At 47.0% G+C, this 70,155-nt stretch overlaps 6 protein-coding genes and 1 non-coding gene across 8 annotated transcripts; 3 read left to right on the top strand and 4 right to left on the bottom strand.

Moving 5' to 3' along the window:
• The first annotated feature begins 15,776 nt into the window (after nt 1-15,776).
• Nucleotides 15,777-17,761, top strand: Cych (cyclin H). The gene is made up of 6 exons (XM_076910718.1): nt 15,777-15,985; nt 16,307-16,531; nt 16,599-16,772; nt 16,846-17,071; nt 17,184-17,295; nt 17,387-17,761. Exons 1-6 carry the CDS (start codon nt 15,869-15,871, stop codon nt 17,526-17,528), a joined length of 996 nt encoding a protein of 331 aa, XP_076766833.1. The 5' UTR covers nt 15,777-15,868; the 3' UTR covers nt 17,529-17,761.
• A 148-nt stretch (nt 17,762-17,909) lies between these two features.
• On the bottom strand, nt 17,910-24,349 carry LOC143425560 (uncharacterized). The gene is made up of 5 exons (XM_076898462.1): nt 24,157-24,349; nt 23,957-24,079; nt 20,036-20,262; nt 18,223-18,359; nt 17,910-18,150 (listed from the first exon to the last, which is right to left on the bottom strand). Exons 1-5 carry the CDS (start codon nt 24,329-24,331, stop codon nt 17,937-17,939), a joined length of 876 nt encoding a protein of 291 aa, XP_076754577.1. The 5' UTR covers nt 24,332-24,349; the 3' UTR covers nt 17,910-17,936.
• On the bottom strand, nt 18,456-18,528 carry Trnam-cau (transfer RNA methionine (anticodon CAU)). The gene has a single exon. It is a non-coding gene; the product is annotated as a tRNA-Met (tRNA).
• Nucleotides 24,350-26,232: 1,883 nt separating the features above from the next.
• Nucleotides 26,233-29,497, bottom strand: LOC143427720 (UBX domain-containing protein 4). Of its 2 annotated transcripts, none has more exons than XM_076902131.1 (7): nt 29,193-29,497; nt 28,871-29,005; nt 28,377-28,792; nt 28,027-28,314; nt 27,631-27,939; nt 27,140-27,372; nt 26,233-27,020 (listed from the first exon to the last, which is right to left on the bottom strand). In XM_076902131.1, the coding sequence occupies exons 1-7, from the start codon at nt 29,272-29,274 to the stop codon at nt 26,885-26,887; spliced, it is 1,599 nt and encodes a 532-aa protein (XP_076758246.1). In that variant the 5' UTR covers nt 29,275-29,497; the 3' UTR covers nt 26,233-26,884. The 2 variants fall into 2 exon arrangements, with proteins under 2 accessions (XP_076758246.1, XP_076758238.1); XM_076902123.1 differs by having other exon boundaries at nt 27,631-27,942; nt 29,193-29,490.
• A 193-nt stretch (nt 29,498-29,690) lies between these two features.
• LOC143427732 (large ribosomal subunit protein uL10m-like) lies at nt 29,691-34,737 on the top strand. Its single transcript, XM_076902143.1, has 3 exons — nt 29,691-29,848; nt 33,874-34,377; nt 34,450-34,737. The coding sequence occupies exons 1-3, from the start codon at nt 29,827-29,829 to the stop codon at nt 34,683-34,685; spliced, it is 762 nt and encodes a 253-aa protein (XP_076758258.1). The 5' UTR covers nt 29,691-29,826; the 3' UTR covers nt 34,686-34,737.
• On the top strand, nt 29,872-33,327 carry LOC143427717 (partitioning defective 3 homolog). The gene has a single exon (XM_076902108.1). It carries the CDS (start codon nt 30,426-30,428, stop codon nt 33,312-33,314), a length of 2,889 nt encoding a protein of 962 aa, XP_076758223.1. The 5' UTR covers nt 29,872-30,425; the 3' UTR covers nt 33,315-33,327.
• Nucleotides 34,738-34,826: 89 nt separating the features above from the next.
• Nucleotides 34,827-40,602, bottom strand: LOC143427714 (uncharacterized). Its single transcript, XM_076902092.1, has 9 exons — nt 37,247-40,602; nt 36,867-37,108; nt 36,595-36,772; nt 36,375-36,517; nt 36,128-36,306; nt 35,951-36,062; nt 35,704-35,886; nt 35,357-35,599; nt 34,827-35,244 (listed from the first exon to the last, which is right to left on the bottom strand). The coding sequence occupies exons 1-9, from the start codon at nt 40,377-40,379 to the stop codon at nt 35,164-35,166; spliced, it is 4,494 nt and encodes a 1,497-aa protein (XP_076758207.1). The 5' UTR covers nt 40,380-40,602; the 3' UTR covers nt 34,827-35,163.
• Nucleotides 40,603-70,155: the final 29,553 nt, after the last annotated feature.

Raw genomic sequence — 70,155 nt, 5'->3', positions numbered from 1 at the left:
TAGGTACATTCGTATACGTGTAATGCACACCAAGAAGAGCTTTCCACGGGATACACGCGCAGCGAGTGCGTACTACGAAGATGGATAGGCTCGTAAATCTATTGGCAGAACGCATTCTCTCATTTTCGTATCCCACTATTTTCCTTTTTTGGTACGTCCAAGCCCTTGGGCCTACTAGTTCCAAGATTTATCGCTCGATACCAATACACTACACAGGCTATCGATCTAAGGCGATTCGAAATTAGATTATTAGACATTCCACTTGCTTTCAAAGCTAGAGCGTCGCTTCCATTCTGCTCGAATCTCTTTCCGCAACGATCCACGTTTCAGCAAATGCTATCGTCAGACGATGGTACCATTACAATAATGGAGATCCCGACAGGGACGCTCGCTCCTGTTTCTTCTTCCTTTTTTTCAAGTGCAATAAAATAGCTGCACTTCTGTCATCCTAATGACACAGCTGTGTCTCGACGTGTACAACCTGCCACTCAAACACAAACTCGCATGTCGCGAGTGTTTTACGGAAAATATCATAAGCTATCCTTCCCCGGCAATAATTCTAACCTGCCAGCGGTGTTTTAAAACGATTACGGGATCGATGATAACCGGCATAAACTAACACGGTCGATATGATTTATACTCGGCATTCAAATTCTACGCACCTCTTGTTCTCTAGCCGGCTTGGGTATCTGATTTTATTTCGAACGCTGGAAAGATACTCGAAAATCCATACACCACGCGGGCCGAACTTTTCTTACGCAGGATCGGTAATAACCCAATAAATCAGAGTAGCCTGCCGGTGCAATTACGTCCCATGGCTGGAGCTCCGCGGAGGACCCAACCCTTCTCGTAAATATTGCCCCTCCGCAGCGGCGCAGTATCTTCTCTGCTCCGCTCTTTCTTCTCGTCGTGGCCTTTTTTTCGCGTTGCTCTCACGACCCCGCGCCGCAAACCAAAGGAAGTTCGCGTACCCCGCCGCGAACGCATCGGGGTTGTCGATGATGTCTGTCTCGCCCGTTCGTTTCTCCTTCGCCCCTCGTAACCTCTTCCAATCCCCGCGTAACTAACCCTCTTCTCTCCGCGGTCCTTTTTGCGGCCCGGCGAACGAGTCCAGGGCGCATAGTGCAACCATGGGAACCGAACCGCGGAGAGTTAGACTTTAGGGGGTTTAATTGCCACCGAGCGATCTGTTAATTCCTAACTGTCAGCTTGAGAAAGCAGGCTGAGAAAGAAACGCGGAGGCATGCGATGGAAAAAAAGAAAAGAGAAAGAAGAAAAGAAAACGGGCATGCCTCTCTGCCCTCCCCCTCGTTTTGGTCCGCGCGGCACAGAGGAGATCGGGGAACGCGTTTCGCGTAATTCCACTCCGCGGTGATGGATTACGAAAATGTCCGCCGACGAGTAAGATACATCGGGCAACGACTCGCGTATCTATAAGTGGAAAACGCAATAAATATCGCGCGTTATCTGCCTCGACCTGTTACCGCTTGGCTAAATGAAGATCGACAACGTGGCGCGCTCGCATGTCTATAACTGAAGGTATAACGCCGGTTAAGTGACCAAAATTACAGAGCCATTACACTGCATTGTGACATTTATTACCTTCGGATAATACCGTGTCATTTAACCTGCCAATAATACCGTGCATCTTCTTTAGCCACTCGCTAAGATAACTGACGATTTATCATATACCAATATTGGCTGGCTAATGAAAAGGTCGGCCGCCAAAATTACGCATTTCGGTCATTCATCGAATTACGCGACTTTCAGGTGTATCATTACGGTTACACGGCTAACTATATAAACGTTAAGTGTCGCGTTTCACTTTCGCGAATGCGTACAGTTACTTTCTGCTACTTCCGGATGACGATTTTCATAGATCCAAGCGTTCGTGGCGTCGTTTCGCTGCCACGAGGGGTCACGATCGAACGAAATCGGTAGAAAAAACGTATGTACACCGACTCGAATGCCGCAGTCCGCGTACGCCTTCGCTTTTGCAGGCGGCAAATAAAACGAGCGGCAGTCGACATCGAAATTATACGTATAGATGGCATTGATGTATGGCCGAACGGGTTTTGATAGACCGGACGGCCCTCGCGGCCGAGTATAATCGCGGCGTAGCACATCGTTTTCTCGCCGTGTCGGCGGACTCCTAGTCCTCCATTTTGAATCTCGACTCGGTAACCTCGGCGTCATGGTCGTAAAGGTAGCTGATTATCGGTGCTGCTATTTTTTATCAGACTTATAGATGAATTCCATTCCTTCGTGTAACATTACCGTAGTCTTCTATAATCCCTTATCTCTTCACTTTAATGATTAAAATAGAAGAAAACGGAATAATTGATTCTATTAAAAGAGCAAGACTCTTCGGACCACACGACGAAGCGTTGCGCGAACGTAAAGAGAATTTCAATTTTAATCACACGGTCTAGATAAATTATCGAATCGCTGAGCTAATTATATTCAGGAAATTGTTTGTCGCTTCCCTCGCCTCTGACAAGTAGTTTCAATTAGCTAATGGTCTAATGGTTCGGTAATTGATAGAGTAACGAGGACGAACAATACTCGAAAGTATTTTCTGTTAGCGTGCCTGACGCAGGTAACACCGCGACGGGTAAGCCCGTGGAGGAACCTCGGCCTCGGGATATAAATCTTCCGCCGACAGATGCGCCGCCCTCAACGTTCGCCATCGACCAACCAACCGACCAGAATTTCCGAGGGTAACGCCCTGAAAAACCAGACTCGCCTTGGATGTCCATTGCATTTGCATGTCATTTCGTAAGCGACTACACCCACCCCAAATCCATCGTGGCGCGTACGAGGGACGCGAGAATCGTACCGACCGCGTACGCGTACCTCGCCTCCCACACTTTTTTTTTTTTTTCTTCACCCTTTAACACCGTACCCGACGATTCTCACATCGCGGCCGCGCAAAGTCTTGTATTGTGTAAATTTCGCGGAATATCAGAGGAGGATCTAGATTTCGAGCGATTCAGAAGTCGCATCTTTCTCCGTTCTTCGGGGTCGCGTGTTAACCAGGCATCCAGGTATAGAAATTCACAAGGGAATAACGATTCAATGCACGCGTGGAGTGGCGTGCGTATTACGCGGTGGGTACATTTTCGCGTAACATGAACAGGCATTGCTTTCGATAACATTCTTTTCCCTTTTTTTTTTTTGCCACGGAATACACATGCATCCCGGAGCAGCTCAGTTGTCACGAATGCGAATGAAACGAAGGCTGAGCCCGACCGTAGGGAATTCACGAATCACGCGATCTAACTTCATTCCGGGGTTAACCTCCTCTCGCACTTGCGATTATTTCATTAGTCTTACCAGGAGAACGCGCGCGGTGCGAATGTTCTACGGGTTCGCGCGAAAGAATTGTTATTTCAAAGAATCGATTAAATGACAATTACCGCTACTTTTTTTTTTACTATACAATTGATAATTTCTCATCGCGCACGATGATTTTCAACCCCTCCGCGATACGCCGTTGCCACGACCGATGAATATTCAAGAGACCAAGGTGCTCGATCTGTCTCTCTCGAGAAGGCCTTAACTTATGTGCGCGCTGTCCAATTTTTCATTATACTGCCATGTCCAAGATAAAATGCGACCGTGCAGCTTCCTGGCGTCATAATTCTCTTCCCTCCCCGAGTACGGCAAGGTTGGCCGCATCACTTTTTTATCGATCCCTGATTTATGCGCGTTATTATAATCTCGTGCTCGTGCCTTTCTACTACTTCGATCTTTCGCTTTTCGTCGTAATCAATCTGCTCCGTCCATTTTCTCGAAACAACAAAACGATCCGATCGATTAACTCGATATACATATGTATATACGTATATATATATATACACAGAAATTGGAAACGTTAGAAGTTATATCGTTCATCGACTACTACTTTTCAAGCAGCGTAGAAGACTTTCTTTGGTCAGGCACCATTTTATTCCTGACGGTTTGTACGGAGCCGCGGAATTTTCGTGCGGCGGCCGATCGTTCCAGCGGGAGCTTAAGGTCCAGCGTCGGCTCGGAGGTCGTGCATCACCAGAGTCTGGCAGGATAATAGCTCCCTCCTTCGAGAAGTCTTATTGCCGGACCATGCGCCAAGTGATTGATAGGCACCGAACTATAGAGCGGGGCAACGTGATATTTCGAAACCCTGCACCACGCGGTCCGGAGGCAGAACGGGGTGGTATAACGTACTTAGAAACGCTCGCGCGACTCTTTCTGCATGCGGAAATTCGCGTGAGAAATCAGCCAGGCTCGGTTGCCTCGGTGCAGTTTTCCTGCGGGCAGAAGCACGGAGTTCCTCTTTAAAGCGTAATGGGGGAAACTCGAGTGTCGTTCACCCATTCAAAAACGTAACCGGTTTACCGACGACGTGGTTTTCCAACGTAGACCAAGTCCATCGTCGTCTAAAAGCTCTCTACATCGAATGTATATAAGAGGAGGAGGGGGACTAGCAATTTTCCAGGTGAAAAGAGTTCGTCGCTCCTCTTGTACGTCGGGGATCGATCCCGGTGTTTCTGAGCGAAGTGGAAAAAAGGGGTAAAGACACGGGGCCGTGGGGTATCAATGTCAAGTGCGGTTGGCATAAAAGAATGCAATCCAGGAGAGCGATCGTTTCGAAAACGAAGAGTACAGGTTCGAAGGCATATAATATTATAGGCGGATTGGTCAGCTGGTGTTCTTATTTCACTCGGTACGCCAGGTGGAGCCACGCGGCAGACGTTGTTGTACACCATAAACGTTTCGCATATCATTATGAAAATTGCATTCAGAAGGTGTAACTCGTGAATGCAATGACGAATTATTGTGTATACGCGAGAGTGCTACCTGACACGAGATTCGAAAGGCAACAAGAGTACGATACGGAATCGGATAAAAACTACCTCGCGTCCCTTCCCCTTCTCGTCAGAGACCCCTGAAAAGAATTCTTGAGAGCGCCAGGCAAAATGTAGGTATACAACGTCCGCGTTGTTTAAATTTCATATGCGCTCACGTAACCGAGATATCTCCAGCTTTTCGAGCTGACACGCGTATCGACCTGGGCGTAGGTGTAGGCCTCTGAAGGTAGAAGCTATCGCCGGAAACCATTCTTCCACCAGCCGCCCTCTCGGTACCCTTTCCGGTGCGGAGACTGTAAATCTTTTCCAGCACGCCAACCGCCACGAACTCCAGCCGAGTCCTCGAAACTGCCCCATTTTCACCGCTCTACCGTTCCTCGCCCTACCTACGAGCAACGCCGCTTTAAATCGCAACAACGATCAGTGAAAGGTTACCGCAGATATCGCGAAGAACTACGCCCTCCGAATAGAGGCGAGGTGTATTCCCGTCAGGCTTTGGTAAACTATACCGTGGTTAGACTGTTTCGCCCGGGTTGTTATGAATATATATTATTTGCTTTCGCTTTCGCTTCGATGGATCAGTTAATACCGGGTATCGTACACCACGGTGGGTATTTCTAATTACAGGCAGGATCGGGACAGCGTTTCTTATACGATAATCGTTAAAGTTCACCGAGCACTGGTTACTTTTCCGTTGAACGTAACGTCTACGCGATCGTAATTACGGGTATCCAATGTCCGAGACGGTCGCGAGAGCGAAATATCTGAATCGAAAAGCCTCCGGTGGAAGACGGAGAGAGGACGGAAAACTAGGAAAGGACGAGGGGGTGGGGAGGGAAAACGAGCTCCTAATCGTGAAAATTCGTCCGTAACGCTCATTACCAGCGCGACCTCCTTCGATCGTGATTGCATCGGCGGTATCCGATCTGCGGTCGCGGAAATAACCATGCATCAACCATTCACGGCGAATTGGTCGCATGCCTTGCGGTCGTGCGGTCCGCGAGAAAGCATACAATCCAGAAAACCGAAACGTGCCGGATCGATTTGCGTCTGACGCCAGACGCCATATAATAGATCGTTCGTACACGCTAAAGGTCTCCGGCTCTTCCCTTCCATCCAGCTCTAACCTTCCTCTCTTTGTGTCTCCCGTTTCTACGGGGGCTTTACGTGGATACGTTTTGGGTCGCGATGCCTCGCGGTGGCTCTCGCGCGGCTCACACCGCCCCGAGGGGCCCCGAAAACCTAACCTCAAAACGCACACGGATAATTGGGGATAATGTCGGGGTTGCCGGAGCCCCAGTAATTGCACGAGGCCAGGCCCTTTCGAGGCTTCCCTTCCTTTTACCCATCCCCCAGTGCCCCCCCTCAACAGTTCCTCGTTCTCCGGGCACGGTGCGGGCCCTTGCGCGCTAGGGCTGTCCGTCCGTCCATCCGTCCGTTCTGCTACGTCCGTCTGTCGACCGCTTTCGCAGAACCCGATAGTACCTAATTCGTCGGTTTGTTTCGTGCTGCCGTGTTATTACGCGGTCCTGGCCCGTGTAGCCCGGCTTATGCGATCCGATGCCCGTCCATGATCCACCGCGAAAAAAGACACCCGGCTCTCTGACCTCGAAACAGGACCTCTGAGACATTCTCGCGTTCGGAGACCCGCGTTGACCTGACCGCCTCGAGGATGGTTATTCGATCTAACGCGCTAACTTTACCGCCTCTCTGCTAGATACATCGATCGTGTGCCAGCTGGATCGAGAGATGATCTCTAATGCCGCGCGACGATCGTTCCCCATCGCGGGATCGTTCCGTCGTTGAAAACCAGGGAAGATCGAAGAGTCGAACGGTGAACCGATTACCTGCCGGGCACCGCTCTGCGTTCGATTAGGACGTTTCGCGATTAAGCACGCCGTGTAATAAAAAGTTCCCGCGAGCAATTCTCGAATCGATAACGTAATTATTATACTGAAGTGTTATCCGAGCCGATTGCCAGGCAGAAATCTATTGTTTTGTCGCGATTAGAGTATGGTGCCAAGATTGCGCTCAACAACCTCGAATTACGTTGTCCCCATCGGATCAAGTTTAATACAATTATCCAATCCACAGACAAGACGAGGGTAAACATTAAACCCTCTCCGCTCTCACGCAGAACTACTACGGACACGTCCATAATGCGGCCTATTAGCGAGGAAAAAATTTTAAATGATGCCACTTGATGAAATCTGATTAATCGTTTCAACTCCGGCAGCTCAGGCGCGAAAGTAGAAAAGGCGTCGCGCGTCAGACGTTCAGAGGAGGGGCCACACGACCTACTGAATTTCCAGAGTAGAAACTTTTCGATCTTAAAAGATTGTTCGTAAGTCGAACGAACGTAGAGAAAAAATAAGAGTGGCATTGGCGTTTATCAGGTTTATCTGAAGGGAAGAATCGTGGCAACGGAAGCCGTCGCAAGGGTACTCCCAGGCATTGCCTAGCCAGGCAACTTTACAAATTAGCAGACAATCAATTAAACCAAGACTTCCGGCTCGCTTAAGCAAACAAATGACAGAAATGGCAGCGCGGCTCGTAAAATTTTTGGTAATTAGAGACTGGAGGAGACGGAGGGCGGGTCGGGTCTAAGTCGAACGACGCGACGGATCTTCATTTCTCTGAACGCATTTCGTTGCATAGCTGTAACCCGTCTCTGTAGCAAGACGAAGGAATGAAATTTTATCTCGCTGGATTTCAGTGAATCTGTATTCGGATCAACATTTCTTTCGATCACTGCTGTACACGATATATCGCAATTCTGATTCTACGCATTTGACGAGCTACGCGACCGTTCGATAAGCAAACTTCTTAGTTCGAAATCAACTCCTTTTATTAGTTTATTTCGATTCGATCGTGCCAATTAATGGGTCGAGATTCTGATCGTCCGGGCTAAAATTTCTAGAAAGCCAAACGCGTCGAATGCGTCTTCCTTGAAGCGGGACACATCGGCACATTTAGGCTATCATTATCCGCATCTGCCGCGGCTGTCCCACAAGATAGGACAGAGTCTGTAATTACCATCGCCTTAAACGATGTATGTTCTTTCATTCTTACATCTCGGTCTTTGTTTCCACTGCGTGGTGCGGTCATTGTATGGTCGTTAGTATCTCTTGTGGCTTACCTAATTCAAAGGTGCTCATTTCTACGAGTGTTTCTCCGAAGAATTATTCAACGTTCTTTCCGATCTCCTGGAAGTGGAACGTCCCGACGTTCCATTCGACGCCGCTAATTAAGGAATCTGCTCCGTTTTCTCCCTATTTCCGTTTGTTTAACTTCGAGACGAGAGCTTCTGACCGTCGGACGGGCGCGCGAACCCCGTGTTCGATCGCGAGTATTTTCGTGATGGCGAACGACGCTTCGAAGGGACGCGAGAGCTACCGACGGATACGAGGCAGAGTTTTTAGGGAGAATCGTCCTTGTAGGATGATCAAGGCCAGATTTCTGAGACACTGCGAAATGAAAAGGTGGAAGGATCGATACGCCCGCGGGAATATCAAAACCCGTGGATGGGTCCTGGTACATCGATCGTGAACGGGAGTCCATTCGATAACTAGGAGGATCTTATCTTCGGGGCTCCCAGTTTCGACGGTCCTCGTACCTCGAACTCTTAAAAGGTGTACCCTCGAGGGGCGATCGTGCTTTGAGGGCGCCGCATCGCGCCAACCACGCCTTCTCCACCGTTATTTACCTCCGTCCTTTTCGCCCTTGCGGTTTTATTGCCTCCTCCTCCTCCTCCTCTCCCCTTTTTCAACGTGGTCCAGCAAGCCCGGGAGCGATAGATATCCTCGGCATCAATAAGGATCCGACGGCATCGCCAATTCCACGATCCGCACGAAGAAGAACCGCAAGAAGGTGAAATTCCTTCCGTTTATATATCGTGCAACATCGACGCGAGAAGTTAGTTACGAGTCTGATTGATCGTAACCGGGAGGAACGTCACTTCTGCATGAGATTGCAGATACGAATTTTGAACAATCTTTGCCGACGAAGGCTGTGGCAAAAATATATATATATTCGATGATACGGTTCGTTGAAAAAGAAAGCATCGAGGCGACTAGATAAATAAAGGAACAAGTGTTTTATGCACAAAGTGAGCAGCACTGTACGCCCATGCAAGCGTGTAGTTCTCAAGGGGTATAAATCTCCCGTGACAGTGATGTTTAGGCCTGCGGCCATGTTGGAGGAGTAGAAGAATTTATCTGGAGGATAAAGCAAAACGAAGAAGAGCATTTTTAGCGTAGCGGTTGGTAGTTAGAAAGTGAACTGGACACAGGCTAACTTTTTTACACCACCGTTCAAATTGCGTAACGTTGTTAATAGATTCGGTACTTTCGCTAACGATACTGTACTCAAATTTTATTTCACAATTCTAATTACCGTCGAACTTAAAGAGAGTTCAAGACTTGTCCGTCGCAACTGTCCAACATTCGCGTAATTCCCATATTCGGACACAGCTCTTATTGAAAGGAAGAAAGCGCTATATTTCTACGAAATTATTATTGTCACAGCGTCGCGGTACATTTTCAACACAATTCTGTTTTCACTTACGATATCACTACGGTCGAAAATCGTTAAGGGAAGGAGTCGTGTTCACCAAAATGGCGGCTATTCGCAGCACTCACGATACACATTTTAATACTCGCGTAACGTCACTCGCGTAAATGAAACAGTGTTAAAATGATAAATGCCATCTTCGATTGTCACTTTCGTTCCTAGCGACGACGAGCAAAAAGTAGACGATGGACTTCGCCGAGTGGTTAAGCCAAGGCCACCAAAATGGCGACGATATAAATGTATCTTGACAGATCGACGGTGGAACGGCGACGTGTTACCTTCGTAATCGGAACGAGGTGAAATCTTTCACGAGTGAAATAAGTTGACAAAGGGAACAGAACTGGTTGAGCCATAGTCGAGAGCAGAGCACACGAGGCAGGCAGGTGTAACGCGCAGCGGCAGTAGACACCAACTGATCTCACATAACAACGGCCGATAAAATTGTTGCGTTTCCACCAAAAATTATCCTCTTTTTTTCCCTCGCGGTATAAAAAGTACAAAATTGTGGTAATTTAGCCCCCACCGCCGCGGCGGCGATGCTCCGCTCTCGCTGCTCAGGGGGAGGAGAGAGGCAATAAGGGTACTGGAGGGAAAGAGAAGCAGAAGAGGCAACAGGGAATGCGAGGAGGATAGAAAATGTTAGAGACAGAACGGGAAGAAGAGGGGCGGGAAAAGAGGAAAGCGAAACGGGGGCCTTTTGCCCGTGAATAAGCCACACTAACAACACGGGACAATTACGGTTCAATATAGCTGACGTTAATAGCAATAGCTGAGGCGGCTCCGCACGCTCAGCCCATTTTTCTCTCCGTTCTCTCCGAAAAAAAAGTGCCTCGTCGAATCGTTTGAATAATATGCACTGTCCTCTCGTGAAAACCATCGTCTGTGACATATTACGGATGATGGAAAATAGGTACACGGGTATGCAGAGTTATAAAAATAATTGCAGTCTAACAACGCCGTGGACGTCGTTCTCGCGTGCACACCGAATAGTTTCAGCCGAGTAGCGATCGGTTCACTGGAGAAGGTGGACCAGACCCTTACCTGCATGAGATTTCCCCGTCAGCTGTCGTCGTTACACTGACATAGATTCTAAGGCACAATATCACTTTGACGCGCGTCGAGAGGGATCGCGCAAGTGGCGAGTTCAATTTTGCTAGCGCGGGGTTATAGTCTTGCTCTGTACTGCTGCTCGTGTGAATTCGCCCAGTGCTTAAGCCACCGAGAAGGGGCATACTATGAAATTAGTATAATCACGATCAAAATTACTCGCACCAGGCTCTGCTGGAACCACCAACCGCCGCTCAAATAACCCGCCCCGCCATCGCCAATCAGCGATCGCGAGTTGTCGGCCATCTTGCGCGATACAGCGTGCGCATCGGCAGCCACAAATTACCGCAAAAGTGGATAATCTTTGCTCACGGGGTGTATACCGTACTAGCGGGCAGGTACGCGGTACCGTTTCGTTCCCGTCGCGTTCAAAAACCGAGAAACGTACCTCGACTCGGTCTCGTTGATAAAACTACCCTCCAATACGGTACGCACTCGAGTACGCTTGGCATACATCGCGCGTGAAGTAAAGATAACCGCGTGCAGATTAACAGACGAGATACCGTTCTTAATTCCGGTTAAGAAACGGGCGCCGGTTGTTTCCATTTAAATGCTAATCCGTTCTATTAAATTTCTTTTGAATCATCGTACCGAGCAACGTACAGAGAACGGTAGCATTATTCTGTCGCGTTCGGAGAACGCTTCCCGTGCTCGATCCACGAAAAAGAGAAAAAACCTGCACGCAACCCGAGGGCCGCGAAACGTAATCGCGCCACGAAGTCTCTCACGCAGGCTGCCGGTACAAGGTTGTCGTCTTCCATTTGCAGCGGAACGGCGCACCGTGCAATTAAAAGAACAAAATATTTATACTCTGTACTAACTCGCCGTTGTAAAAACGATCCTTCATGCGCTCGGTGTACGCAACGATGACGCGTTCGCATGGATCTGTTCCGAATTTCTAATTAGACCTCGTTGCTTATCTTCGTCAGGCCTGGGAGCCTTTCTCCGATGAAATTAGTTAATAACTTTAATACACTTTAATGCGGCTGTAATTGGGTACGAGCCGTTACTCGGTCCGGTGAACGACAATCAGATAGTTTAAACATCGCCCGCGTATCTCCTCTGGTTGGCTCGTCATAAACTAATTAGAGAGATCCGATAAGCTCGCGCATTTTTCTTCGCGTCTGCCTACGTTGACATCCTCGCGAGCGCAATACGCATAGCCGCGCGTCCATCTTAATGCACACGCCTCGCCCGTAGGGGGTTCTCCAGGCGGCGTGTTACATTTCGTTACGTTGCGTCACGTGTACTGGCCCCCCCTGATTATGGTCGTTAATTATCGGTGGCCGCGGCCTACCGAAATTAGAGGATTCGTGCTCGCTACACCTCCCGAATTGAAAGTAGAAATAAAATTACCACGGATCTCTTAACGTTCGCGTCGGAAACGAACGCACCCGGGTTCGTTTCGCAAGACGCGGACCTCGCGCGAGAAGAAGCTACCGCTCCGACTGTTTCCACTCGCGACGAATGAGTAACGCTGGAAAATGTATCCTGTATTCGTTTCTAAAAAGAGTATCAACCAGAATCGCGTAGCGTACGGGTTACCGTTAACCATCGAGATTTGCATTGCTAAAACGAGATAAGAAGAAAGCCGCCGATACGGGCGGAAGGGCGTAGCATAGGAGATTCCTGCCAGTCCTTCCGCCGTTTTTCGAGACGTATACTATCTGCTACACCCGGGGCACGAATACGAATTAGGACCAAGTCGCAAGCCGGGATCGAGTCCCGCCGATTTCGAGTATGCTGCCGCCTTGGGCAACGATAAGTTGCTGTAGCGGGTCTAGCCACTGCTGCTCTGCCCTCTGTAATTATACCGTATACGACCGAGCGTTGCCTCGCTCTTTCTTTCTCCGTTACTTTCTCCTTCGTTTTCCACCGTTCACCTCACTTCTTCGGACGCTTCTTATTGTTGAACGCGTGTTTCGCCGGCCGTGGTCCCGGGGGCGAAGGTTGCGCTCGAACCAGCCGTCTTCGAGGCCCCGGCTCTTCCGTTCTCCACCCTCCTCGCGTTCGCGTTTCGCTCGTCGTGCTCCACTAGCCACGCTGCTCCTTTATTGTTTTAACAACGATCCATTTCGCGGACTTCGTTCCGTCGCTCATCGCATCGTAACTCGTCGCGCGAAACTGAAGACAGTACCTGAGAGAGGAACCCCGTCGCTGGCTCGCGCGACCACCAAATTATTTATTTACATTATCAAACGAGCGGCAATTAATACGAATCGTTAATTAACGAGCCTTGCCGGGTAAAGTGGTCGCGCTGAATCTTCGACAGCCGTGTTATTTGCATCTCCGTTGCCCGGAGCATACTGATGCTTCTGTGGATATTTGAAAGACGATAATTGGTTCGGGAGCACCGTTCCGTTCGCGCGATCACCTCGATGTGTATCTCGATACAGATCTCGAGCCGTGTTTCGCGGCGTGATCGTAATTTCCCATCGCGATTTAATATTCGTGAAAAAAAAAAAAGCGGGTCGCCCGCGGTTCCCCTCGCCCGTCGGACGATCCACGTCCGGCAACCAGTTTCCTTATCCCCGCTTTCTATCCGCTTGTTTATCTTGTAAATTACAATCATGCTGCGCTGTGCGCTTTCTTACAGTTTCGTTGGTCGACGGGGGCCAGAATCAGGACGCGCGCTGTTTCACGGTAACGAGAGGACGCCGCGCGAGAGGGAGAGAGCGTGCAGCTTGCGCCAGATCGATCGTTTGCCGGCTCGTCCAAATAAAATTGTTAGCCTTTTCGAGACTTTGTAATGGTCCGTGGCCGACGGCAGCCTTGATAAATTGCAGTAATCCGAGATAAACACCATGTGACTCGCGTGGCAGGACATCATCGATGAGCGCGGACGTCGTTGCGCGATTGTGTTACGCGGCCCGTACCCGTGTGTGGAATCGCGCCGCGATTTTCCAGCTCGCGTACGCTCGGTGACCGCGAGATTTATGATTTGTTACGTAACGACATCACTGGTAAATTTCGTTTCGTATGCACGGTGTGTATAATCATTTCACAGACTAGTGAACGCACGTTACTCGAGACATCCGATAGTAGATAATGCGAGTCGTGTACAGAAGACAGTGATATACTGCCTGTTAACACGAATCTGAGGGTCCATTAAATAATTAAAGAACCCGAAATATATTGTTCTCGTACGTTTCGCGCCTGCTCGGGTCTGATTTCGGGGTAGAGGGAATTTATAACGCCTCCCTTAAATATTCCCTAATTATTGTTTAACGACATATTAAACTGCCCTTTTATTTTCTCCCTTTCTTGGGTGACTTACGAGAGAGAATGATCGCGATTACCGCTGTCGCTTGCACAGCTCGATCTCGAGAACATTGTCAGGTTAATGGCGAGCATTTTTTGGCGAGAAGAGGAAGAGCTCCGATCGGCAAGTTCATATAATACGCGAACAGTATGTCCATCGCGAAGAACAACACACACGAGACCGTTTCGATCGCCGAAGGCTCGCGTGCGACCCGAGGTACCCAGCCGATCAGACGTGGAGTGTTAGAAGCAGGCGTGATACCGCTTTTTGCGGGTTAACCGACGACGATACCACAGCATGCTAACGGTCATGCGATACACTAGGTCACGCATACAAAAAGGAGGGCATGTACACGTGCGATACCTTCGCATTCACTGGAAGGAAACTTGGGAAGTTCGTAGTGCCACGCGCGACAGAGAGTTCTTCTCGATCGCGCGAATCACCGGGGATGTGAAAAGGGTTCGAAGGTAATCCACTTAACCAGTCACACCTCGCGCGATATACCAGACGGACATTGATTTCGCATTAACGTCGCTGCTAAACCGATCCGATTGCCTCCACTTCCCTGCGTGTTCGTGTACGAACGAAAGATATATCGTGGCGCTTGTCCATAACGGTGACGCGTTGGTGTTTGTATTTGCACGAAGGGGGCAAGCTTCGCCGCGAAAGGGTGCAGGCACGCAAAGCCGAGGGCGGCGGCGACCGCAATATTAGATTAATGGCGGATGTACTTCACTTTCGGTGCCGTATCGCTTCCCAACGTGAGATTCCGTCGGAAATTAAACTTCTCGAGTAGCGACGCATCGATCGTACAAATTGAAAATTGCCTCTAATTATCGGCTGTTCGTTATTTAAACGCGCGCACTACGCACGTACAGGCGGCGTACCGCGATCTTGTACTTCGTTCCACACGTAAGTATTAACACGGTGAGATGGAAACTTCGAGACAGTTCCTTTATCTTCGATCTGAGATCGCCGCGATATCAGATGCAGATGCCTGGCGAAAATTTTAAAGGATCCCCCGCTGCACCACACGACGACGTATCGTCGCTAAACATAAAGAAGCATAAATCAACGTGCAAAAAGTAGAAAGTTATAGCCACCGAGACGTGGAGGCAACGTCTTTGCTTGAACAAGCGGCAGCACCGGGATGGCCTCGAGGGCTCGAACGAGGTGGAAGAACAGAATGGGAGATCCCAAGCCCTGATCGTGATAAGATGCAGCGGCGTCGTCGGTTGACAAAGGGTCGTAGGAACGCCCCCTCAGATCCGACGTGCAACCGCTTGCGGGGGCGTACATATTAAAATTGGACCCCCACTTCTGACCCTCTATCAACCATTCGCCGATCTTGTTTATTACTGCCGCGTACAATCGCGTTACCACAAAATATGGTCCCTTTTACCGAAAACTCCGACCTCCGTTATGTTCACCAGCGTCGTGTATTTTTGCGCGGTCGCCTTCCTGAAAATTAACATACGAGAACGTTAGAAGGGAAATTCACGCTATTGTTAGAAAAATTCGCTGAAACCATTATTTATACTTCCTGCATTTGCGATGCAATTTCTTCGAGAAAATATATATATCCACATGGTCCACTTCGCTTGTTCAGCTATTCTCTATTTGGCAGATAACTTTGAATCCACGTAGATGTCCTTAATTCTCTTAAGCAAAACTTTTCCTGTGAAGAAACTGACGCGCTCATGGTGTAGGTCGCGTCCGTATCGATCTGAACTTTTAGCAAAATACATTTAATGCTGCCATCTTTGCCATGTTGGACGAAACGTCAACCAGTATGCTTTATTGGATACGAAGCACGAAATAGAGCCATGGATAAAATGAAGTGTAGATCTCTCCACCTTATGGGACATCGTTTCCAGCTCTGAAATACCGATCGAGTAAAGAACTACATATGCCCGCTAGGTGGCTCCTAGTAGGTGGTAGATCTATTCTATGTTTTGTCCGCGATTAAGTCTTCGCACCGGCATTTACCGCGTTATTTTATGGTGTAGGCGTCACGTTTGAATTTTGTTCTACATTCCAATTGTGGAATATACTTGTCGAAAACGGAACAGCGATGTTTCCGCAGAGCTCGCAGAGAAGGTATTGGATGTTTGGCGACGAAAATGATTTGACAGCGTTAAGAGAGAAAACGAATGCAGAGTTTATCCAAAGACACGGTGCAAATATGACGGTAAGAGACCTATTACATTTAGTGGAAGGTCCACGCAATCATTCCGTGCGTTAATTTTCAATCGTGGTTATTATCGTACACCATATGATCGAAGATAAAATAATCATTTTTGGATAAACTACAAATATTTGTAGGTTATATACACACATATATATATACATATCGATAAATCGTAGATTTTAAACTAAAGCATCGATATATGAATACACTGTTTTACATGTTTTATTTCATTTGTCATTACTTGCTTATTTTTCGATAAGTAGTTATGCGTTAAGGTTGCCTTTTTTTTTAATTATAATGCGAAATCTATATTTCAAAAAGCCAGAGGAAAGAGAGGAACATTTTTTATCCGATACAGAGGAGCGTACGTTACTGCGTTTCTATGAATTACAATTAAGAGATTTTTGTCGACGTTTCACTCCATCGATGCCAAGAGCCACAGTGTCAACTGCGTTGCACTATTTCAAAAGATTCTACCTCAGAAACAGCGTTATGGATTATCATCCCAAAGAGATTTTAGTCACGTGTGTTTACTTAGCTTGTAAAGTAATTATCGATTCGTTATGTAATTAGTCCAGGAGTATCCACAGTTGGTCATGGTAGTTGGTTTTAGGTAGAGGAATTCAATGTTTCCATATATCAATTTGTTGCTAACATTAAAGGAGATAGGGAGAAGGCATCAGATATTATACTTAATAATGAACTACTCCTTATGCAACAACTGAATTATAATTTAACAGTGCACAATCCGTTCAGACCCATAGAGGGATTGATAATAGATATCAAGGTATATATTCTATACCTTTACCAATCCAAATATCAATTTGATATTTGGAGAAATTCATTTCCTGTACTTTTAGACAAGGTATTCCTCCTTGGAAAATCCGGAAAGGTTGAGACCATTTATCGATGAATTTTTAGAGAGGGTATTTTTAACTGATAGCGTTTTGCTATATGCCCCAAGCCAAGTGGCATTAGCTGCAACACTGCACGCTGCATCTAAAGCCAATGCTAGTCTGGACAATTACGTGACCGATATCTTATTTTCCAAGGAACACTTAGGGTGTATTATAGAAGCAGTAAGAAGTAAATAATCCCCATTAAATACTTTATCCCTCTGTGTATAAGAGTAAATAAAGTCCTGTACTCAGGAAATGTTATGATACATTTTAACTGGTATATAAAATATGTATTATAGAGATAAGGTCTATGGCTAAGTGTGTAGAACCTCCCTCAAGGGAAGTGGTAAGGGCTTTAGAGAAGAAATTAGAAAAATGTAGAAACCAGGAAAATAATCCTGATAGCGACATGTAAGTAGAGTTTTAATCTAGTTTTATAGGATCTGTGTGTATGAGATAAGTCTTGATAATTTAGTATTTTATGCATTGGATGTTACCACAGTTATAAACAGAGAATGCAAGAGATGTTGGATGAAGAAGATTTACAGGATAATGAAAAGTATGCCAAAATTATCCAAGATCAAGCAGCTCATGATGAAAAAGTTTTGGGTGTCAGTAAAGTTCTGTCCCCTTCAGCTGTCTAAGAAATATAGCTTAGAGATTGTATCAATATGCATATTTTTACATCTTGGTCCACTGTACAGTTAATAAATAATTTATACGTTTATATATTTCGTAATATCACACAGGATCGAATTACACTAAGTATGTATTTCGTTTAATGGTAAAAATGTATTTGTTAGTTTTTTAATTAAAAACAAAAGATTGTTGTTATAAAAATGGTTCCTTGTATATATTGTATCTCCCTACAATAAATGCAAATAAAAAATGTCTTCTTAATTTCTGCTCTCTTTATACATCCTATCGTTATTTAATTATAAATAATCGATGTCTTATGATTTCATAGATATCGTATTTGGCGCATTTTTTTGGTTTCGTTATCTCGGGACATAACAAAAATCTAAGTAACATGAATACTATGTTCCTTAAATCTAAGAATCTTGATGCCTGAAGTCCAACCTTTGACTTAAATGATACGTCGGGTTGCTTGTAGGTATATTTTGAAAAATCGATGTCTGCTGACCCATCGTCAAGTTACTTGGCAATGGTTGTACAATAGGTAATGCAGGTGGCAAAGGGACGGTGGCTAAATGCTGTGGAAAAATCGGTGCTCCTGGCTGCAGTTGCGCCGGATAATTGAAAAACCTGTACAGAAATTTATAGTCAACGGTTAGTGAAACTCTTGCGTAGATCAAAATATGGGGATTAAAATGTTACCAAAGACGATCCTCCACAAAAATTGGTCGGGGTGTAGGTATTCCCAGACTGGAGTAATATTGTTGAGCCAGTAGTTCAACGTCATTTGTGTACTTTCTTTTCCACTTTGTGCGTCTATTTTGGAACCAAATTTTAATCTGCAAAAGTATTGATCCAAAAGTGTTAACACGGATGAATTAGTGGTATAGTATGTGTAAAATATTTCGATCGCAACGTTCGAAACCAAAAATAATTGCCCCGGGTGAGGATCGAACTCACGACCTTAAGATTATGAGACTTACGCGCTGCCTACTGCGCTACCGAGGCCTTATGGAAAGCTTTACTAACATTTGCAAATTAAGGAAGTTTTGCAAGCTTTCGTTTTCCTGTTATACGGTCTAAAAAGATTAAATAATGTCAAGAACCGAACGAAGACTTCACAACATAATCCAAATTCTCGCTTTTCCAAGAAAAAAAAGGGAAACGAGAATTCGAACGTTTCTCACAGAGGAACGAACGAAGCACAACCCTGAGAAAGTGAGCAAACATGTGAAGCGACGCGGGAAAAAATGATGTCAGCATCTTGGGCATGATTTCTACAGAATTTTCTGACGGGGAACGCCTAAACCGGATTCAGAACGTTTAAAGCAGTAATATATCCTAATTAAAAAATCGACGCCTCTTCGGTCCGTCGCCTCGAAGCATCCGTTGTCCCGGGATGCTTCGTTCTTGCGTGGCATGCTGGAAACGTACGCACGAATCGGTGGAACCGAGCAGGGCAAGAAGAAGGGGACACCCGTAGCTGGCTCGTTAACTGCGAGAAATATTGTGACAGTTATGTCTGCACCACGACACGTCTCCTTCTTCCCTCTGATCCGTCGTCTGATCGTCCTTCCCTTTTGCTGTGATCGCCCAGATAATTATCTGCCTCGTTCGCGGGTAGCCCGCGATATTTCTACCGTTCTGGCAATTACTACAGCTCGCAACATTGCCATCCCGCCAGGTTCCGATCCAACCGAACGTGGAAATATTTGGGGCATTATCATAAATTAATTAGTTTAATGCGGTGCAACTGTGCACCACTGTACACCGCACTATAAAGTAAATGGCAAAGTTATGTAACTGTCGCAATCCATTTTATAGCTTGATACGTTTAACGAGACGATTACCTAAATCTTCGTTGAGAACTAAGCGCTTCGGTTACGCGAGGATAATATTAGAAAATCAGATACCAATTTGCCTGAGAAAAATGAACGAACGAAGAGTGGCATGGCGCCTGTGAGGTGCAAAAAATCTGGAATTTCCAAGTAAAATGCAACTTGTACGAGATACGATGATTAATTAAAGTCTACCGCGAAAGGAAGCAGAGAACGTTTCGCGTTCTCGTGTATTCCCCTTCGCCTGCTCGCGAGAAGAAAGGGCGTATAAGTGCTAATTGGTCCTAAAGGGCGATCTTTCCCCATGGCGCCACGATGTGGCGTCTACACATATGGTGACCTTCGAAGACATAATTCAGTGCTCGGTTGATTTTGAGGAACCCAGTGTTGTACAAGGAGCCTAAACTATTTCAGGTGCCCTGGGCTACGGAAGTCCCAGACGGTTATCACAATTTATCGCGCGCAGTGCATCTTGTTCGAAATGACTTCCGCGAAACGTGTTTCCTTTTAATCAAGCGAGGAAGCCTTGCTCGGACCTAGTTCAGCCCACTAATTATCGCGGGACGTAACGGAGATCATATTTTCCAACGCTACGTGAAACGGTACCTTCTGACGAATCGCGTTTCCGTTACGTCATTGTTCGGAGTGAACGATGACGTAAATTGTGCGACACGTACCTGAGTCTCAGTCAGTTTCAAGCTCTTGCTGAGCTGTAACCTCTTCGCCACGCTCAGGTATTTGTTCCTCTCGAACTCCGCTTCGAGCGACTTAATTTGCGCCGCGGTGAACGCTGTTCGCGGCCTCTTCTTTCTCTCGTCATCGCTAATGGCACTGTCACTTTTTTCCAGAACCTCTCTATCCGCACCTGTGGTGGAGTTGGCGCCGCTGCTGCTGGTACACGCCTCTGATAACACCGTGATAAAGAGAAAAAAAGAAGATCACGCTTTGTCCGTATATGTAATTAAACAACGTTTCCCTTATCTTGTAATTATCGAATAATTGCGCGACGCCGGTTATGTTACTTCAACGCGATTAAATAGGATGAAAACGCGTACGTAATTAAATGAACTCTAATAACACGTGTGTCTCGTGAGATTAAACAGCGCAAACTACCGTGAATTGTAATGTCTAACATTGTGTTTAATGTTCGACGAGGAAAAGGCACGATTTAAACAATCGACACGATGATAGAGGCCTATCATTAATGGTAAAGCGGTGTTTTATGCGCCGTGACGGGCTCAGCTCTGATTTTAATTGCTTTTAAATGAGATCGAGACTGTGAGCAATGCAAACACCGTCTCTTTTTAACCCGACCGGGGCCCCAATTATCCCCGTGAGATTTCTTTCCTCATCAATCTCGTAACTCTTTTTTGCCGCTCGAACTTGTTTATATTTATATTTATCCCCGGCTTACAAGCCGCCGGTACAAGACGTCGCGCCTCCGCTCATGAGGAATGTCTTTGGGGTCTCTTTTAGTCGACTGGTAACAGGACCGCGCTCTAAGCAGCGGGGATCATCTTCTAATTATCTGCCCATTCGTCATCCGACGAAAAACCGTGGCAGCACGACGCTCCAACGTTGAATATACCACCACGTATGTCTGCTACTTTAAAGGGAAAAAAAAGTACACTCGCGACACAGTGATATCGTCCCTGTCATGGCGCGCGTATTAAACGCGCTGCAGGATGAAGATTTAACGCATTCGAGATATCGAACGATTGGAAGAGGCGTCTCGAATAAATATAAAGAGGAAATTCATTTGTCACGTAATCAAACGCGAAAAGGATCGGTTATTTTAGCGTTGATAAATCGATGACAAAAGCTTCCTCGTTCGCGTGGAGAACGAATCGGCGAGAGCGACCCTCGCAGTCAGAGGTGCAATAAATATCCGGAAAAAAGTATTTGCGGCGTGGCTACCGGTACCGCGGAGTGTCGTTTTACTGGCTACTAATTGTCAGATGGCGACGTAATTGTCGCGTTTCTCGCGCGTTTTTCGAGACTTCTCTTCAGCCCCGTACTACAGAATCGTCGGCTAAAACCGTACCGCCTCTAATTCACTCGACGTGGACCACGTCGTGCGACGTGCACGCTTGTGCACGTGTAAATTCAGGAAGGATTCCAACTCGTGTGCCGAGGAACAGTATGCCGCAGATAATAATATCAAACTGTACAAGTTGCGCGTGTTTACATTTTAGTTTCGGACGGTTGCATGTGTTGCATTAGCACAATGTCTTCAAACATTGTAAACGAAGAAGGATTCGATTCTACTTTTTTTTTTCTGTAGAAAAATATCTCGAACATTTGTAACGAGAACAATAACACTGGAAACATGAAGATACGTTGCATTCGCGTACGACTCGGTGCATCATTAGAAGATGAAATGGCCAAGATTCAACGTCGCTTAACCCTACTAGAGCTAATTAACAGGACGAGTACGAGCAGTAGTTTCTGGATGGACTCCTCGCGGAGAATTTTTTCCAACGAGAAACATTTTTTACCGGAAACATCCGATAGGAACGGAAGAGGGAAATATTTTCGGAGGGTGCCGGTTTCTCTCGCGCGGCTCATTTGTCGTCGAGTTTCTGACTCGGTTGCATTGACGAACGAGCTCCGCGAAGAAGAAGAGGGAAGAAAGGGTTGGCGTTTCGAAGGCAACGGTGCAAAAAGGAGCTTAAAACTTGAAGAAGCGTGCGGTGGAACCCGAACAGGAGCACCGCGAGCGTCGCCGAAATAGAACACCACGCCCTCTAGTTTACCTAATTGCCGCGAGCCACGGTGAACTTGTCTCCTAATTATTCGGTGATGAATGGCGCGAGCACGGGTAGAAATGCGCGATAAAGCGTGGCTAATTTTCATTCGTTCGGCGTTGCACGATTTCACACTCGTGGACAACTACCACGATAATTAATCCGGACGTGTGAGCTGTACCGATTGGATGCTTCAGGATAGACGGATGGTTAGGATGGATCTTTTGTTACGGATTATCTAGGATAACGGCCTACGAAATTAGTCGTCAAGAGTATTTGCAGAGTACGGAGATCCCAACGAAAGAGTATTAAAAGAATTCCATCCAGAGATCGATCGCTTGCGATTAAAAGGCGAAACATGGATCCATGCAAGCGGAGGACATCTTTTGGATGACTTTACTCGTTCGCGAGGCTGCTCTCGCAAAGATTTACGCGTCGCGTTGACAGCTTTGTAGTTGGACGCGACGTCCCACGTATCTCGGTCCAAACGCACGTCACCTACGTGAATTGTCCTTTCCTTAGATCTCGAATTTATCGGCAGCGGCCATTGCGTTGTGTAAATCAACCGAGACGAGGATCGTTGGTAGAAATTAGTCGCGGAGAATCTAATACGCTTGGTAAAATGAAGTTATCAGAGTAAAATAGACACTAGACATCGCGAATAGTTAAAGGACGAAACGTCAGAGAAGCTAAAATTTAATCAAGGATCTCGCGCCAACGCAAGTTCAGAATGGAAATCGAGACGAATCGGCTCGCGAGACAGCATCGAATGCGTAGCTGTCCGCGTTGTCGTTTTTTTTTCTCATTCTGCGCTAGATACAGACGCGGAGGCACATTTTGCTGCATTTCCATGGCAGAATTAGCAGGAGACAGATAAATAGTGGACGAGGAGCAGGAACATTGAGTGGGCGTGGACCCTTGCAGGAAGTAATGGATCAAACTCACGGGCAACGGTCCTCCGCGCGAACTTACGAATTCGTTACCACGTTAAAGGAAGCGGGTGGATTCTGTAACAATTACTCCCTTTCACACTGGTAACAATATCCGAATTAAGTGGAGACAATTACCCGTTGTTGCACCGGTGTGTAATAACCGCGAGATTGAGAGGCACAAAGTAATCTTGATCTCCCGCGTTCGCCGTCAAAATGTTTCGCGTTCGTTGTGCGCGCTGTTACAGATTTTGCGAAATGTTTTATTGATTGTTTACTCGGAATTTGATGAGAAACTTGCAGATAATGGTGGTTAATTAACATAGAAATTCCAGCACGTCCAACACGCTAAAGGAACGATTGTATATTTGCTACTGATTCGCACGGTATTATTTTTAGTAACGATCTCATAATATTTGCTTCTTTCTTGCATATCTGCCCGGGATATCTTCGTTAATTACGCAATTTAAGGAAATGTAAATACCGCACGGTATCTTAAATACATAATTATCTTTCAACTGAATTAATCTCATTGTTAAAGAATTACAACATCTTTCGATTTGCTCCTATGTTTGCTTTCGCGTTTTCGTCCGATGTACCTTTATTAACTAAGTAATTTGATAAGGCAAACACAAGTGTTCAACACCTGTAGGTACAATTTATTAAGTCACGCCGTATAACCTTGTGAAAGAGCGTTCATCATTTAAACAAACACTATAAACTCTATTTTATCTGCATTTTCTTAATACTCAAAGACTCGTTTACGTGGAAATAGCTGCATTACATGCAATTCCTTCGTTATAAATGTTAATCGTTCGTTTTTTGTCCGATAAGGTTGTTAGTCATCGTTAGTAACGCCTTCGCTGCAATTTTCCTGGAATTTAGTTTCAAAAGTTAACTCGTACAATTCAATTCAACTTACCATAGCACATTTCTGGCTCAGGGGATGTCGAGCAAACGATATCGGCATCATCGAATTCGATCTCTTCTGCCACGGACATGGATGAGTCTGGCGCTACCAGTTTCCGTCCATCCGAATCGTTTGCTGTTTCAAATGAATATTATTTAGAAACCTTTCCCCCAGCCTCGACGAATGAAAAACTATTTTTCTGTTTCACTTACATTCGTGGCCATGCAAATAAGCCTTAGTTTGAGCGGGTACACGAATTTCCTCCTCGACGATTTTCTTGGTCGGCGCTAAAAGACTTTCGATGCTGAACGAGCATACCCTCGGACCTTCGATCAATTCGGTTGATTCTCTTTTCGTTTCTGACGTTTTCACGCGTTCCTCCGACATCGTCAATTGTCCACCATTCGATACTCAGATCGTACGATAACCAGATCGATCGAATATCTTCTTTATTGCTCAGGACTCTCGAGGAAGTAAATCTTATCGAACATTCACTATTCACGTTTCTGCACTATTATACTCAACACAATATCGCGACACAAGCACTACCTCTTTGAACGATGGTTACAGAACTTAGTTTATCGGTAACCGAGAAAATATTCGGAATTTTATTCAATGAGAGGTGAAACGATCGAATGAAATCAATAGATCGATAAGATCGTAAAATGTAGTACGAAATCAATGAAGACCATTCATGGACACCCTGTGATCCGTTCGCGGGATTAGAGTCGAAACCAGCGACTGTTTGTCGGGGTTGCTCGCGATGTCCAACAATATTTTTTTTGGCAGCCAAGTCAAATTCTTCGTTCTTCAAGGCGGTGTCGAAAAGCCACGTGCTCATGACGTCATTCTGTGCTGAACCAATCCCGGGTAAGTTTGGGCGGTTCTTGGCAAGCACGTGCGTTTCTGGAAGGAGTCCCTAATGATCTCGTACAGCGCGACGGTAGCAGTCACTAAACGGTGGTAATGAGGTATCCATAAATTTCTGTCACCGCCATGAGTCGCTATTTAATAATTGTCTTGACACAAGGCGAGCCTGATTCGAAATCAATTTTCAATCTGTCGCGCGCGTATCGAGTGCGATTCCAAGAGCATCTCGAACTTACGAAACTTGAGCTCAATTTGAGAAACACGTCGAAATGATTTCCTCGCGATTTAAAGAAGATCTGAAGTAATTGTCTGAGGAATGCCAGATTAAATAATGAAAGTGATATACGAACGTGCTATACGCGGGAGATAAATGTAACAGACGATATACGTAATTAACAGATTGTTGCGAATATGCAAGTATCGAACGGGATGAAAAATTGGATGATTTGAATGTATTATTAGATCTTCGTCAGTAGTCAACAACGTTTAAATTCCTGCGTACCCATATAAAACTCCACGATGAGACAGATTTGTCATTTATACGATCAGGTCTGCATTCAGTTGGCCAATACGTTTAATGAGAGTATTAGACGTATAATCGCTTGCATTAACAAGATGATGATGATGATGGGAATGATAAAATGCTACAAGAACTGTTGACAGATATGAAACTTGGCTGCGATTACGCGCATCAGCATAGTACACTAAAGAAATTTGTTTCGAAATATTGCTGGCCAACTCATAATTCTTCAATGTATATCATGGAATGGGCTTTTATTAAAATTTATTTATATTCTTCAGACCATCGTGAAGAAATTTGTTTCAATTTTATTTCGAATAAAATTGCATCCTTCTGGAAGAAGAAAAGAAAGGGGTGAAGTAAAACGATGTTAAATTCTGTACAATCGAATGCACGATGAACGTATCAGGTTGAACGCAAGTACTTATTAGACGGCAAGTTGTTGAAAGGACTGGTAGGTGTGTCGTAAGATCGCGTTACCCAGATGACACTCCTCTCGCAGGTTCTGCAATATGTTATATTGTCAGAAAGCTGAAACCTTTGAAGGAACCAGTCAGCCAAAATGCTTGTCAATTTCACGCTTAATTGGTGCCACGATCGACGGCACCAACGTAGCGGAAGGGTGTAAATTATCGGTCCTTCCAAATGTGTCAACCGCAAAACAAGACGATCGAGAGGCTGGCGTTTGTTTTTCTCTCGCCTTGAACATATTTTTGGAATCACATTACGATCGGACGAAAAATCGCACGTCATGGTGCCATGTTCTCACCGTTGTCATAAACCGTCCGTGTATCACCTTACCAGCTACTTGGCGACATTGACTGCACGCCTCGCGGATCTCGCGAAACAATGTTCCCAAGATGTTTCCGGGCGGACGTAAAAGGACGGAAACATACAGTTTGTATGTGTGTAAATTTTTTATTTTTTTTTGTTGTTTGTTATATTAACAGAATAAAAGCCATCTAACCGATACATTTTATCATTCATTGTAGAATAAAACATAACGCGGTTGTTATTATTGATACAATTATTGTTATCCGAAAATATACAATAATATTGAGATTAATGTTATATAACAAAATAAATTTCTTCTAAGAAAATCTTAAAACATACATGCTAACTCAAAACCTTCAGTGAATTGATATTCTTACTACGAATATAGGAGTATATATTCGAAATCTTTTACGGGACGTAAGTTTGTCGCATCGCAGCTGATCAACTGCGTTTGGTCCTTGGTATAATGTTGGTTATTGATTTAACGTTTAATCTTGTGATTGCGAATAATTAAATATTTTCGATACAGCGAATATACATAATGAAAATAAATCGTTTTCCATAAAATAATTTATCCTCTGAAGCAAAATATGTCATCGTAGTTATGATCGTAAAAACGTGACATTCTCTATCGTAGTGCAATAGAACGGAAAAACATACAAAAGTTTAACAAAATATATTTTTAATCAAAGGTATTATATATCTGTTGCGTATCTAAAAGTTCTGATTAGTGAAACAGTAAAGCCCGCTGGAACTTCATTTTGATTTGTAACAAACTACATTTGTTGCGTTGAATTACCGTTCCATGTGTTATTTTCGTCATTATCATCTCCACCTGAATGCAATCTATGTATATTTCCTTCAGTTTTGATGGTCGTATTCCCCCGATTACCTAAATATCTTCTAACCAAACTGAATATCATAAATAATATTTTAACAATGTATCTATATGTATACACATACGTATATATATATGTGTGTGTGTGTTCATACTTTATCCATGCGGATTTTCTTATACGTACGAAACCTACCCTGATGAGCTAGCAACATTTTGAACATTGGATGCAACCGCTCCGCCTCCATTATTCTCCGTATCTTTATTCTCAGCAGAAGTGCTGGGTTGTTTCGGTTTAGCGCGTCCACCCCCAGTAAAATAGCCTATCAGGTAATAGTATACAGCTGAGAAAAGCGCAAAAGTGGACCACATGAACCGTGGTATAATACCAACGTCTTCTGAGGATTTTACAGTTGCTGTGACGTTTGGCTAAAGATAAATCGAAACGATGTAGATTACTACGAATACGATGCACGTACTAGGCAGAGCTGGAAAGTTGACTGGTCGAAGAAATGCGGGTCTGATTAATTACAGTAAATTTTGTGGAGCCATCTTTTCTAGGTCGATTATAAAGACCAGTTAAGCTACGTTCCGCAGCGCTTCAGTACCTCGAATGTTGGAGCCACGCAGTTCTTAAACCTATTTTCCAGTTCTGCACAATAAATACCAAGTATAAATTAAAATTACATTTTTCAAAGGCAGGATTAAGATGACTGCTGTAGGAACTAGTTCCAATTCTAGGAGAGTTTTATCGTCATCCTCGTGCATTAACTCTCGTCTAGGGAAAGATGTAGACATCGCGAATTGTCGGAAAGGTAGATCAATGTATTCAACGACGAAAGTACGTAAATCACGCAGGGTATTTGTTGGTTCGAATTGCGCAACGTAGGGATTGCCAGATGGCAATCGAAATTGTATTCTACTGATAGTTGTCGTCGATATCGGTGGTTCGGATGGTTCCGAATTAGTGGGTTCGGATTGTTGCTGCAGTTGTTGCTGCTATATTGAACGATGTTACGTTTTGTCGATACGTAAAAAGATAAATTGAACGAGTTCTTTTTTCGTAAAAAATAGCATACAAACCTGTTGCATAATTCCTTTTGCTGCTAATTCCTTTTGCTTTCTTTCTAACTTATCCTGAGCAATTTGTTGCAAGACTTTTTCTCGCGCCGCTGTATCGGCGGCTTTTTCTCTCATTCTTTCCTCGTAAGCTTGTTTCATCTCTAAGTCTTGCTGCTTTTGTCGTAATTTTTGCACATCCTGGCCGACTTTACGGCGTTCTATTTCCCTTTCCCTCTCTTTCCTTTCTTCTTCTTCTACGCGTTGCTTCTTTTGCACTTCTATTAATTGTCGTGCTTTCTCGACTTTTTCCTGAAAATATAAATTTTTAGTATTTTTTTCGCAACATAAGAAAACTTTTTATACAAACTTACTTCTACTGTGAGTTCTTTGGTAGCTGTCTCTATTGTTTCATTTACAGTTTTTGGAGCTTCATTCGTTTTCAGACTTGTGGATGGTTCTTCTTTTATACTGCTTTTAATTACATCATTATTCACATTATCTGATACAGTTTGTGTTACTGATACTTCTATACTTCCTGCTCCTGTTGTGTTCTCATTCTTCTGGTCTACGTCAACCTTTGCATTAGCATTAGTAGCAGCAGCAGCAGCAGTTGCTTTCTGTTCTGCATCTATTAAATTGACCGATGCATTTTTATTCTTTCCTACTTTTGTTAATACCAAGTCAATCTTAGTGGCCAAATCAGTCGCTGTTGTACTGCCAGCGATAATTTCTAAGGGGGTACCATTCTCACCGATAAAGAACAATGATGGAACAGGTACCAGTTGATCTAATCAAAAACATTTAGGAAAACATAAAATTTCATCAGAGTTTACAAATGTTATAGACTCATCTCATCAAAGGATACAAATCTGAGCAAAAAATCTGTAAGTATCAGATCCGCTTTCCAATCGTATTGCTACAAAATCATCTTGTTCCAAGCGACAAGACACATCTGTAGCATTGATTGCTTCAGCAAATTGCACAGATGTGTCATCTTTGCCTAAAAATAGTTTGGAAAATTATTCATCTTATTTTATTAATTAGCATTAATGAAGTTGTTGGGAAAGGATATGGAAACAACAGGGAAGCGATATGTATATTTTTTATTCGGCGTACATATTAATTTTAACGAAAAACATGCAATAATAGTGCAAGTAACACTTTAACCTAAGTTTGGAAGTACACACCTTCGATAAAAACGACGAAAATTGCTTTCCTAGATTTTGATGTTGCCACTGCTTCATTGATGCTACCCTCAAACCACTTCATTTTTTTTTTTTTATCAAATTAAAGAGATCTGTGTACTATTGTACTATCAATTGATAATGACGTAATGAAAAAAGTGGTTTAATCACTAGAAATTTTCTTTAGAACTTGACGTTTCAAAATCTGTATAAGGTTTGGGTAGGTATGCGTTGGATTACCGGACTGCGTTTAGTCCATTGTGTTGGGAATGATTGTCATTTAATTTTCATTTTTTTATCGAGCAGTAATAGTAATTAAGGTCGCTGCAGGCATTTATAATTATGATTTTATAGAAATTTATAAAAACATCTCTCACGAGAGACAAGTTAACAATACGTGTCAGTGTCATGTATTGGTTATTCGCTAGTTGAGGATAAGTTTCGTAGTTTAATCGATGAAATTGTCGCTGGTTGAAAGGCCACCTTCAAGTTTCAAGGTTAAACAAGAACCAGTGAAAATGGACCATTTTAGTGTGGTTAGTGGGTAAATAAGTATGCGAGGTAGCGAGTACCGAAGATATTAAATTGATGTATGAACCATTTGTTGTCTGTGTCTCAAGAACATTATTACTAAATCATGGCTAATTTAGTAAAGAAAGGTAAGTTTCGTTGAGATGGCATTCTTCTCTTGTTAGAGTTAAAAGATATTCCGTCAATGTCGAAGATGGAAGCGGTATGTTTGGTTATTTTGTTGGCCACACTGTTTGCATCGCCATGTTTCTTACTTTCCGCTGGATTGTCAGAGGGAATAGTGGAATAAAATGTGGTAATGGCGAATGCGTCTGTTCCGCATATTTGATGTTGTGATAAAGTTGGGCGTACGCGTCCGCCTTATCAGTCGTGACAAAGTTTTTTTTTATTTCGTCAATGTACGCTTAATTTTTCACGAATACACGTACTTTTCAAAGCAATATAGTCGACAATAAGAAGAATAAAGTGTTCAGTGTACGATGTCGGTGATTCATTATTGGAATATGGAAGTATACGACAGATAATAGAAAATAATCGTATCATAGAAAGGAAATTTCTAACTCGGTATAATCCGCGACATGTGCATCTATTTAAACGTATTCGCTTGGTAATACATGAACCAGATTCTCGAGCGTGCTATTACGTTAGAAGCAATCGATACGCACCCGTAAACGTATAATAAGATAATATGAAATCGGAGCGAGCATGAAGGTAACTGTGTGCTTCGATAACGTTAGAGTGGTGGTCCCTTGCGGGGATGGAACCTTACTGGTCAAAGATTTAATGCATGAGGCTATTTTGAGGTATAAAAAGGCGACGGGAAAAAACGATAGTGCATTAACTATAAATAGCTTGTCATCCTTAACTGGTGGTGGTCTCCTGGATCCAGATGATAGGTTATGTGATGTAGCTGATGACAGGGAGCAGATTGTTGCTCATTTTGTGAGCAACGATGTCACGCATGCTGGTGGTGACGGGGCAAGTTCAGTTGGTACGAACAGCCCAGACTTTTTTCATTCGGATGGCAAAGAGCCATCTTATACGATTGATACACATTCCTCCATACCAATTAGTGGTATAAAGAGAGAGAGCACTAAAAGATTGTCTATGCATGCGCTGTCAAGTAGAGAGCCTTGTTTAACTACGTACTCTGCTCAGTCCCTTCCCAGAGAGTCTCGGCGTAGAGAGCCACTGGGACAAGATGCCAAAGTGTCGTTTGAATATGCGAATGCTAATATTGAACCAGGGGATCAAGGAGAAATTCGAGAAATTGTGATAAAGAATGAAGCAGGACCACTGGGGCTTCATGTGGTGCCATGTTACGACTTGTTGGGAAATGATCAGGGGCTTAGAGTTGAAGGTATCGAGCCTAATGGCAGAATTGCTAGGGATGGCCAGATCGACCTGCACGATAAGATTATCAAAATCAATGGTCATAATTTGCTGCACATACCGTTCTCCAAAGTGCAAGAGATCTTTCGTACCTGTATGACAGAAGCATGTTTGCAAATTTCTGTGGTAAAGCATAAAAAACCACACGAGAAATCGTTACACAAAAATCATGGCAATACCAGTGGCGGATCGGAAAAGGAGATCGACGAGAATGTTAAAAGACTTCAATGCAGCAATTACAATTTGCTGCAGACTGCTAATACACGTAAAATTGGGCGTATGATAGAAATAGAATTAACTAAGGGTAGCAATGGGCTTGGATTTAGCGTGACTACGCGCGATAATCCCGCGGGAGGTCATTGCCCGATATACATTAAGAATATATTACCAAAAGGTGCTGCGGTTGAGGATGGCAGATTAAGGCCTGGCGACAGGCTACTAGAAGTAAATAATAAAGAAATGACTGGTAAAAGTCAGGCAGAAGTGGTTTCGCTTCTGAGAAGCATTCCACCTGGTGGTAAAGTAAGAATGGTGGTATCGCGTCAGGAAGAAATTTCCTCGAGTATACCAGATTCTCATTCTCATGTTACTTCCACGAGTCAGGCCTCGGAAGTTACGGACAATGCGAAATATTGGAACGCATTAAACACATCCCCGGTAAAAAAGAACACCGAAGTGCAGGATAAAATTACTACCCATAATTACGATAAGTGCACGTTTAAATCGGTGAAATCATCATCAGAGGACATTATTTTGTCGCCTCATAAAAATCGTATGATATTAACCTTAGATATACCGGTACACGATTCAGAGAAGGCTGGATTAGGTGTTAGCGTTAAGGGAAAGACTACCAACACAGACGAGAATACTAATATGGATCTGGGGATCTTCATTAAAAGTGTCCTTCACGGAGGTGCGGCCTCTAGGGACGGAAGATTAAGGACCAATGATCAATTGCTCAATGTTAACGGGGTATCACTGTTACGACTGTCGAATTCAGATGCAATGGAGACACTTAGGAGAGCAATGCTCAATACAAACAGCTCTGTGACTGGAGTTATCACTCTTACAATAGCTAGGAGGATATCTTCCTACGATGGGAGTGATAAAAATCTACCTGAAAACTTGTCACCTCATTGCAAACTGGAATCGGCCAACAGTATATACATATCCGACAACGCAAAAGCTAACGAGGGTAGAGTAAAGGAAAAGAACAATTTGAATTCGCAAACAGAAATTTTAGACAACGGCGGATTACTGTCTTGCGTGACAGCATCTCCATGGAACCCAGTTATCGATAGACTAACCGAACAGTATAACAAGAATAGTTTAAGAAATGAAAGTTACTGCATCGCTACCAATAAGACGTGGATAGAATCCGTGAATAACGTGAAGAAGATTACGATAGGGCAGCGCGAGGATCGCGCGGAACCAGTATTGTTAGAAGATTCGAATGACTCGCAATCGAACGAAGCTAAACGAAATACGGACGACAAAGATAGTCAATACTCCGGGGACCCGACGTACGATAGTCAGTTGTCCCTGGAAGAGTTCAACTCTTCCTCTAATAAGTTCTCACGCGACGCTCTGGGTAGGCAGAGCATGTCGGAGAAACGGCACGCCGCTTTAGACGCAAAGAATACCGATACCTATAAAAGGAATAAAAAATTACGGGAGGGACGGGAGAACAAGAATCAGGAACAAACAAATCAAAAGCCTTCGAATCAATCGACCGATTCGGAGGATCAAAGTAGTAGACGAGGCGGCAAATCGGAGAGTTACGAGAAGAATAAGAGTAAAGGTACTACCGAGGGTAGTATGGCTAGTGATAGTAGCATGAAACGATACGAGAAATCCGTGGATCCAGCTCAGACAGAGTACGTGTACACTATACCTGGATGTAATAATAAGTTCACTTCACCGAGGAAACACTGGTTGGTAGACGATGTGCACGGCGAGATAACGGGTAGCAATAATTATAAGGACGATCGCGAGGGTTTCCCAAATAGTCGGGGGGACGTGAAACAAGCATCCCTCAATTCGGCATTAGACGATCGATACAAGCGTTCGCGAAAAAAAGGGGGCATTCGCTCGATGCTTCGATTAGGAAAGAATAGGAAATCGCTCAATTTCGGTGATAGTATAGAAGCTCGTCACGAGTCCAGTAATTATTGCAGCGGAACGATTAATTATATCGCATAATATTAAAGAAAAAGGGAATTTATAAGCATAGATACCAAGTTTAAGATAAACATAAACGTACGTGTGCATAACTTCTAGAAACACATATACACGATTTATACACAACTGTTTTAACACCCATCGCACGTGCGCGCGTACACACGTATATAGTATACACTTAAATATGTACGATTTGTTCCAAAGTGCCTTATATCATTGCAAACAAAAAGTTTATCCTGTATATATATATAATTTTTGTATTTGTCTTCAACTCGTACCGATCATGTATCTATTTTTAAAATAAATCTATGCACGTAATATAAGCAATGTGTAAGTTGAATATCCGTTAATTCCGAAAGAGTTGTTTCGTTCTTACCGATCGTGAAACTTTGAAAATATATTCGTCTACGTTAAACGACCGTTATAAATTGTAATTTATACCAAAAACGAAACAACATTCGATACGCAAACAGTCCGCTACCAAGCTCGAAAAAGTTACGGTACGTACTTTAATTAAGCAACGTTTAAACGTAGAAAAATCTGACAGCGTTACTACTACGATACATATTTATTGTTCTAGCATTTCAGTTGACACCGAATCAACTGTTCTACCAGCAAAAGCGTTACAGGGGTAAAATAAACATCAGAAAGCCGAAAATATATTTTAAGAAGCGCGTGTTAAATGAACTATTAACGCCGTTCTTTATTAATCCCAATAAGGGTAAAACTTTGGAGGAACTTTGTCTGAATAAATTCGAAAAACAGGAAAATACCCTTGGTCCTTATGACCAGATCATAGCGAGGGAAGCTCGTAATTGGTTTGATAATTCGAAAATGGTCGCTTGTTTGCACGTGAACAGTATCAGTCAGTTGGATGTGTTCGCTGTACGAGTTCCGTTGTACAGGCAGAATATGCACTATAAGTATTATGGACCTCATATCGTACATCATCTGATCAAAGATTCACCTTACGAACGTCTTGCTCCGTTAGTTAGCAAGTATACTGCGTTCGTGTTCAGCCCTGAGATAAACGGACAATCGTTAGAAAAAATTATCAAAAAGTGCAGCAAGATGTACATTTTAGGTAAAGTAATGCGTAGAGATGATCAACTCGGGATCAATTTATTAATCGATTAATTCTTTGTTGAATTTGCAGGTGGGGTGTTGGAGGGACATGTTTTGAACCACGACGATTTTATGAAGTATTCGAAAATGGATATCGCAACGATGCAATACAGTTTCGTGCAATTGTTACAGACTGCAGGCGGCAATAATCTGAATCGTCAACTTACGCATCATCAATCGAAATTGGTGTCGCGACTTAAACAGATCGGTACAAGTGAGGCAACACCCGACGATAAAGATAAGAATGAGGAATCGGTGCCTGTATAATTGCAAAGCTACCTGTATCTATAATTTATTATACGTTCATCATGCACACGAAGCTTTAATTAAAGTACAATTTATTGTCCCCGTGCCCTTTGTCACCACCCGTGCCTTTTGTCTTTAAAAAATAAGAACGATCGTTCGAAATTGAGGTTTCCGCCTCTTTATTTTTTTCTCTCTCTCTCTCTTTTGTTCTATTACTTCCAGTTCCATGGAGGACGGTTCCGCGATAAGGTTAATCGTTGAGCAAGCAGCATGTGTAACGTATACGTGTGTGTAACTTATCAGTATCGGCTTTGTCATTTATCAAACTCGTTATTAAATACATCGAGCTGTTCGATGTTTCTGACTAGCGGTTCATCCCATCGCGCGGGATCGTTGGTAACGGTACAAAAATACTTTGGCTCGAGATGCACCGCATTCTCTTTTCTGTGCATTGTCGGTAGTAGTACGTCGCTGCAGTAATTGTATCTTCTAATGGTTCTCAGTGGCAGTAATTGCACCGAGGATGACACTTGACTCCATTTTCTCCGCATCTACAGCCTCCGGACGTGTCCCCTTTTCCCTGCGTGTCACAGAAATACGAGGTAAATAAAGAAACAAAAACCGAGTCAAAAACTGCACTCATTAATATTTCAATCGGACCACGACACTGTTACGTATCATCGATTACTCACTCCTGGACCCCAACGCGGGCCTCTAGTTACCCAACATATTTCCGTTTTGCACATTGAACAACGTAACCAATCGCAGCCCCATTTCTTCATTAAAACAACTGCGCACGTGGGACACGCGAGTGCTTCACCTCTGTCCACCATCTCTTCGAGCATCTCCGCCGTCCTACGCGATTCCTGATCCGTCTCCTTCGATAATCGCAGCTCTTGCTGATACTGCTTGCAATTTTTGCCAGCATGTATGACCTGCAGCGTGAACGATATTTGAGAATTTCTATCGACGCAAAGTAGGACCTCGCTTTCAGTTTCTTTCGTGATTAAGGTTTCATTATTAAGTATCGTTTTCTCACCTGACAGGTAAGGCAATTGTTTGCACCGCACACAGGGCAAAGGAAATTGTTCACGTCATCGTCGTAGATGCACCAACCGGGACAGTCCGGAGTTTTGCAGTGGAACGCATTGTTTCCGGCGTTATTTTCCGCTTGAGCGATTGATTTGGCTAGGTGTTGCTGGTAAAGCTCCGGCTCGACGAGCTAAACAGGGCGTATCGTGTATATCATGGATGTTTCCTTTAATAAATTCTCATAGTTAACTTACTGCTTTAATTTCACGTTCTTGAAGCGTCGACTCACAGGTATAATCGGAATCTCTGTAAGGACATTTCACTTCGGCTTCTTCGCAGTATCGAATCGTATTAGCAATACATGATCTAGTAGGAAACACAATTCGTAACTTCGTACAATATTTGAATGAGAATAATAAAGGTGCGCGTACCTGCAGAACATATGCAAGCAATCTCTTAAAATCACTCCTTCGCGAGGACCGTATGTAACGAAGCATACGGGACATTCGATCGGTTCGGAGTTTGGTATCACGTCGCAGTTCTCCAATGAGATTAATTCCTCGTACCTATCCATCTTCGCTTCCTCCGGCGTGCTCCTCTCCTCTGTCTCCTGTTTGCAATTTTTTATTATTCGCAAACAGCATTCGAACTTCTCTTCTTATGAAAACGATTCGTTACCCGAGGTTCCTCGGTTTCTTCGTGCTCTTCTTCGACGATCCGCAATACCTCCGAGGATGTACTTGCATCGTCGTTTGTCGCATTCGGTACTTCCTCCGCGCTGCTAGTCTTCTCTGCTCGCATCACATTCTCGGACCTTAATTCTGGAATAAAACGAGCGCGTCAAACATGTTACAGGTCGCGACACGATAAATTCGATACGATTCTTCTCTTTACTTACCTGGCGCCACGAGGTATAAAAACACCGGGGACCCGTTTGCGGCCTGTAATTCGTTTAGAGTCGCTTCGTCGCGGTCCGCCAAATTTTTCCCAATAATCCATCGTTGCACGTTCACCGGTATCTCGAATTCCGTGTGTATCTTCGCTTTCAACTCGGCCACCGTCATCTTGCTCGGTAGCTGTTATGATATTCTGGCTTAGTATGGCGTCTAATATTGTCGTATGGACTGACAAACCTCGGATACCCCGATTCGGGTAGCTAGCGTTATTTACCTGAAGTGGTATCGGTCCCTGGTGAGCAAGCTTGTCCTCAATGTACATATTGACTTTAATCAACTGATCTTTGAGACGGGCTGATCGTTGTCGAATCACGGAACAATGGATCTTAAGACGGGCCAGCTCCTTCGCCAAGCCAGCCGCTTGTTGATGGTGACCAGATGCGATTGCCGCTTCTAACTTTCTGAGTAATCGGTTTATGGCGAGGGTGTTCATGTTCCTCTCCGTTGAATTGTCATCTGTATCAAACAGAGAGCACGAATAAGCGTTAGCAAGAGGGAAAAACCCGCGACATTAGACAATAAATTTAGACTAGTGAGTCACTCAGAGAATCCCCCCACGACCGTCTCCAACGCAATTACCTTGATTAAAGTTACCTTCTTCGCTACCCTCGTACGTATCCTCGTTGGTATTCAGTTTCTGTTCAATTACCGGGGATGTTTTCGGCACCTCGTTGGTATTATCAATTTTTGTCACGTCGCCTCTCGCGGAACCGGCGCGTTGTTTCGGCGAGGGTGGCGGGACATGTGTATTCGCGTAGATCGATTGATCGATTACGTTGGCGTAAGTGTTTTCGTTCGACGCGGTCCTGGTCGTTTTTGTTGCCTCGATTTCCGCGAAATCCCTCGGGCGTATCAGCTGAAACGTATTCTTTACCAGGCCGGAATTGCCCAAGTTTTTCCCAGACGTTTTATAGAGAACGTTCTCCTGCCTCCATCCGGAGGTAGAGGGTTGCTGCATGGACGCGGTGGGCTGATTCAATCTTCGTATATTTCCACTGGTTTGCACCGAACACGACACTTTCTGTTTATCCAGCTCGTAATCATTCTGCAACGCGATGTTCTCGACTTTCGTTACCGCGGAAACGAAATACGTAGTCTTGTCAGGGCCAGCCTCTGTTTCCTTCCCCGTTGCCGGTCTCTCCGTCACGTCGGTGTTACGTGTCACTATTTTCCCGGGCTTCGGACGCTTTGGTAACGAGTGTTTCATTTCTTTCAACATCTCCTTTAAATCCGTTGTAATTGGATCCTCGACGGTGTTCAATAACGGCGACCTGGTCTTGCTCGATTTCGTTTTCACGTTCTGATCGCCCGAACGAGAGGAATCCTCGACGGGTATCGATTTTCCCGGCTGCACGGCACTCTTTGTCTTAGCGTCTTTCTCTGCCTCCACCAGGATATCGAGCACTTTAGTTACCTTACTTGATATTCCAGCTTCCTCCTCGTGAACTTTACTTCTCTGATTAGTAGCTGTCGGGTTCGCGCGACCCGCTCTGCGATCGATAAATTTCAGCTCCTTTATACGTAACTGCTTGTCGATCTCCTCGAATATATCCGAGAATTCTTTCTGTACACCTTCGAAACGTTGCTTATCCAGTTTCCTCGGTTCCTCGAAGATACTCGACGTTGCGCGTTCCTTTTCGTCCGCAGCACCGCGGGGGAACAAGTACCCTCGTGGATCATCGTTGCTCGCTCTTGTCTGCTCTCTTCCCTTTCGTTCGCCGAACGCTTCCTGTTTCGCTCGAATTTTTTCCTCCGTCAAACCGATAGCGACATCCTTCTGCCCGATGATCTGATCGTTCATTCGATTCGCAGCCAGCTGGCTCTGCAGGAACGATATCCTGTTCGAGGTCTCGTTGACCAGTTGATCCTTGATTTGTTCCTTGGCCGAGCCGAGTTTCGTCCCCGAAATTTTACCAACCACTTCCGCGCCGTCCGATATGGTTTTAGGCGCCTTCTGCTGCGGTGGAAAGTACCTGGATATGTCTTTCTCGATACGACTGGCTTGTCCGCTGGTCGGTCGAACGGAAAATCGCGGACGATCTTTCCAATCGCTGGCATGCTCGAAAGCTCTCGCGTTCCTCACCACGTCCCGCTCGAATTTCGACGGCTGCTGGTCCCTGGCGTTCTTCGCGAAGAAATTGGCGTTCACCGTGACCTTGGTGATGTTGCTGATGGCGTTGAACTTGGAGATGAGCGCTCGCGTGCCGCGTCTGGGCGACGAACTTTCCATAGCGGACGTGACGATGTCCTGGACGAGTTCCTCGTTCATCTCGTTCCTTTTCTCGAACGCGTCCATAAATCTGGAGGACTTGGAGAGCATCGAGGCCCTAGCGCGCGCCTGTTCCTCCTGAACGATCGCCGCCGCCTCTTTGTCGAGCTCGCTGATGTTCGTTAGAATCGACAGGCCGGATTTCCGTTTCGCATCCCTCTTCCTGTCCTCGACTTGTCCGCCGCGATGGAAGAAGCTCAGCCTTGACAAAGACGCGTCCATGGAGTAGCTCGCGGCGGAAGAGGAGCCGGTGTTCGTTGCGGCGCATTCTTCTTTTATTTCGATCGCCGAGCTTGTTGGCCCGCGGAGGACATCGCCTCTTCTCGACGCTCCGGAATCCCGGGAATGCTCGAAGACGCTCCGTTTGTACCAAGGTCGTGGCATGGCTGCGCTCAAAGTTCCAACGTTCGGGGCCACGGTCTGGTTCTCGTGAAGAATGGCAGCGTCCGTGGATCCGACGCTCGCCTCCCTCGTCGCGTTCCTCTCCTTCGTCTCCTGTTTAATCTCCCGTTTCGAGAGTAGAACACCGCCCTGAAGCATCAGCGTGTCGTTGCTGAGAGTTTGCACGTCCTCCGCGGTGTCTGTCCGCGCGTCTACGTCCATCCCGCCATCGGTAACCCGAGCCTCGCACTTTCTCGCCGACGAGTCGTCACCCTCTGCGACGAGCTTCTCCGGCGGTTTAGGCGCGCGTCGCTTTCGCCTGTTGCTGTGCCTCGGCGTCTCGCGTGCATCCACCGCCTCCGTTGCCTTGATCGAAGTCACGGGAGGATTTGGCGCACGTCGTTTACCCTTCACGTGCACCCTTCTGCGGGTCGAGTTCACGTTGTAATGAGCTTTCCGATCGTCTAACCTCCTCAACGATTCTAACAGTCTTCTATCGGGTAGTGGTAGATTGCTACACGAATTGAAGGTGGCAGACGGTTGCAGGGAGTATCTAGCGGTTATATCTCTTCTGTGGGAGTGAACGCTCGCGGGCAACGTGCTCGCTACGTTCGCTGGCTCGTTCTCTTTGTTGCCAACTGCAACCTTCGTCGCTCCGGCCGCGAAAGGGCCAACTTCTGCCGCTTGCTCGAGTATATCTAACGATAATCCATTGCATCTGCCCAGCGTGCCGGTGTGAAAGGCGAAACTGCGAACGGTGGTGGTGCTGTAAAACGTGTCTACGCTCTCGACGCTCGACGAGACGCTCGGCTGTCGTCCATTGTCACCGTCCCCGTGCTTGTCGGTGGTTTTTCGTCGTTTGTCCACCGTCGTCGACTCGCGATTTCCGGACCGTTTGAACCACTTGAACAGGGAGAACCGCGCGGTGCTGCCGCGTCCCTCGTGAACGTTCCGCTGTGCCTGTTCTACGGACGCTTCCGTCGCGGCGACCTCCGGCGTTCTTCCTTCCCGGTCGCTGATCCGTACGCCATTGGGGAATGTGTTTGCCTCGATGCTGCATGCGGCCCGCTGTACCATTCTTACTCACCGCATATTCCCTCTCGCAGCCAGCTCCGCCCCTCTGCTCATCCGCTGCTCTACATAGTTCTTTATTTAGATTCACTCGAACGTGGTTTTAACTTCCTTCCAGTTCGACTCCTACTGGTAAAGCCAAACTCCGTCGAACCCACCGAACAATCTTACGGATATTCCACACGCATCTCTTCGTGTCGCGCACTCGCACCAAACCCGCACGGATCCTCCGTGCGCCTCCTCCTCCTCCTCCGCCGCCGCCGCCGCGACGCCTCCTTTTCTTTGCCTCTTAATCCGATCTCTGTTCGCGTTGGCTTTCTTCATCCATCCGATGTCCCTGGTTTCGACGATATTCTAGGCGCATGCATCAGCGCCGGTAACACCAGAAATTGAACAGACAACGAGGATCGGGCCGGGTACGGGCGCAAACTTGCGCGGAACACAGACGGTTCCGATCGAGTTACGCGTTTCCCCGGTCTGTACGTGCGAAGAATGTATCGCGGAACGGTAAATCGACTGACGAATTTCACTGCGAAACCGTCGGGGACGCTGCCGAACGAACCACGACAAAGATACTCTCCGGTTCACTATTAATAGACAGGCCTTCTCCTGCCGTGGGTTATTTTCAAGTCCACTCTTGCTGCTGTCTGCGCGCTCGCTGTCCGAAATCAAAACAGAGAAATACGGGAACGCGTACGCGCGCGCCTTTCAACTGCCGCCATCCGTAACTCGTTTCACCGATATTAATATAATCGTTCGTTATCCACTCGTTAATCCACAATCAATTCGACCGAGAATAGAACGCGTACAGGATACGCGCATGTATCGTTAGAACGTACATCAACGTACACCAAGATCCTATATTTTATTTTTGTTTCGATTTCTTTATCGGTTATCAGTCGCATTAGTCACTTATTCGTTGGTTACACACGAGACTGGTCGGAGGGTTAAAAGTGGAAAAGTGAAAAAGTTACTTAAAATTCGGACGGGTTTTAATAATTTCGGCCCGATTGCGAAACGCGACTGATCCTGAAATATGGCCCCGATATAAATCACGTGTGACGTGAATACTAAATAGATCAAGCGCAGAATTTATACGCAAACAGCTTAAAGCGTCCGATTCGCATAGTCGCCGAGATTTGTACCACGGTATACGCGAGCGTTCGTTCTCGCCCACGGTATTATTTTGGGATTTGACTAATCCCGTGAGAGGGCATGGACCAGTGAGGTGATGACCAGCGTCTCGTTTTTGAGCCGGCTGATACCGGCTCGCGAACGAATAAGAGTCGTTCCCGCCTTTTTGAAAGATGTCCAAAATCACGTACACGACATCCGACACCGAACGCTGTGTGTTTCACGAAACACGTTATCGTATTATATTTAAAGTATCAAAAGTAGGAGAGTTATCAAGTTCCATTCGAATTCGTCAGGCTGCTACTGCTGGCCTTTGTGGTCCAACGGTGGTGGAATAACGCAACATCCGGTTTTTCGCAATATTTTCTATTAGTCCGCGTCAAAAATAAACGACACTTCGAACGCGTTGAACGATACCACTCCAAATAAGCCTCTTGGTCATTGCCACGTTCGAACAATCGAATTTTTGCTGCCAGCGGCTGTCGAGAACACCGCAACGATCTTCCTCTGTTCCAACAATTAATCCTCGGTAGAGGAATTCCTCCGTGAACGGCATCCGTCTCTCGGCTGCTGTGTACCCGCCATTAACGAAATTTTTCGGTGATAACGCGGCTTCCCAGCCACGCCGGGATCCCGTTTGGAAATTAACTAAGCGAGCATTTTTAATTACATTTACCCGCGGGACGAAGAAAGGCATCAACGTGAGCCAACAGCCGTTTAGCCTTTAGCCCCGCGAAACCCACCTCCTAAGTACGTTTGCTCAAGAGTTTCCTGCTCGGCAGGTATCCCGAAAGCCAAAGCGGTTTCCCCGCGAGCACAACACGCGAGCGGCCGTCCCGTGTGTAGACGCACTCGCGTGCATCCGCGCTCGCTCGCTCACAACCCGCCGGCTAAGCACAATGCCTGTGTGTTGAAACCCTGGCTACGCTGAAAAAGATCTATCCGAGAAAAAGATACGCGATCGTGCCGCGCGTGGCATAAACGCCACGTGTTTCCATATGTTGGTTAATTGCTCGACAACATTCAACGTCATTCTCCCAGCTGACCCGTTAAGAGGTTCCATTTAAACAAACCACGGGACGCATCGTTTTCATTTTTTCCTTTTTTTTTTTTATTCCACCGCGCGGTTGAAAGAGAGCCACCGTCAAATGATCTCGCGTATACGTATACACGAGAGTCGGTATTACATGTATTTTAGCAGGGTCGCGCTCGAATCTCCACGGCGCGTTTAAATTGATCCACAGACGCTTTTCACTTATCCTCCATTCTGGTGTTCTCGCTCCCCCCCCCCCCCCCCCCCTCCCCTTTTCCTCTCAATCGTTATATCGTCGTTCATCGTAATCGAGAACGATAACGCGTTCGTTCGAACGTCGAGCGGTACAGTTACGCGTTTCCGATACTGCGCCGCTACTACTCTCAGCCACCCCTAAACCGTGACATCCTCCAGTGGAAATTATCATTCCTCCTCGATTCCGTTCGATTATTGCAATGAGACGGCGAAGAGCGAACGACGTCGCCGAATAAAGTCTCCTCGGAAGGCATCCTCGAGTGCCCCGCGCGGTCGAACTTAGACAGATCTACAAGCAATTCCGCGTGTACGTTCACGAACGAACGACGCCGCGACGCTCGCGTGTGCGTAGGTCTTAGCTCACTTTTATTGTCGGAAGCCGAACTGGAGCGCAAGAGTCTACTACTCCGCCACCCTCCTCAACGTCCCCCTTTCCTCTATCTCTTTCTCCGTCTTGTTCAGGAGTTTATTTCGCGAATCCACCCAACGCCGCCCCGGCTTGACTCGAACCCTGGCACCGCGCTACGTAGCAACGCCATATCGCGTCCTGAATACAAATCGCGATGTTTCCTTTCGCGAGTTTCCCGAAGACTTCCAGGACGCGATCATTACCATTAATGAAGAAGTCAACGGTGCATCGGCACGGCCCCCTCGCTTGACCCCCTTACCGCATCACGCTTAAAGCGTCTCGTCCTTAGAGAAGACACTCGAGGGTTTTACCTTTGTTTCTCTACCCTCTCCTCCGTCTCGTTCCACCGCGAGGATCGTTCCCTGTACAAGCTGGAGCTCTCTCATCTCGTCTCGTATAAATTCACCGTTGTAATTCACCCCCGAACCCCGAAAGCGGACGGGGAAAGAAGTTTTCGAAGCCGATCGTAATCCACGATTATTCCCTCCGGCATCGAGGCAACGGCTGTATCTACGATTTACAATTTTTATGCCAGATTCCCAGCAGAGCGCTACAAGTCGCGCACGCGGCCAGCCAGGCGTGTCGTTGAACTTTCGAAAGGTCGCTACTGCGGCGCCGTGCCATTGCTTAAAATTTAGTTACCCGCCCGGATCCGGCCGATGTTTTATTCAGCTACGTGCGCGGGGGCCGACCTCGTGCTTTCCCCGGGAACAGGGATACAAATTAATCGGGATCCGGGACAATTTTTGCTCGTCCTCGTCCATCCCGCCCCACCCCTTTTCTACCGCCCGTTACTCCTTTGCCGGACGCGGCTGTGACAAAAAGTTTGCCGGCATGTAAAAGGGGATGTCGATCGCGACGGCGGCGACGACGACGACGACGACAACGACGACGACGACGACGACGACGACGCTTCATTTAGGCGACACTCCTTCTTTTGAGTCTTAAATTAAAATTGAAGCGGATGTGCTCGACGACTCGCGGGTCAACGGTGCGCGACGAACGCGTGCGGAGGATATTAACTTCTGCGCGCGTCTGTTATCTCGAACAATTTTGTAACGTTTCGAGTGAATCGATCTTTTTTTTTGCGCGCGCGTTTCTATCTCCTTTGCGAAATTTTATTTTCAACCGCCACTTTGGAATGTGCAGCATTAGTTTAACGGGAAGCTCTTCCTTCGAGAGATATGCAAACGAACGCGGCCATCGATGATTCTGAATTCTGGAACTGTTTGATAAGAGATCGCGAGGTGTTCGATATGGAAATTTTATTACATCGCCGCCGAAGGCGCCTGTTCTTGAACATATTGCGCGAGAAATATACGTCCGAATCATTCGATCTTTTTCTATTCGCTCTTCAACGCGTGCTCTCGATTAGGTCAGCTCCGAGTTCTAAACGACTGATAATTGTCCTTTTTCTCAAACATCGATTCTCACGTCTGTTATCCGCGTCTGTCCACGGGCGTAACGTTTACGATCGATGTTTACGATTGGATTCACACTTTGCAACAAATGATTAGGTTTCCAAAATACACAGAAGGGCCCTTTAAGTTTCAATGGATCTTCCGTAACAGAGTTATTGCTGTGTTCTAACGATATTTCCCAAAGTACGTAGACGGACAGGAAGGGCGAAGGGGGATTGGCGGGCTTGTACTCCGCGCGATCTGTTCGTCTTAGCCCGGGAAACAGACGGACCCACGATACGTGAGGGAAAGTAGTTCTCTTGGACGGACTACGACTTGTGTGTCGGCCCTCGAACCCTTTGGCTATCCCCTTAGTTACGCCGTTGTTCCGTACGTGAGCAAGATAGTTAGATTGTCTTCCCCAAGTTATCCGCCGCGCGCGAGATTAGACCCTCGACGTCTCTCTCTCCTCTTCGTGTCCATACGGTACCGCAAGACTGCGAGGGTGCTCCTGCAATATCCGCAGTTGCACACCCCCGACGGACACGCAACGGCCCCGTTCCCGCGTTAAGTTTCGGCTAACTCGCCGCGGACCCGCCGAAATGATCGTTGACACGGGCCTGCCGAATTACATTACCCGCGCAAATTTGTTTCGCCAGGCGACGGAATGAATTATGAAACGGCCAACAGGGCCGGGGCCTCTTTTGTCCCGGCGCGAAATTCGATTTCTCCGCCGTTTTAACGCTGTCACATTCGACCGGCGGCCAATTACCGTTTCGATAATCATAAAATTAAAAGCGGACTTAATTAATTCTCGTCGGAGGACAGATTAATTTTCATCCAAGTGACCTTCGCCGGGCAAAGTGCGAATCGTTATTGCTGATTTGTCACCGCGATAGGGGATGTTAATTTACCGGGTATTAATATTTACGCGTCACCACCAGGGACGGTGAAAAAAGTCTTTCGATTATTTTCGCCTGCGAAACCAAATATTGCTCGCCGGACGCGATAAATCGTATTACCGGATCCGGTAATTTCCATGAAAATAGCATTGATTCCTTTTTCGGGATCTCTATGTATTTTTTAAACGATTTACGTACGCGTAACAACGCTGCTGTTGGAAACTACTATAAATCCTGCACGATTGCTCGTTTCGAGATACTCAATGGATATAATAAAAAATATTTGTGCTTTGTTTGAATTAAAAAATTACCGTGTACTACTACATCCTTGTTGTACTGTACCACCTCCTTGAACCGCAGCACGCGGCATAAAAACCAATTTCGTTCAGTTCACCACCGACAGAATATTTCCGGATGATTACGACAAGCGAATTACACTCTGGTTACACATGTGTCCATCTATATTCGCGGCTCCCTCTCATGCCCGTTGAATATCGATTATTATTAATTATCGGACGTAACTAAATAAATTAAATCTCGTCAATTAGCCCAATTTACGTGAATTGGAAGACCGCTGGAAATTCCTCGAAAATTCCCCGGCAGTAGTTCCGGTTCGTTTCGTAAAGTGTCTACCATCACAGATAACGCGTCGCTTTCCAATCAATCCTCGCGCGGTATTCCCGATACTTTCCCCGTCGCTGTACCGATAGCTTCGATCGGGAACGGAATTGATTCGCAGGAAAACCTGCGGCCCGATCGCCAGCGTGCGCTTTAATGCGCTTCGCGTAACGCGCGCGGTCGCTCGCAGATCGTTGCTGGTCCTTCGTACGTATTAACTGGAACGCGTGCGATCAGCAGAAGGCCGGATGGTCATTTATCAGAAACAGTAGTAGATAGATCCTGATAATCGGCGCGAGGGGGCACGCCGGTTTAGGGGGTTGAACAACGCGCGTCCCTCGCACGAGGCGGAGAACGTAATCGCGCTTATCGGCGTTGTTTGTTCTATTTACCGATGGAAACAGGTCGGCTCGCCTATTATTCCGGCGTTTATTACCAGGAACAACGATACTCGACACATCGTGGATAATAATCAGAGCGAAAAGCACGGGTTACGCCCCTGTTCCGTCGCTCGCGCGGGCTTTCCGATTCGTCGGCATTCGTCTGCCATCAAATTAATTGTAATCCGGTGTTGTATTTGTTGAAATGCGGTCCCTTGTGAATCGCGTACGGGGCGGGGATTTCTCGTTAAACGCGTTCGCTCCGACGAAACAATCATCGCGGAAGGTGAACGTTTATTAATGACACACGATTGTATTTATTATACATTAATTAGCGTGACGAGTAAGCGTCATATTAAACGAATTCGAGCGCGCTATTTCGTTGGAATAAAGCAGCTTCATGAACGCGAATATGTAATTGCAATAATTCTCGCGCATTTTATCGTGTGCAACGAAAGGGAAACGTTCTGAAATGTAATTACCGGGATGATTTTTAGATATCGCGGATATCGCATCCCCTGCGCGCGTACAGGGGTGCGCTCGTACGTGGCGCGAGCTGATTCGCGGGCATCTGCAATCGAAACCAATCGGCTCCGCATGTGAAATGCCGTAGCTGTTCGCGAATGATTATTAGAAACGGGTGGAGAACAGCCGTTCCGTGGCAGCGACCCTTCCAGCACTTCAGCATGAAATAATTGTATCCCGTTGCGGTGATCGAACTGAATTAATCAACGTGAATGGACGTGGTGGATTCAATTAAGCTTCTCCGTTTGTCCTTTCCCCGAGATCCGATCGAGGCTCTTTTTACCACGCGGATACAATCGTCCGCGTCCTCCCCGGCGCACTGTCAATCGTCCTATATTTATCTTTTTATCGGCCTTCCAGCCAGTAATTGCAACTTGTCCGATTATACAGTGAGCGTACATTTTTCATCGGTTTCTTCGTCCGAGTATCGATCGTTTTCTTTCCACCCTTCAGGAATCCCCGTCGCTTGGGCATCGTTCGCGCGTACGTAGTCTATGTTACTAAATTACTTACTAAATAACCGATCGTTATTTCAACAACAATTTAACAGCTACCAAACAATCGAGTCGGCCACGAGCACGTGTAGCTCGCAAGCTTTCGATGGCCGGACCACGGTTGCGTTAAGCCTCCCGATCCGATGAGGACGGAGGCCTGGTTAATCGCGAAAGCCTGGCAATTTTGATGCCCGTCAAATAATTCGGTATCCCGTGGTAATGATACCGACGGGATATCAATTCGCTCTGTTACAGACACCGAGCACTGTTACCTGCCACCTATCCACCGTGAATCGCGCCGCGATTAATAAACCAGCGAGCCCTTAAAGCCGCGCGCGTCGCGTTTGCGACTGGTAACAAAGAATAACCGGCTCGTTCGCGATGATTTATCGGGGCACGATCAAACCACCCCCGCCCCCGTTCGAATCCGTCGTATTTATCGAACAGCGCCTCGGTTACGTGCCCGCAGTTTATTTCCGCGGCCGCGCCGCGTCCCAGTCCCATTTATAATGGCGCATCGGAGAAAGTCCTCTTCCGTATTTCACCCGGAGATACTTTAACGCCATCCGTGGTATCCGTCAGGCTGCGTCGCGTCGTTCGAACGCCTCGCGCGGCGCCGCGACGCGTAACAACTCGAATTTTTCACCGCGCTATTCCACCGCGACCGATACACCGCCAGCATAAGCGATAACTTACTGTCTGCGCAAGGAGAACGGTGTTACACGCTCGATCTGCGAAGATGTACGAGAGGCATCAACATTTTTCGCTGATATTTCCCTGATATTAGGATGATAAGAGGATCGCATTGGATAAGGGGAGTACGTAGGAGGGGCTGTCAAAGCGATCCTTCTTCGGAAACTGATTAAACTTGAATCACGTTAAGGAACGGCTTCTATGAAAAGGCACTTTCGGCTTCCGCCCGTGCACCTTTTTGGCTTTCAAAGAGGACAGCGGAAAGGAGTCGAGCGCTCTCCACGCTCGGTAATCATTATGCGCGCGTTTAGATAATTAGAAATCGAATTGAACGTTACGGCGTTGCACGAAACGTGACCAAGTTTTGATGATACAAGGTGCAGGGGGTACACGGATTAAATCATTGGTTAGGGTTTCGGTTGGATCTTAGTTGGACTTGGGGTTAGGTATTGGTCGGATCCTGGTTAAGTCTTAGATAGCTTTGGGTTAGGCGTTGGTTACATCTGCGCTCTATAGACAGATATACACAAACAGACGTCCGAATTGGAGCTTACACGTGTATCAACAGTTGTTCCGATCTACTATTGGCCGGGATGTAAATGGATGCTGTCGTTCCATCTGTTTCCGTGTTCAAAAGTGATTGAAATACTTTTCATTGTCGCGATTAAACGGTCCTCGAGATCAATAAATTAGAAATATCCTTTCATCTGTTTTTTTTCTTCTTTTTTTTTTTTTATTTCAAATGCACGATGAAATGAAAAATGTATGATCGTTCGCACCCTTCGGAATTCGTACACCGTTCTAATTTAGAACTTCATATTGTAAGCAGTTCCCGAAACGACGTGAACGGCGACAGTCGGCGTTAAACGCGAACAACTCCGCCGGTTTAGGTCTTGAATAAGAGGGTGCACGGTTAAACGCGAGTAAACGGGCCCGCAAGCCACGCTAAATAACACGCGACGAAGAGGGTGGAGGAGAAAGGTCCTGGTGTGCGTTAGAGGGGAACGCGAGAATTTTTCCACGCCGGATTTTATGTCCCGCCGCGCGTTTGCTCGCTCGTGCCCGGCCACTCCAAGGCATTTTATGGTCCGCGTGGTCGCAATCCGGATATTATGCTAGTATAGTACCGTTCGCGCAGACGATCCTGAAACACAGGCCACCAAACCACCCGTCCGCGTTTCCTACACCCCCCCGGTGCAGTTCTTCGAGATACGAGGCAACCGGGCGTTCTTACGCGCCGCGATATATATTATCGGTTTACCACGAACGCACCTGCTCTTTGTCGCGGCTCATGGGTAATTAATTATGGAGCTGTCTTATACCGTTCTACCGGCGCGTGGGTACGTGTACGCGACAGCTGCTGTCGCGTCCCGGACTGTCTGGTTCAAACGAATTAAAAGATCCCCGGATGTTGAAAGATGGCGGACGAAGACTCCGTGCAAGCTCGAGCAGTTGGAATGGAATCGCGCGGTGAATTACCTAACTTTTTATGCATTACCCTACTTGTTTATTAATAAGGCGGGATATCTCCGGTTACGCGGAAATTTTATCGCCAGCTTTCACGTTCTACGGGAATAAAGTAATTCTCGCCTAATCCAGAATCGGACGGAACCGTAGCCGTTCACTTAATAGAAGGGACTTATTATTTGATGGGGTTAAAAAGGGATTCAGGAGTTCCAAAGTAGATAATACATTAAGCCGAGTAAAATGTACATAGGTCAAAAAATCAACTTGGTCGGAGGTAAAATTTTCTCAAAAATTAGCGCTACCACCGATTCGCGTAATCACTATTCGCATACGAAATGAAAGCGAAGGATTATTTTATCGTATTTTTTAAATTAGCATTTTTTACTTAGTTTGCTGGATATTATCCGTCGCATAAATAAGTACTAATCCTCCTTTTAAAAGCACCCGAGAGAATGTGAGGATTTCTACAATCTAGAAGAAAATGTTCCGCGTGTACTCTGGCCTAGCCGGAATCCCTTTTTAATTAGTACGTTGCAGATGATTACGCGCATTTATGTTACCATAAATACATCGAGAAACGTATTCTTTTTTATATCTACGATCTAAAGCGAACGTTGAATTCTCTTGCGTGCTTAAATTTCCTATAAATTCCCCATAGAGACGCGCGAACGTCTCCAGTCAACTGATTACCGATCGGCGTGAAATCTAAGTATGAAATAACCGAGGATCGATCGGCGTCTACCATTTCTCGTGTTCCCTCGGCGGATTCTTCGTGCATAATCCGATTCCCAAAGTGTTTCTATTTGTTTATTCCGTTCCCGGGTAGGAGAGAGGCTCGCGCGGCGATCAAACCAGATGGATGGGCTTACGAGTGTTTGGCTTCGAGATTGGGGTTGTTCGAAGGAAGCAGCTGGGAGGCAAACAAGAGAACGAAGACACCCGGGCCGAAGAAAGGGAAAGGGGTGCTGCGCCGATGGAAAGCGTCTTTCTGTCCGGCTCGCCGCGGCAGAGATTCAGATATCCGCGCGGGGCCGCACGCTCGCTTCCAATAATGCAATCGCCGCGGACGGGGATCGATTTTCAATCCAATCGTCAGAGAATGCAACGTGTAAACCGTGCGGCGGAAAGTGCAATATACTTTCATGAGTGGCCACCTATGATCAGCCAGAATGTTGGGATAGAGGGGGAGCAATGCGGATAGTACGTTGGTTATGCGGCTAGGCGGGTCGGAACGCTTGGAAATCGAATACTCGAACAAACCCTTGTACCGGCCACGGGGAACCATGGTATAAACTCATAATCTCACATTTTTCCTACCCACGACCCTTTCCAGCCGCCCCCTCTATTCTTTCTCTCTTATTCGTTCCTCCTTTCCACCGCTACCCATCACTCTCGCCGTTACCCTATATTCCGCGAACAAACGTTTTCCTTCGCTCGACTGTGATCCACGATGCACCCAACTGGATTTCCATGGATCCACCGAAAGAGAGAGAGAGAGAGAGAGAGAGAGAGCGAGGGAGAGAGTTCACCCGGTTTCATCGTCCGCCGCGCGGATGGATCCACCGATCAATAACTGTTCCGCTCGACGAGGCGAGGAAATTGAACGATGTTCACGCGACAGGCTTCGAGGGGTATCACTTCCCGCGGCTGTACGCGTTTCCCGGTAACGTTCATCGGGGAGACGAGCCGGGGGATAAAAATTCTTCGGAGAATCGGTCCTCCCGCGCGGTGCGTGCGAGGGATCGTATTTACGCGTCCCCGGTGCGTCGTCGCCCCGAAATCGCGGGGGCGGTTTACCCGCCCACCCGCAACACTCGTCACGCGATACACCCGGCCGCGATTTCCTCTTTTCTTCTCCGATTTCTTCTCTTCAGGATTGGGAATCACTTTCGCGAAATCCGAAAATCTAGAGGGGGTCGTCTCGGGTGGCGGGTAGATTTATTTTCACGAGAGGATCCTCCTCTCCCTCTGCCGACGGTGCAGCCTCAAAGGAGATCTCGTTTCGGTTCGACCGGTGGAAATCGTTCCCTGGTACACAAACACACACGCGGGCGCGCGGGCACGCCGTCTCCCCGGCATCCCTCGCTCCCTTTCCGTCTGTCTCTCTTGGCCGGATCCGAAATTACGACGCGGCGGCGGTGCTTGCCACGTCTAGCACGTGGTTGAGCGTGTCTGCGTGCCAGCCTGCATTAGACTGGGTACACACGCCATCCGTCGAAATTCCCCGGGATAATGAAAGGACAGAAGGTCGCGGAGACAGCCGGAGCGAGAATGAAGTATGGATTGCTTTTAACGGGCTCGCGAGGAATGGGACGCGACGGATGGAACAGGAGGCGAGAGGGCTGAGGTAGCGGAGAGCAGCGTTCGGAGGTGGGAAGAAGAGAAACGCGGAGGATGGTTTTAGGCGGAGCCGCGGAGAAAAAGAAGGGCGCGAAGGTTACGCGAAGGAAAGGAGAAACACGTACGATGGCGGACACACCGAGAGGGATCTTCAGACGGACAAAGAGAGGCGAGATGGCTCGGCGACTGTGCGCTGGATGCAGTCCCGATAAAACATTCAGTTCGAAAAATGCTGCTCCATAAAAATTCCATTCACTATTATGATGCCGCGCAATCTTCGGCTGGATATCGTTTATTGCTACCGTCGGCCATATCGCGGCCATATCGCGGCCAGATTTACGTACGGATGCTTATAATACCTCTCGCTACCCCGTGCTGATTCGCCACTTGCACTTTTAGGAACGTCCCGATGGCTTATCGATTTTACGCGCAGCTTTGCATATTTCACTCGCACGGCTTTTCCCTCTTTCGACGACGATCTCGTCTTTTTTCGGCCACTTCGCCGGTAGTTTAGCAGTCTGATCGATTTGCTCGATTTAAAAGTAGAATTAACTCGTCTCATCCGCTTTTTAATTATCTTCCATTTGATACGCGGGAAGGGACGAGTATCTCATCAAGCGGAGACTGGTACACGTTCTTATCGTGTCGTATCAAAGTAGGGAGAAACTTAAATCAAAGTTATCAGATTCGTTCGTGCGTCTGGTTTGAAATTCCTCTGCGCGCGGACCGATTCCTCCCCGCGAAACGCGGTCCACTCCTGCGTTCAATTAATGAATCTTCTTTCTCTTAACTGTCGCGGGCCAAGAAATATGACGAGATCCATTTTCCTGCTAGAATCCAACTTAATTTATCAACATTTTAATGCAACATAATATTACGCAAAGCACAAATTGCACCGCCGTACCATAAAGCGGCGGCTCGAGGGTGGTGGAGTCGGGAAGGACGAGAAAGAGAGAGAGGCGGGCAATAATTCTCAGTCGGCGGGCGAACGGCAGCACCGAAAGCACGGTACAATGAATCTTTTCCAACGGGGTGGCCCGATTCCCGGAGATTATACACCGGGGCATGCAAGTTTTTTACGATGTGTACGAAAGAGCCTAGAGGGCAGACATTTAACTGACCAAACCGTGGCTCTGGCCGTGACCCGTTATATACGGGCAGAAACGACGCCGGTCACCCGTGCATTTTTCGCGTCGCAACGCTCGGAGACTCGCGCGCTCCGGGGTGCTCTCTCTCCTCCACACCCTTCTTCTTCCCGTGGCCGTCAGTTGTGCGGCCGCCGGCTTATGATTCGCCGCGAGGTCGACCGGAAAAATGAAAATTCCAGTATGCGCCCGGCCTCTATTATGTTTGCCCTCCGCGCGAGCAGACGCGGCCACGATACGTGGCGGCCTCGATGTCGACTGAAAGGCGCGTTAAAAGATGGCCCCCGCGTATTCTTGTCCGGCCGTTTTATGCGCCTTTTACGGCGTCGTTCTTTCCCTCGAAGAATCGCGCGACGCGATCTCGCTCGCGGCGTACGCTTGTCGCGCGTATATGCATGCGACCGAGCCGGTGTCTATTCAGGGTGGAAAGAAACATTGAAAGGGCCCACGGCCTCCATGGGGGTCGGTACAATAAAGCGCATCGGCGGACGAAATATTTCCTCTCCTTTCGATCCCTATTATTCGGGGCTCCTCGATATTTTGGTTTATTGAAAACGGTCGGGGGGGAGGGACGCGTATTGTTGATGCTTCGGGGAGATTGGAAATTATTGTACTTTATGCGAACGGGCTGGTTTTATTGGTACCGTTACGTTATTGAATATCGAAACGCGTGCTCCTAGTTTTATTTCTACCGCCTGTGTATGATCTACGGTTGACTGATGCTAATTAGGGGGATGCGATCATTGAAAGGAAGGATTTATTAATTTAGTCAGCCACGTGTATCATTGAGCGTAATTAGTGATAATACCGTTCCCTCCAGGGAGGCCCTTTAATAGGTCAAAAACATGTATCTCGGTTATATCGTAATTTACAAGCGGCAATTGAGCGCACCAATTGATCCCAACAGTCGAAACGCGCTTAAACAATTCATCACTATAGTTTGCTAAACAGCTTGACAGTTCGTTAAATCTTTCAATTATCTGTTCGATGGTCCATCAATTGAGGCTGATTATCGTGTAATCGCGAGTATTACGGTGGCCAGCAGTCGATCATTTTCTCAACGGGATCACGTTCACGATCGGTTATTATTTCTTTTTGCCGTTGTCAAGTAGCATTGATTAATAACCCCGAAAATTTGACGCGTCTACGGGTGCACTTTGTCATCGCGGTGCTCGTTCAATCGATGCCTCGATGTTTTAAGTGTAATCAATTTCCCGCTGCTAGTCTGTGGAGGACGTCGCGTAATTTTTTACCGATCGAACGATCTCGAGTCGCTCTTAAGAACGCGTTCTTTTTTTCTTTTTTCTTTTTGTTCACGTTCGCGCGACACCTGTGTTCACGTCCATGTAATAAACCAATGATCAAAAAGTCTGACGCGGAACGAGAGGCACCATCGACTTTCCGACAGAGTCCATCCTCATTTGCAGCTACGTTCGCGAAATATCGAATTATCCGCGCGCCACTTTCCATGCGAACTTCCAGGAACGCTGGTCCGTGAAAAAAAAGACAGAAAAATGAAAATAAAAAAAAGGAAACGCTCTCGCCTCGTTAGAACAGCGAGGAAAATAATGCTTTTCATCTGGTGTGCTAGCGCACGGCTGAAGTCCTCGATCATTTGCTCGTTCATGCGTGGAAAGCCGCCCTAAAGCGACGGGAATGAAATTAAAGACGAGGAGGCTGCGAGTCGAAGCGCTTCACCGTGGATAGGTTGCGAATGAAATTCCTGGACGCGTCTATCGTTCGTCTCTCCGCTGGAATTTCTGTTTGCAATTACGCATACACATCGTTTCGTATAAATGTGAACTGTTTCGAGGGCGTGACAATATTTATGGAGATATTTAATAGCTTTAAAATACAGGATCGTCCCGTATGATAATCAGTGGAGAAGGTCGACGCATAGTCGGACATCCGAAACTTTGATCCCCACAAGTTTTAAACTACCATCGGCGTCGTTTTTTTTGCGGCTGAAAATTCATCTTGATAAGTGTCCACGTTCAGGATTAAACAGTCCTCGTGGTTTTTCGCGGGCGTTTTAAGTTTTAAGTGGCCCGCTTTGCGACAAATACGTATTAATGGAGGAATTATACGAGAGTTATCTCGTCGCGTCGCGTGGATCCGCGCGGCGAGTTTTGATCCCGCATCCGTTGCAATGCTAAAATACGTAACAGAGGGCAGGGGGGGAATATAACCCGTGCTCGCGTCTTATTTGAAAACGTGTTGCACGTTTAATTACGCGAACGAGATAAACTGCCGCGATGGCAGCGAATGAAAAAAATCGTTAAACACGCCGTGAAACGCGGCACGGGCATTTCTCCCGGGGTCGATCCTTCGCGCGGTGGTTTCAGGACGAAAGTTGGTCGGGCAGTAAATCAGAAAGATATGATTTTTTTCGGCCACCGGCTGACGGAAGACGAGTATCCGACCGGAAGGGGCGAGAAAGTTCCTGCTTACTCAGCGACGTTAACGCGGATCCTTCGCTAAAAACAGAATAAGGTTCTCAGCGAATATCAAGACAAAAGGATTTACTTGGGCGCGAATAAAAGAATACTCCCGTTACCTCGCGAATAATTCGCGGGACCGTAAGAAACCAAAACAAGCTGTCCATCGTTTCGCTTGCTGAAACACGTCCATTAAACGTAATCGTTATTACAATTTACCGATACCGCGAGCATTTCCGAGCATTTCTCCGGTTGACGGATACGCATGGAAACGCATATTATATAGAACGATCATCGTGATCACGTGAACACGATTTAACGCGATGGTCACGACGCTAAGGCCGTATACGCTTTCGCGCACGTGTAAAACATTCCACGGGACGCGTATGCCCCGGGATCGTCGTTCCGCGGACGAAATGAATGACATTAAATTTAACGCTGCCAATTTGTCGAGGTGCACGCACCGACGAGTCTCGACGCACACGTGCCGCTTCGAAACGGGCTTTTCCGGCGTGTATCGACGAGCCGAGCGAGGCACACAGGGGCCCGGGACAAGCCCCGTCACACAGAGAGAAACCTCAGAGACGTGCACGAACGACGGGCATAAAGCACGGCCCTGCAAACACGTAGGTATCATTTGAGGGGACATTCGATGTGCTGCATAATATATGGACTGCGGCGTGACGCCGTCTCGTAATTGATTGTAGCGCCTGTGCGGTTTGGCACCCGCTGGTCGGAAGTGTTCGCAATTACTACAATGGAATCGCGCAAAGTTAATGGCAAAATATTCGCCGTTCGTAGAGGCTTACGCGTCCGCGTCCTGCCGTCCACGCCACGGCGGCCATTTTGGTAACGCTGGTCTTCGTGACCGGTTAGGTCGTGGCTAAGGTATTCAGCGGGTCGAAAATCCCGGCGGAAGTGGCGGCGTGGCCCGTTTCGCGCCTGTTTCCTTGAATTTTGATGGGTCGATTACCGCGCGCAATTACCGTAGGTCTGCTCGCTACGATGAAGCGCTAATCCAGATGTTTCATCCCCCTTCGCCTCGCAACGACGGATGCTTCCGTGTTCGTCGAGAAGGGAAAAATGTGCGTTTATCCGTGGAACAGTTTGATACGGTGTGGATGTACGATCTGGTGATTAAGATTTAATGGTGTCGTCGATTTACCAGGTGTACGTACCTCTACGTGGACGTAACGTATTAACAGTGGAAATTAGAACGGGCATAAATAACAGGATATTCGACGTCGTCCGAGCGATAAATAAAAGAACACGCCTGTGGCTTGACGTTGGCAAATAAAAAGAAATATTTTATACACACCGCGGCGTTGCCGTGGGTGTTACGCGTACGCGTGCAACGCACGCCCTGTTTTGGGATCATCGCACGGTCGTTACAAATTTAAGCCCGGCCGTCCGAAATTTAGTGGCAACCAATTAGCAGCATGAAACCGGCATTAATCCCGAGTTTAATGCGCGGATCAATTTTCAAGCGTTGCAGCTGGGATTCTTTCGCGATTGACATGTCCCGCGTCGAGTCCACCGTCGCGTCCCATTGATTCTCAGCCGCGGCAAATAAATGTTCTTTGACGTCAATAAACCGGCTTCAACCCAGCCTTTTGTATCGCACCGTTTAGTCGCGTACGCGTGGTCTGATTTATGCGAGTCTACGCGGGGGTATGCGCCACTCGGCCGGCTGGAAAGTGTTTGAAACGCGTTATTGTAACTGGAACGGCCGACTGAACGTTTTGCGTAAATCGTCGCTGAGCGCGTATTTTGTAAAGATGAATACGGGGAACGGCTTGAAAGAGGGGGAGTTTCAAGTGTCGCTGAATATGGAGTTGTTGAATAACAAGCGCTCGTGTATATTTAAACGCACCTATACAGCGGTTACATTCAGAACGGAAGAAAATTCGAAAATGGTTCAGCGAGCCGTTATTTATCGAAAGAAGAACCCACTTAACTGTTCGCACTCGGGACGACGTTGTTTTCAGATTTTTTAACTCGCGCAATGAAATTCTCTGGATAGAAGATCTGATACTTTTGCTGTCAGTATTCCCATACCTATTTATTACCAGAGAAAAGTGAATATAAATCTTCTGTTTCCGTGGCGCGTTTAAGCAGCTTTGTAACAATTGCCAACAATTTTCATTGGATAGTAATCGTTAAGTATGCGTTTCGCAGGAACGAATGCGTGGAACGATTCGAAAGAGAAGAAGCTTACAAGCGCCGCTGTGAAATTGCTGGATGACGAACGCTCGTGCATACAACTCGGTTCATAGCTATCGTCAAGATGAAAGAACTTCGAAAAACGCGAATTGAAGTATTATCCTTAGAGAGAAAAACTCGTGTAACTCATTCGCTGTGAGATTGCCATTTTATATTCTCTCTAGTGGAAGACTTTTTTAAATCTAGATTTGTAAGCTGACTCCGTGGCAACCGCTTCGAATGTTATATTTGTTAGTACACGATTCTGTGCTGGAATAGCAGAATGTTTGGATAGGAAAATGTTCAGATATCGTAGTATTTGGATAATGCGAGGTTCTAACGATACTTGTTAGCATGTTTCTAAAATTTCCAGCGATGCTTGTTTGTTAACCGTATCTCTTTCCCCTTCGTTGATACGGCCGAAGACAAATGCCGTCGAGCGACCCGCGCCGATTATTCACCAGCAGATCCCATCGCTGATGCCCGATACAGGTCGGATACGTCTAAAAATCCCCGACTATAAAGTTGCGAATACGATTTTTCTGCCAGCAGGCAAAGCGATCCGCTCTGGAAGCGTTCAGATTTCTCCTCGGCGCATTAATCAAGATTCGAAATCCCCGCTTTCGCGTGGCACGGTTGCAGGTGCACGCGGCCATAACGCGGCTCGAAACTTCACCAGCAACTATTCGTTCGACTGGAGGCCGGGGCGTAGGACGGGCGCGACAGAAGCGTTTAAACTTGCGTCGGAATCCTTCGTGTTGCCTCGTGGGCCAACTCTGTCGCGCATAAATCAGCCAACTTTACATAACGTTCAACGCCGACGACAACGTCCTCGTCTCGTAAAGTCGTCCCCGTGTAAGCTGCGCCGCGACGTGCCGCCGTCTATGTCGCGAGCAACTTCGCGATTTTCAAGTTTCCGCTAATAAGTCAGTCGAAGCTGAACTTTCGATCGGTGTCGTCGACCAAGTGTCGTTTCATGGGCCCCGATCGAATCCTTCGCGTCAATCCGCGCGAATAACAAGTATCCAGTGGTACGAGTCAATGATAACCGCTTGAATCGCTCGCGCCATCGACTTTGTAACTCGAACCTAACAGATTTAGAATCTTACTTATCGTCATTCGAAGCATTCGATAGTAATCTCGTCAAAGGATAAGTATCCGACGATTCGTTGGTTCAAAGTCAAACAGAAGCTATGACGGGATGGGAAAAGTTGCGAGAGCAGCCAGGTCGAGAGTATTAAACGCGCGTTTGATTTCGAAATTATCGCGAAACTAGTCGCAATTCATACGTAACTTAGTCCGGTTAACGATATCGGTATAGCATTTCAGCGGCAATTATTCGATAGCAAAATTGGTAGCGCGAATCGACCGTGTCGATCGCGACGAAAAATAGATATCGTTAGTGGAAGTAACAGGGGATAAACTTCTCACAATATTAGCTTTCACTGGCTAACGCCGTGGACACACGTCGTTCGTTTTCTTTCTCAGGCGGAGCCGGTTCAAGCGTGCTTGCTTCTAGGATGATCTATCCTCGAGTTCCTCCACAGTTAGCTTCGGCTCGCAGTCTAGTTACCGTATCGTTGAATTACCTGGATCACTAGTAGCGTATGCTGTCTTCCTGTTTGCTGTCAGGCCAATCTGCTACCCGGTCTCGTTCTCCGATCCCCCTTCGTTCTTTTTTTCCTCCTCGTTTCTTCTTCTCCTCCACCCGGGGAATACCGTTTCCCCCGTATATAGCGTTTCGCCCGTCTCCGCAACGTCCTGGATGCTCGCCGCTAGTAATTGGATCTCTCGATCGACCGAACATTTCGGCTAATGAACTGTAATCGCATTTCAATTTGATCATCCCGATGTTCCAGTCGTAGCCGACGGGAACGCGGCATTCCGCAGGATCGACGAAACATTTCGATTATCCGATCGAATATGTGGGTTATTTTTCATTTGGCAGATATCCCACGGAAAAAGGAGCACGCGGGTGCTTGTTAATACGAAATTGCGCTTGGTCGGGTTTACGATACGTGATTACGAAGTGGAATCTATTTTCCCTCGATTCTTGAACCCGAAACCTCGGAGGGAGCCTTGGTTCTTCTTTTAGTTTTCGCGATTCAACGATCGAACGTTTATTATCCGTCGATTTCATTATGAAAAAAGAAAATGAATTTTTCAATGCATACTTTCCGCAGTTATACCTCTATTTACCAGATAAATTTGTTACGGCTAATCGAATTCGTTTCTCCCTCGTGATCATATGAAACGCGATCGACGTGTGATTAAGGATTCAAACCAGCCGGTGGAGTTCATTCAATCAACGTACCTCATCGAGCGCGTTCCACGCGCGACCATCGAGTCTAACTCGCGAATTTACGGCATGCGAGGGAGAGACAGAGGGAGAAAGAGAGAGAGAAAGGGAGAGAGAGAGAGAGAGAGAGAGAGACTGGAAATCGGTTCGATCCTTAGCAGGCAGCGTGAAACGTTTTGAGGGTCGTTAAACGGGCGAGCGCGCCAACAAAATGGCAACGACCGCCGGGGGAGGAGTGGGCTACCTCTGTCGTTTAATCTCACAATTAAGCCTCGCGGCAACCGTTCCCATTTGCGTGGACAGAAATTCCGGTGCCCGTGGACACTTTTCAGTGGCGTTGGTGCGCGAACGGGTGTAAATAAAATATAATGAAAATAAACAAAAAAGAATTATTAGTAGGGGTTGGTAGAGAAATAAAAAAAAAAGGGGAAAGAAGAGCCGACCATGCGAAGGGTGACGGGTGGTGAAACGGGACAGAGACAGCTGCACCAGCGTCGCGACGATAACACGAGATACAAAAACAACTCGGTCAATATTGTTTCCCGCCGCAGAATTTTAACGCACCGCGAAACCCTCGTTACCGTTGACAGGATTTTGCCGCTGGGTTGCGCTCTTTGTAACGCGGTGTAACGGAGATCGTGAGCCTCCATCCACACTGTTCGCGCGTCAACCACGGGAGGGGCGAGGGGGCCACGGGGCTCCATACCACCCCCTTGAACCCTTTCGTCCGTCACAACCGCCTCATCCAAAACCACCTACTCTCTCGCTTTGTGCGTGGCTATTCGACGATGCGCGCCACACCGCCCGCTCGCAGCCTCTTTCCACCCTTCAAACGTTCCGCCTCGCGCTGCGTGGCTTCATAACGCGTCCACGGCAACGGTGTTCCCTTGTTTTGGATGCGACAGCGGGATTTGCCGCGTAGTTCGGTTAACAATGCGATCGGGAGAGTTCTGCTCGATCCCCCTTTTTACAGGATGGAAAATTAAAATCGGTCAGACGAGGAAGAATAATTGTACCGAGTTTATTCCCTTTACGATATTTACGTTCATTATTCTTTAAGGATTATTTCATGCTACATAACATTGCAATTGCAATTTTCCGTGCGACGTAATACAGGGCCCCTAAAAAGTTTTTCTCAACATTGTTATTATTATTATTATTATTATTATTATTATTGTTGTTGCCGTTATTATGTCTTTGAATTACGCTCCTTGGTTTCCTTTTAAGTATCTTACAGCTTATTTTGTGGATGCTACGTTTTAAGAACGTACCGTGTAATCTTATTACCGAAAGAAAGAGGCGGGAGGGAACCGAGAAACGTCCCGTTCTTTTTTCCAGCTCAGCAACGACGTCGGACGGAATAAAAACCGGGCGACAGAAATAAATCTTACGGAGAACAAGTGCGAACGAGGCTTCGTTTCCCTTCATCTTCGAGATTCGCCACCGTGTTCTTTGCCGTCACGATAAACACAGTCGGATTCCACGGCGTGGCTGCAAGTAGAAACAGACCGTGTTGGGTCAGACGCCGCTTATTCCGCCACGTTTCCTTATTCCAACAGCGATTTGTTTCCCCACCGCCGCGCCCGTTCAAATTAAACTCCCACCGTCCCGATCACCATTGTTTCGTTAAATTCATATTATTCCGCTTGATTTTAATCAACTATTTATCTCGCTCCTTTATTTTTCCAGCATTTCACCGCGTTCGTTATCGTTTCGGTTCCCAGTCCAGTGGCGAGTTAAACAGCTCGACGTTTTCACGGAGGACCGTAAAACTCGCTCGCTATAACACAGCCGGTGGCTCGTCTCGAACCGCGGTAACGATAGACTCAGCTCTTTCTTCGTTGGCGATGATCGACCGAGGGATAAACGGCGAGACACGCGCGCGGTAGTTCGCGGCTTAATCAGAAATTCCGGCAAGTTCCTCGTAATCTTGATGCGGCGGAACGGCGATGCAGCGGCTCGCGCCGATCCGCCGGCGACAAATCGCCGGCGGAACCGTTAAATAACCGATAAAGTTGGCGCGGCGTGTGCCGGTCATAATTCACAGGAGTGTATCAGAGGAAGCTCGTCGCGTTACCCTGGCCTCGTAGACGTGTCAGGATTCCCGAGGTTGCATCCGGTCCTGTTCGACCTGCTACACCGCGACCCCTGACATTCCCTCTTGGCCTGACAGGGAACAGCCATGCTCGCCCACGGTGGTTCTCGTGGGTTGCTCTTGGTGGGTCTACGTCGAGAGAGAGAGAGAGAGAGAGAGAGAGAGAGAGAGGGGCTGGGCGGCGGCCGGGTTGGAAGGGGCGGAACCGGGGTGAGGCGAAGGAATAAAAAAAAAAGAATATTACGGGAGCCAACGTGGAATCGAGCCGCGCCATAAAACCGCCGTTACTTCCATATAAGCCAAGCACGAGCGGCTCCTAGCGCGGATCGATGAATAGAAATCACCCGCGTTTCGCGCACACGTACACCTCGAGGACGATGTCGCCGCGACACGCGTGCGGAATATGGGAACCCATAAGGCGGTACCCGGAGTAAGACCTCCGGAACGATACGTGCTTACACGCGTACACGGTCCCTGGAATCGAATGATTTATCCGGCTGATCCTTAGTCGAGCAGAGCGTCGAATCGATTTCGCTGCGGGTAAAGCCGTGGGTAATGGTCCCGCGATCATTCGGCCGGCCTACGCCTTTCTGTCTCGTCTTCGCGCGTCGATGATTAGGTTTTATCTTACTCGCTGGCTACTTTCGCGGAGGAATCGTCACTGTTCGAAAAGCTCCTGCTTAACGAGGATAAAAATCAGTTACGTAAATACTCTTCGCGGACACTTTGGTCACATTTCCTTCTTAACAGGATAAGTCAGTCGAAGGGAGCCGATTCGAAGCGGCTGATGAAGTAATCCTTCTTAGTTCACTTTGAATCGTCGTAAGCTGCTCGCTTCGGTGGTAAACGAGAAATATGATCGTAGACAGAAACGTGGAGAATCAGAGTATCAGCGTCCGGGATCCGGCTCCCTCCCTCCCGTTTTCCTCTTTCGCTGCCTGTCCTCTCGATCTTGTCGCACCGCGTTCTTTCCACCCCGCCGTACTCTTTGCTTTGTTTCCACGGAAACTCGTTAGGCATTAAGACACGGTCTACGGTTCCCTTCGCCCCTCTTTTATGCTCTGTTAAGGCATAAAAGAACTGCCGTAAAACGGGCTATCGTAAATACAATCGAGCAACGAGCATCTTCAGGCCAGCCACCTCGCGTATCTCAACATTCCCGTGCGTTAGACCGCTTTTATGTGCACAGACAATCCTTCGCGCAATGTCGGATCCCGCGTACCCGATACCCTCTGGGATTTACCTCGAAGATCTACGATGGACCCTGTGCAGCTTTTCCGCGACGACTTCTTCGCCTTGTCCTCGTGCTATTTCTTCGACTTAATTGCACCCCATGGGGTGAAACTCGATTCGAGCAGATAGATCGATCGCATCTGGTGACCAAGTAACGATGACGATCGGATACGACAAGTGGAAATGGAAATATCGTTTGCGAACCTGTTGGTTCGCCAGATCTGGCCAGACAAACGGAGCAAATGTTCGGAGCAGTGAATCTGAATCGTTCTTAACGCGTTCCAATACGAATAACGTTCTATTATTTTTGTCGAATTTACTTTCGTGTCTTTAGTTTACCGGTAACATCTTCTTTGCGGTCGAAATTCAGTTCGATTCCTCGGACTGATTCTCCGGGATCACGTGTATCGGCAGTATAATGTTATATTGCTGGCTCGTTGTACCAGCGTACGTCCTTTTGCAGCCGGTATCGTACGTCCGTCGACCGGCAATAAAAAGCAACCGGAAGACGTGGATGGAGTGTAGAAGTGGCAAACGACAATACTTCCCTGCGGTCGTCTTTACCTGCCCTACCCCCGCCCTGCCTTCGTCCCTCTCGTTGCTATCTGATGCTCGCAACCGAAGTCGTAGAAAGTTTTTTCCTTTCCCTCCCTCGATCCGGCGACGATCGAAGCAACAACGCTCGAAACTTACTTATTTCCTGCTCGCGAGACTTCGGTAAATAACGTTTCAGCTTCGACGGGGTGCGGGAGCGGATGACTGATAGGAATAGTCGAAGAAATCGAGGCGCGTAAAATAAATTTGTATAATTCCGTGGGCGCGGCGGAAATGGTTCCGGGCCGGGCAAGAAGTGTTTGGGCTGCGGAGAATCGCGTCCCGTCGAGTTAATGGCATTTAGTTTGATCCATTCACGACAGAACGCATCGGATCCCGGGTAACACCCTTCCAATTTCCATTTCGCGTTGTTGACAACCGTCGGCCAATCATCCGTTGGAATGCGAGAGTGCAAAATGCAAATCTTATCGGGGGAATTCGAAGGGGAAACGGCGCGCGGAGGGTCGACGACCGATACGCGGCCGGAAGTTACGTTTGATATCTGCGTCGGACGAACGGCCAGCCGTCCAAACCGTCCCCCTCGTTTCGGTGGAGGGGTTTATCTTGGCCAGGGGATACTGGACGCGCCGCGATAAATACCCACACGATATAATGGATGGTGTATGTATATCTACGAATAGCGACAGTCGAACAAATCCTGTTTGTTCCGCGAAGGTCCGCGAGCGGGAAGCAACCCCCATAGAGCCGCGGCCCCGCTCGCGCTCTATCGATATTCGTAAATTCGTATCATCGAAATTGATATTAGTAATAAATTTACGCGGTCTTTTGTAACGCGCCACCCCGATATCGAGCACCGCGCTCTTTATACTGTATGTATATTTTAATACGGACTATTTATTTATTTTCATCCCGACGCGACGTGCCTCCTGCACCACCCCGTGCACGATATACACGCGCGCGCATATATTTTTTCCAACGGGCGGCGATCAAAAATACACGATCGGCGCGAGCGCGCGTGTCCACCGGACCGCGTATTTTCGTTCATAAAACGGTATAAATTTCGCTCATAAGATAAGCGAGCCACGATCAAGCCTGAAATACGTTTAACGTGTATCGAGCCCCGGTTAATCGCGATCCCTGGTAACAAATATACGCCCGTGTTGTTCAATTACTCCCAATTAATCCGGCTGCGACCCACGGCGACCAGGGGTGGGAAAAAAAAGTAGAAGCTGGAACGATACGAAACGGAAGAGAAAAAAATAGAGAAGAACAAGAGACGGTAAAAGAGGCGTAAATCGATTTCAAGAGAATTTTAAATCAATCCACGGGCCGTGTTTGCAAGCGTTCTCGGTTACAGTAGTATCACGGCCCATTGAGTTTTCCGTACGAGCCCTGGACAGAGGGGCCGCGTTACCCTCCGCGAAATCCTTTCGAAATCGTGCGGTAAGTGATCCGCCGATCCACCCATCGCGTACCAGACCTATAACTCTGCCAGCACGATTTGGCCGGCTTCCATTCGCGGGAGAGACACCCTTCCCGCCACCACGGAAAGCGGCACCCCGCGCAGGGACCAGGGACCGTGAAACCCCTCGAGGGTGGACCGAAATTAGGGTTGGGCTGGGCCACGTTTTGACTAGACGCACGTTTTACGATCCTGATCGGCTCAGTTGGGTCGTGTTTCAGATTTTACGAGGCTACCGCGGCCAGAAGATTCACTGACCGAGGTAATCACGAGCTCACATTTCGGCGGCGTGGGCGTAATCGATTTACTGTCGGAGATTCTTGCGTCTATTAGCGCGGGTGCGACGTACGTACGGGCGAAAAGTATTTGGGTCAGCTCGATAGGCATCGGAGCGAAGGGGGTTTAATCCAAAGGGATGGAAGCGTGAAAGAAGAGTGTTTGCACCCGGCGCGGATCGAAATCGAAGGGTGAACGGACGGTCGAGAGTTTCGGGAACGAGTTTTCTAGGGATACCCGGGTCCGTGGGGTAGAATGGAACAGGTAGAATGGCCGAGTGCAGCATCGTACGGTGTGAACGGGATGTACGCGAATCAACGATAAAATAAACAGCAAGGGGAGTGGCTGGTAAATAGTTGAGAGCAAGAATTGCGAGAAAGTACGGGGTAATCTTGTTTCTATCGTTAACGGTACGGGCGCGTGGCTGTGCGCGAGCAATTTGTTTATTCAAACTAAAACCGTGCACGTCAATCAGCATACCGTTCCAATTTCCATCTGGATGTGTGAGCTGCGTAGATCATTTTTCTGAATATACCGGAAGAACGTTTATTTCCATTCTGGCGAGAGAATATCGAGGAAATCATTTTTGGTGTGTTTCTCAATTTTCTCCGGCGACTACCCACTGGTCTGGGGTGAGGAAAATGTTCGCGGCGGAGGCTGTTAATAAATCAGTATAAGAATAAATCCGAAAAACAGGACAGGTATAGGGAAGAAATTGTATTTCCCCGGCCATTCGACGACACGATTCGGTTATATTCTTCCCGCGTTACGATCCTTAAATTTCCCACGGCTGACGGTTTTATTATAATTTTCAATTTTCTAGAACGCCCGATGCTTACTGAAACAACAGGGCGAGACACACGGGGTTTATACCGGCGCTATAATGTAGACCGTAGGCGACGCGACGCGATATTACGTCTTGACTAGACAGACGACGACTGGCTTATGATTCCAGACGGTCGTGTCTCGCGTGACGTTAGGTCTGCTCTCCTCCTGCGCCATTAACTTCGGTCATACCGCATCAGCGTTACGATTTTTTTAATCGCTTCCCGGAAATGCTCGCCGGCGGGGTAGTCGCGAAACAAGGCCGGAGCATAATTTCTCGATCTCACGGAAGAATTGATGATAAATTCAACGATACGAGCCTGTATATCTTCGCTGATGCTAATGGCCCCCTGTAATTCGTATCGACAGCGTGCGTTCGTCGTTTACGAACACCCAGCGAGAATATAGAGCACGCGGCTCGCGTAGAGCTACGGTTTTCTCTCTTAGCCGAGGATTTGTAATAAATTACAGCCGGTAATAAATTAACTGGCACAGTGACCGTATCGTTGATCGCGCATTCAGAGAAACGCGGTTCGCGCCGTTGTGGCTTGTTTATAATATACGCGGCATCAAGTTCTCGCTCGTACCGCCAGATAAATTAACTCCGCTCACGCTATGAAATTAGCGATTTCAACGTTTACTCTAATCCGCCTAGTCCGCGCAATCAGGTAGCAATTACCGAACAGAGATTTAATTAAATCGTCCAAACCTCTGTCCGGCGACGCGACAATCGCGATGTTTTTAATAAAAACGTTTCGCCGCCCCAGTGGTGGGCGCGACAAATAAATCCCCAAAGAAAAATCTGTTTCTCCCCGCTCTCTGTTATTCCGCTATTTTCCCGAGACGCATGAAAAAAAGAGCGAACGCGAACCTCTCTCCATTCGACGCAGCCATTCAATCAGCTCCGTTAATAATCGACGACGGAGGAGGATGCGTAACAACCGACTACGGTGTCCTGTTGCACGTTTTCACGATGTCGATTTGTTTCGACGGCGAAGCATAAAGCGCGCGAGATACACAGCTACGCGATTCTCAGCTAGATTGCAATTTGTGACGCAATTCCGTTATCCGAGGACTTCGATTGAACGTGCCGGGAGATGTCACGGTTTGACGATGCGAATTGATATAACGGACGTCGCTAACGACCGTGTTACGATGCCCAGGAACGATCTCGCGAGAGCGCTTTCATTCTGTCGAGCTCGATTTTCACGTAACAATTAACCCTGTACAAAGATGCTCCATTTCGCCCCGTAACAATCCGCGCGACTTCGCAGTGCAAACCGATAGAGATCGTTTCTCCGCGAACTTCTGTTCCACACCGTGTAACATTTCATCCCGTAGCTTTCTCGATTTTTCCGCGATAACGGGATGCCCACGTACCAACGACAACACGTACGCGTTCTAATTTGAATCGTAACCGAAAGGGTACGAGTCGATTTTACGAGGCTCGCTCGTTCGTTTCAGGGTGGCGCTCTTGCCCGTCCTCGTCCACCCTAATACAGTTTATAGTATTGCCTTTACGAGGGCAGCATCTGGCCTACGTGACACTCCGTTCGATGTTTCCGAGGTATTAAATCAACGTTCCGTAGGTGCTCGCCGGGAAGAAATCAGTCGTCCGGCTTTACGGGGCGAGGATCCACGATCTCCGGCGGGTCGAAAATTTCCTCTGCGTTCCGGGGCGCACGGGGACAGATATAAATCCCGGTGAGCCGAACCTATACGTTCACCTGAGTCAGCTGCGATCGCCGTGGCCGCGGGTATTTATTACACAGCCCCCCGCAGCAATCGAATAAAACAAGTGATATTACTCAACGTATCTTAACTGTATTCGTTTGTCCGACACGCTGGCTATAATTTTCTTCGGCTGCCTCGATAAGGAACACGCTCGGGATTTCTCGTTGTTCTTTACTCGCCCGGCTGCATTGTATGCCGCCACTTTTGGCACGTAGCTTTCGGACGGTCTCTAAGATCGCTCGCAAAATCCGTGAAGCTGACATCCCCGCTAGTCCGAGGACCGTAACTCTTTCACGTATCCGCGACTCGTCGTCGTAAAGCTAAGTCGCGCGTCTCCATAAATGCGAGCGTAAATGCGCGATGAGGATCGCCTGACTTTCTCTGCTATTTTTTTTTTTTTTTTTTCTTTTTTTTCTTGCCGTTCTCGTAGCCTGCATCAAATAGCTCGTCGTTATTTTTCGGAGAGAAACGACCGCAGTAGTAAAAGCGTTTCTTGGTCAGACGTCGATGGTTAGTTTTATGGGGAGATACGTGGGTGCGAGCAAAGAAATATTGCGATATTGTATTCAAAAAAGATATAGTACAGTATTTTGTATTAATATCGGCCGTTCTGTTTTATTGTTAAATAATTTCACGTAAACAAATAATGTAATTAAAAAGCGCACGTATTTTTTTTGCTCCCACCAGTTTTTAATTTAATTTACGTGTATTCTCGTCTTTGGTTCATCCCCCTTTCAGTTTGGATCTTTTCAGCTGCTTTTCTCAGTTTCCTTCGTTCCCTGACATTCCTTTGCACATCCTCGGACCGTACAAAGATCATAGAACCCCGGTATAGAAAATACCAAAGCCTCTGTGGATCGCTAAAGAGTCGTACTGAGAGGCATACCTGAAATTCAGGGTGCTATTTACGTCCGGATACTATTTGCCGATTTTCTAGCAATGCGAAGAACAAGTCGAGGGGGAGAGAATGTAACGCTGTGATTAAAACGCGCGCGTCGATATTTCACGAGCGTGCAACCTTTCTGAAAATTAAAGTCCGCTCTGTTCACGCGAACAGAATTCCACGATGACTCATTACAGTATCAGCCTGGAATTTGCCCTCTTTCGCTTTCATTTCGCGCGAAGAAGAGGACAGCTCGCAAGCCGGTGCACGCTCGATTTAACGCGAGTCGAGAGGACAGGGAAGCGGCTGATTCAAAGCGAGGTCTCTGTACGTCACGAGCCACTTCTTCTCCTTCAATACGATCCTCTCGTGCAATCGCCGCATAAGAAAACCGAGCATTCCAGTTCCTCTTTTTTTTGTTCACCAGCGAGAGGGGAACGGGTAAAGCGGCGGGCAGGTTTTCCAACGAGCAACGGGCGCGTTAAGAGCCGGGCACAAAGAAACAATACCAAGCGTGAACGTGGCCTCCGTGTGGTTTCAAGTAAATTCCAGACGTGGTCACTTGACTCGAGGCATGCCCTTTATCCCGTCATTACACGTATACACACACGCTTCCAGGCTCCTCCGCGGGCTTGCCACCAGCCGATCCCGTTTCTCTTTCCTCTCGCGACGATCGATCGATCGCGCGCCAGGAGGCACCCGGAGTGGTACTTCACAATGACTGACAAATTATTCAATGGTCACCGATGTCCCCGTTCGACGATGCGTCAGAACGGAAGCGACGAATCGTGCGATCCCTTGAAATCGTACCTCAGCTCGAGGTGAAAACCCCGATGGTTCTGTTTTTTCCCTCCCTCGCGTCGCCAGCGGGCTTTGAAAATTTTCCGTAACTTACTTTGCGAAACAATTTTCTGTTCGCGTAAAACTTGAGAGAATAGAGCCGGCTTGTTTTCCTAGCCAGTTCTTCAATTATAACGTGAAAGCT

This window comes from Xylocopa sonorina, chromosome 1 (genome assembly GCF_050948175.1).
Source record: "Xylocopa sonorina isolate GNS202 chromosome 1, iyXylSono1_principal, whole genome shotgun sequence".
Taxonomy (NCBI): Eukaryota; Metazoa; Arthropoda; class Insecta; order Hymenoptera; family Apidae; genus Xylocopa; species Xylocopa sonorina.
The sequence above is the reverse complement of the archived record's forward strand: the minus strand, read 5'-3'. Positions and strand labels throughout refer to the sequence as shown.

Excerpts from the sequence above, each read along its gene's own strand:
- Cych (XM_076910718.1), top strand. The coding sequence starts at position 15,869 with ATGTTTCCGCAGAGCTCGCAGAGAAGGTATTGGATGTTTGGCGACGAA. Across the intron at positions 15,986-16,306 it reads GACACGGTGCAAATATGACG|CCAGAGGAAAGAGAGGAACA; the intron begins GTAAGAGACCTA and ends TATTTCAAAAAG. Across the intron at positions 16,773-16,845 it reads GATTGATAATAGATATCAAG|ACAAGGTATTCCTCCTTGGA; the intron begins GTATATATTCTA and ends CTGTACTTTTAG.
- LOC143425560 (XM_076898462.1), bottom strand. The coding sequence starts at position 24,331 with ATGTCGGAGGAACGCGTGAAAACGTCAGAAACGAAAAGAGAATCAACC. Across the intron at positions 20,263-23,956 it reads TGAGCCAGAAATGTGCTATG|AGGCGTGTACCAGCAGCAGC; the intron begins GTAAGTTGAATT and ends CGGTGTTATCAG. Across the intron at positions 18,360-20,035 it reads TGAAACTGACTGAGACTCAG|ATTAAAATTTGGTTCCAAAA; the intron begins GTACGTGTCGCA and ends ATACTTTTGCAG.
- LOC143427720 (XM_076902123.1), bottom strand. The coding sequence starts at position 29,274 with ATGAAGTGGTTTGAGGGTAGCATCAATGAAGCAGTGGCAACATCAAAA. Across the intron at positions 28,793-28,870 it reads CAGATTTTTTGCTCAGATTT|ATCAACTGGTACCTGTTCCA; the intron begins GTATCCTTTGAT and ends GTTTTTGATTAG. Across the intron at positions 27,021-27,139 it reads AATGTTGCTAGCTCATCAGG|TTTGGTTAGAAGATATTTAG; the intron begins GTAGGTTTCGTA and ends TATGATATTCAG.
- LOC143427732 (XM_076902143.1), top strand. The coding sequence starts at position 29,827 with ATGGCTAATTTAGTAAAGAAAG. Across the intron at positions 29,849-33,873 it reads GGCTAATTTAGTAAAGAAAG|CATTTCAGTTGACACCGAAT; the intron begins GTAAGTTTCGTT and ends TTATTGTTCTAG. Across the intron at positions 34,378-34,449 it reads CAGCAAGATGTACATTTTAG|GTGGGGTGTTGGAGGGACAT; the intron begins GTAAAGTAATGC and ends TTGAATTTGCAG.
- LOC143427717 (XM_076902108.1), top strand. The coding sequence starts at position 30,426 with ATGAAGGTAACTGTGTGCTTCGATAACGTTAGAGTGGTGGTCCCTTGC.
- LOC143427714 (XM_076902092.1), bottom strand. The coding sequence starts at position 40,379 with ATGGTACAGCGGGCCGCATGCAGCATCGAGGCAAACACATTCCCCAAT. Across the intron at positions 36,518-36,594 it reads TTTATACCTCGTGGCGCCAG|AATTAAGGTCCGAGAATGTG; the intron begins GTAAGTAAAGAG and ends GTTTTATTCCAG. Across the intron at positions 35,600-35,703 it reads ACAATTGCCTTACCTGTCAG|GTCATACATGCTGGCAAAAA; the intron begins GTGAGAAAACGA and ends TTCACGCTGCAG.